A 72,089-nucleotide genomic window follows, 5' to 3' on the forward strand; every position below is an offset into this window, starting at 1 on the left:
GTCAAGGGGTATAAACATACCTCAGCTTCTGAGATTTAAGGTTGGTCCACATATGGCAAGGGGAGTGCTTGGTTTTCCAAGCGTGAGAATGCACTGGTCCTCCGATATCAATACTGAGATTTTCAGGGATACCAATGTCTCGAGTCTTTTTCAACTCCGCCTCAACCTGCATGTTGTGAACAACTATGAGAGGCCTCCTGGAGACACTGATGTGTTCTTGAAGATCAGACCACTCTATGAGTCCATAAGGAAACGCTTTCTGCAGCTACAACTGGAGGAAGATCTCTGTATTGATGAGCATATTGTGCCTTTCAGGGGAAAACTCTCTGTGCTCCAGTATGTCAAAGGGAAACCTACACCATGGGGAGTCAAGGTGTATTTCCTCTGTGGCAAAAGTGGGCTTGCTTATGATTTCCTCATCTATCAAGGTTCCATAACAGAGCTTTCTGTGTATGTCAACATGGTACAGTCATACAAGTACTTGGGAGTGCACCTTGATAACATGTTTGACTAATACTCAAATAATACACAGGACAAGTATAAGAAGTGCCTTTGCCGGCTTTATTTTTTAAGGCTTATGTTTTTCAGTGTATATGTAATGTTCTCCACCTATAATGTCCTTGAATTTCTTGCAGAAAAGAAAATCCATGCTGCTGGAACAGTAAGGGTTTGCCACTTTTTAAAGCCCCCACTGAAGACAGACAAGGAAATGTCAAAGAAAAGGCGGGGGTACCATGATGAAGTTAGGAGTAGGGATGGAAAATTTGTTCTAATGAAGTGGTTTGATAACCGCTCTGTTGTGCTGGCCTCCAACTTTGTTGGTGTTGGAAATGAAGATGAAGTTGAGAGGTGGGAGCAAAAAGAGGGGCGGTTTGTGAAGGTCAAGCATCCAGAGGTTGTGAAGAAATACAACAAGGACATGGGAGGGGTGGACAAGCTTGATCAACTAATCAGCCTTTACAGTGTTGATATCAGGTCCTGCAAATGGCCACTGCGCACAATTACACGTGCCTTTGATGTTGCTGTAGTGAACGGCTGGCTTGAGTATCACAGAGACAATGAAAGCAAGGGAACTCAGCCACAGAAAATCATGGATCTCCTTGAATTCAAAATGAATGTGGCCGAAGCGCTCATGTGTGTTGGGAAGCCACATGCTTCAAAAAAATGATGTAGGCCAAGCAGTTCTAGCACAGCCAGTCCATGTACCAGTCTAACTCCAAATGATGTAGCTGGACAAAAGAGAGGAGTAATGGAATGGCAGGCAATTCTTGAAGTCCAAACTGATATGTCATGCCAAATTATGATGCAAAAAAAGAAGCAACAAGATGCAAATTGCCAGGTTGTTCTGGAAAAACACGTCTTCTGTGATAAGTGCAAGGTGCACTACTGCTTTGTGCCACAGAGAAACTGTTTCAAAGATACACACAGAAAATGACTCTAATGTGACTGTATTGACTGATTCCCAAAATGTTTAGTTTGTTATAAATAAACAAATGTACAATCTATAACGCAAAAACCTTAAATTTAAAGTTGAAATGTTATACTGGTCAAGTTTGTGACCTAAAAAGAGAAGAAAATTAAGTATAGACCAACAATTTGTATATGTTTGCTTTTATTTGATGTTGGTATATTGTTTGTGAAGTACAACTGTTTTGACGTGACATCCATTGAAATTGAAAAAATAAAAATAAAAAATAAATAAATTACAATTAAAGAGTGTTGAAATTTGTATTATTATTATTTGGTCTCATTTATGGATGCCTTATGAATTGGGAAAATGTATTTCTATATTTTTCAGAAACTTGGAACATAATTAAGGTCTGAATGAGTAAAGTAAAAGAATTTGTGATACGTGATTTATTTTGAGATTGTGTGGGTTTGTTCTGTATGGACATTCGTTATTAATTTTATTTGTTCATGTCTTAAAAAAGGCCTTAAAAAATCTTACATTTGATTTTAAAAACTCTGCAGCAACCCTGTAGACTTATGGTGTACCACTGAGAGATATATAAAATCCCTTCTGCCTACCACCATTAGCCTGTTTAATTTGTTCTTGTAAAGTGTGATTTAAGTATTAGTAATATTTATATTTATATAGAACTGTTACGCTAGAGTACTTGCACTAAACTGAGCAATTGGTGCCTGTATTATGTATAAATGCCTGTATATAATGTTTTTATTGTGAACAACATCTGCACTTTACATGTTACTACTGTAACAAAGAAATTTCCCCCATCTGCATTAATAAAGTACTTTTAAATGTTTCAATTGAAATTTTAATTCAATTCAAATATATATTGCGACACAATTACATATCTCAGGTCACTAACAACTCTATATACCTTTGATAATTAGGGACCAAGCATCAAAGGTGCTGTGGCACCTATTGTGTCCATTAGTTAGGGGCCAAACACTGAAGGTGTTGTGGCACCTATTGTATCTATTAGTATTATTATTACTATTTCTCCCCAATGGGAGTCTATGGCAGCCTATAGATCAACCGTACATAGGAAAATTATTCAATTTGGCACACTGATATGTGTGGGCATGAATAGTCCCCATAGCAAATTTGGGATCTCTAGGTCAAACTCTAAAACACAAAAATGTACTTTTCTTTTGTGTGTAACATTTGGCCTGCTTGTCCTATACTAGGAGTGTAAATCACAAGTTTCATCACAGAATGATCTTGTATCGATTCTCTTAGCCGCGATCCTATGTTTGCCGTTACCTCAATGTCTGCTTCATTTCGTTTCAGGGGCCTGAGATTGATATTACGATATTATGTGCCTATTTTACACAATCAATTACATATATTATCTCATAAATGCAACCAAAAAAACAATTTGAATATTTTATTGAGCTCTTTGAAAAGTACAAATTCAGTATCTAAATGGGGACATCCACAACAAAATAAGGTACTTCAGTTGTTAAAAAAAAATAATACAGAACAACAATTAAATTAAAATATAAAGTCACATACGTGTGATCATAAATCATTTAATGACAGCTCATTGCCTTGTGGAATGAGGTAAACTCTACAGTGACAATTTGTCATCTCTTGAACAGCCAAGCAAGTCTTTCAATGCAAAATACTCACGACAGGAGAGTATGTGCTATCCGTGTTTTTTCTTTGCTACAACTTCCACAGTTGTATTGAAAATTCTGTTATAGTTTACTGTGATAAATGTTAGAAAGAGTGTTTATGTGTAGATTTGAAAAGTCTTGTAATTGATGTTAGGGCAAGGCAGGAGTTTTCTCTTTCCGTCATCAGCACTGTTCAGAATATCACGGGCGTTTGAATTGGATGAATTTCTCCATAGTGTTTTAAAATAGAAAATTGTCACGTGGAATTCAGATGTGTTGCATGCGCCATGATATCGAGTAAAGACCAATATAATCATGTATGTGAGCCGCTTTACACTATCCATAACAGGAGCTCACAGACCTGTTGACGGGCGAGCACAGATAGAGCAGAGCGCAACTTCAGGCTTCAATCACTCCGCGCACATCTGTGTGGCTACATGAGAAGCATATTTAGTGCTTATAAGGCAAGATGAATATCATAAGGTTGCTGCATCACCTAACATAAATGCATATGGACGTGGCTGGTATGAGAATTTCAAAATAAGGGTGCATATTAAAAAATATATAGATTGATGTTTACACGTTATATCGACATCATATCATTGGTGATTTGATCGATGCATCGTTACACACCTATCAGAGACACCATTATTTTTTTTGTCTGATTACTCTCCACTTGATGATTCAAAATGTACCCCTTACATTAAAATGCCGTCCATTACAGTGGCTGCCATCTTGGATTATGATGTTTACAGTTTAAATGTTTCACATCCTTCAAACTTTGTCCGATTTGTCCAAACTATGTCTTAAAATATTCAGACCTACCCGCACAGAAATGATAATACAGAATTTTGATTTTCACATTTGTTTAAAAATTATAGCATTGCAAAGCTAACAAGGTCGATGTGAAAATGGATTTGTGGCTGTATCTCGTGAACACTTTGTCCTATCAAAACTTGGTATGCTTCATGGGTACCATGGTCTGAGGGCACATGCTGAGTTTTGAGACACTGGGTCAAGAATTTTATAAATTTGCTTTTTTTGCTTGTAACTTTTGAACAATATGTCTTAAAATCATGAGCTATTTTGAAATCATATAAAGTCATATGTATTTTAAACCCTTTGTTGAATTGAAATTAAAATTTATAAGGTTCATCCACATCTTTTCCTGAAGGTAACTAAGTAGTTTGGAGACAGTGTCACCCATAGTTCAAAAGAAAACCGTCTGTTTAGCATGGTTATCATGCTACATGCTATGATAGCTTAGCATGCTAATTGGTTAGCATTTCAACTGTAGGGTATCCTATTCTATTTGATTGTCATGTCTCTTGTGACCTAGTGGTTAATGCATTGGGATATGGATCAAAAGGTTGTGAGTTTAAGTCCAGCTAAGAAGTTGTTTTATATAGTTTTTGAGATTTTTTTTATTGTGCTCTCTGAGCATTTGATGGGCTTTTCCCCAATCAAATTTAGATTTTGATCTTTGTAGAAAAGTCACATGAATACGAAGTTGATAATGGTGAATGCTGTGTCTTAGCTTAGTATTTTCTTTTTTGTGGCTGTTAGCCGTGTGGATCAGTGGTTAGTGTGTGGGAATATAAAGTGGAAAAGTCTTGGTTTGACCCTGCCCTGAGGCAACATGTGAATTAATGTTACTTTGGTGTGCATGTCATATGCAATTTATGTGCACTTTGTGTTCTGCTTAGTATGGTGCAATGCTTGCCGTTTTGGGGCTTGGCAGTTATATTTAAACATATTTTAAAATTAAGGGCTCTATTTTAAAAGTTCTACATCTTAGGCGGGGTGCTATGCGATATGCCATCCACGCTTTCGGATGAGACATTAAACCAAGGTCCTGACTCTCTGTGGTCATTACAAATCCCAGAGCACTTTTAGCAAAAGAGTAGGGGTGTAACCCCGGTGTCCTGGCCAATTTACCCTCATTGGCCCGGGCAATTACCCACATTGGCCCTTATCAATCATGGCTTCCTAATAATACCCATTCATGAATTGGCTCACTCTACTATCTCCTCTCAAGCAATAGCTGGTGTGTGGTGAGCGTACTGGAGCACTGTGGCTGCCGTCGCATCATCCAGGTGGATGCTTCACACTGGTAGTGGTTGAGGAGAACCCCCCTGTTCACTATGTAAAGCGCTTTGAGTGTAGTGTCAGAAAAGCGCTATATAAGTGTAACGTTCATTCATTAATCATTCAACTGTGTCCTTGTTGAATGTCAAGCATTTCTCTATGACAGTGACATGGTCATGAAAATGGAATGTACACATTGAAAATGTGGTGCTCATCAGGTACTTGATGTAGGCTCATTTAAATAATAGAGAATATAAGTATAATTAATCATATTGATCTACTGACACCCAAATCATGACTAGTATTAACAATAATTGTCAGGGACTTTGATCTCACTTAGATAACACCTGCTGGTTGAATCCCCAAACTGATAATGCACAGACTGAGTTTAGACTTTGTGCTGAGAATAGGACTGGTTCTCAGACACCTAAAGTGCAATTACTTATTTTAAAAAAAAATCTATAAATATAGACTCTGTGCCGCTTCATTTACATTAGACCTCCCAAATATAAACCCACAGTTTGCGCATATACACCCACAGATAGTGCTTACACTCCCACCCATGGCCAGTTGTGCTTTACCCTGTCATGAAAATTGCACTTGGATTTAGCACTCTCACGAAAATTGGATAAGATGAAGTGTACTGTCTAACGCAGGTACGAAAACAAAGCCCTTAAAATATTGATTGCAGAAAAAAATCAGTCAAAAAAAAAAAAAAAAAAAAAATCAGCAGAAAGCATTGCCTCAAAAAAAAAATAACAATTAAAACAATATTTAGAAGGTCTCCTTCACTCCTTCACTTAATCAGAGCTCTTTGTCTTGTTTTCCAGTAAAAATATCCAAACATCCTTAAAACAAGATACATTTATTTCAGAAGCAAAATTGCATAAGTTTCTCGTTGGATATATCTTCAATTAACTTTATTTAGTTAAAGGTGCACTCAGTAATTTTTTGAATTTGTCATTTTAGACTTACACTGACACCTAGTGGTGTGGATGCCGCATCATTCATATGCAATAGTTTTCAGTTACCAACACCATTATAGAAATTCATTATTCAGTCAGCCATAATTAACTTAATTCAAGAGTAAATGGTCCAATAACAGTGCGTTTTACTGAGATTAAGCGAGAAGTATTCGGCTGGTCATGTGATTCTAACATGGCAGCCCCCATGAGGGGACCCTCTCCATGTGGAAGAAAATAGCTTTTATAAGGATATGACTGGAGTCTTCATCTAATATGAGTGCTCATGATTTTATACATGTTTCAAATTACAATTCATTTATTTAGAAGTAAAAAAAAAATTTAAATGAGGAAAATTTACTGAATGCACCTGTAATTGTTTATCATTGTCCATTTTTTTTTTTTTTTTTTTACCATAAATGAACAAAATGCAGTGAGGTTTATACTTAAACCGCAGAAAAAAAAAAAAAAAAAAAAAAAATTGTCAGTGGAGTAAGATAAATACACTTTATTAAGTACACATTGTCTAAAAAAACAAAGACTTATTCTCTTATCTTGTTTTGAGGATGTTTTCATATGTGTTTGTGGAAAACAAAAGAAAATACCGATTAATTGAATTATTATTATTATTATTATTTTCTAATATTAATTCAAATAATAATTAGCTGCATCATTAATATATCATATTAAACTTACTTGAAATCCACTTGTATCCAAGTTTCCACTGAGCTTTGATCTAGCTGTTTGTCGCTCTCATTTACCTCAGATTCCTTCTGTGTTCATCCAAAAAGGAAAGCGGGTTTTACAAATTAGGAGTGCAAATGAAGAACACAAAAATAAATATGTTCTGTATACAGTATTTTGTAGTTTCATGTGTCATATGCCAGTAGACCTATATTTGGTTACAATTTTGTGGGCATGAGTCTGCTGCAGTCTGTGTTCTCACCTTGCACATTACACCACTGTTAATGGAATAGTTCATTAAGTCAATAAGTCAGCTGAGTTAATGAGTATGCACAGTCAACTGTGCTTAGTCTACTTACTGCTTAGTCTGTCTTATTCAGACAACGGACCCTTTTCACAGACCTGTTATGACACGTTTCCGCTTTCTTTAACAACGTAAATGTAGCAAACATTTTTATATTTGTAATTTAAAAAATATTTTGTGTAAATTTATAACATTGTACTTGTATTATATTACATTATTTAAAAAAAAAATCAGTTACCATATCTGCGATGAGGCTGCTAACACAGCTGCTGAGGGAGTGACAGAAAATTTGGCCTCTTTCTCTCTTCTTACTGATGTTATCCAGTGCTGTATATTTGTAACTTCTTTTGCAAAGCTGTGAAAGCGTAATTGTTCTTTTTTTTTTCTTTTGCATTTGGAGTAAACAGGTAAGCAAAAATTAAATCTGTGGTCCCCTATTCACCGCCATTCAAGTTTAGCCAGCTATGACGACTTCCGCTACGGTTTTATTAAGCGTACACCCTAACCCAAACCACAACTCTAAACCTAAATGTCAGTGGAGTAAAAATGTTACATTTTTAACTGTAATTTTAGAGTGAAAATGCAACCTCTGAATTGCACTTACCATTGATGTATAATCATGATTACCTGGTTTTCATGGGACCAGAATACATGTCTGAGAGGTTGCTTGCGTAATTGGTTTCGAAAACCAAATATGAAATGTAAAAAAAGTATTCAAACTAGGGGTGTTCACGTATAGTTATACGACATATCGACATTCAGTTAACCGTTCAACGCGCCACTCTTCGAATACCAAAATCACTATTTGGTTATTCTACTCGTGCAACAGAGGTCTTGAACCCAACCTGAACATGACAAGTTATGATGAAGTGTTGGGTTTTGGGTCAGTTTTTCAAGTAAAGTGCGAGTTAGGGGCTGTTCAAACATGATTTTATGTGCGTCTGTGCTGTTTTTCTATATATTGTTAACACACGCTGGACGGACATCTTTGACTGTTGCACTGAATCTCACTGTTTTTTCTATCAGCTTTTCACGTAAGATCGGCACATTTTTAGAAAACAAGTTAAGTTAAAAAGAACTTCAATTTATATAAACGTATCACAAAACACCTGTGTTGTGATTCATTTTTTGTGCTGCATTCTGAAGAAGTTCAGGTTGCAAAGAGGACTTAATATTACTGTTATGACATTAAACATGATTACAGGTTGTTTTTCACCAAGGAAAATTTAGTGCTTTATAAACGGTAGGAATGTTTTCTCCCTTTTGCTCTGGTGTGCATATTTATGTACAATAATTAGACAAGTTCAATGTCATTTGATGTTAAACCATTTAATTATCAAAGCACCCCGAAGAGGGAGTTTAACCGCAGCAGTGTAACTCCACGCAAATGACAATACTTGTGTTCACTTCCTCACGGAAATACACAGATACAGTACAGGCAGTGACAGTTTCATTATATTTTTTTCAGTTTAATGTGAGATTTTTGCATTTGAAGACCCATGTATTGTGATATTTAGGCTAATAGCTCATGTGCAATTTATTTGCTGCTGTTTTGAGTAGTGTTTGAAGAAATTCCATTGTAATAATCATTCTTTAATCATGACGAAAAAACTGATTAACTGTTCATGAAACCTCACGGTTAACTGAATGTTAAAAACAGTAACCGCACACATCCCTATTTCAAACCCTTTTTTTAAAAATCTCCTTTTGTGTTGCACAGAAATATCAGCATGTATATTTGAAACATAAATGTAAGTAAATAATGACAGAGTTTTCATTTTTGGTAGAACTTTTCCTTTAATGTGAGCTGCAGCTATTTGAACATCCTAAAGACAGAGCAAAATTGATCAGATACAGATCAGAGTTAAGGCGTGGTCAAACTATTCTAGCTCCATTCACTCCCATTCAAACGCATCCATCCAAATTTTGCACAACACTGGCTATACTAAAGTTCAAGACTGGGAACTCTGAACTGCTAATCTGGATGACAAAAAGAAGTGTGACCAATAGAAGATCAAAACCTTTCACATTGAACTCTTGGCTCAATGCAAAGGATATATATTTTAAAGCTGTGTTTTTATTGTTGCTGGAAAGTAAGTAGACAGTATTTTCTAACATTTTGAATAATCAAATTATTTGTTATTTGTGATTTATTAGTTAGTTATTAAAACCTGAGGTCCTTACGCGACCTGCTCAAAGCCTAGTGTGACTGCGGCTTTATCAGATATTTTCAAAAACTCTAATAGATGGCCAAAGGCCAATTAAAGGATTAGTTCACCCAAAAATGAAAGCTGTCATAATTTTTTTTTTTTTTTACTTCATTTACTCACCTTCATTTTGTTCCAAGGCCATGGAACACAAAAGAAGATTTTGAATTGAATTTTAGCCTCAGTCATCATCATTCACTTTCATTGCATCTTTTTTTTTTCACACAATAAAAGTGCAGGGTGACTGAGTTTAACATTCTGGGTGAACTATCCCTTTAACTTTGTGGAATGTGGTGTAACTGTGCTGATTTTCTGCTATCTGGTGGGATCTTTTGGAAACTGCCATCATGGATTCCATACTATTCCAACAACAACAGGTTACTTGTACATGATCACACATGATCAAAGTGACAATTTATTTTTGTGTCTTATATGTTCTTTGCCCTAAAAAGAACTTCTTGGTTATAAAGCTGCATGTTAAACTGCATTACACCCAATATATTCATATATTTGTCAGTTTTGTAAAGAATTTCAACTGTAACAAAAATTAGTTTTGACTCCGAGGTCACCACTTTGCATTAAATAAATAGATAAACAGATTCAGTATATGTACTGTTAGTGTACAATAAGCGTGAGAAGCAGGCTAAGTTAGTTAAATTAGTTAAATCAATGGCAATGTTGTCTGCATCAACCAAGAGTTAGCTTAGTTTTGGAGTTAATTTTAATTAAAATAAATATGTAAAAAAAAATCAAAAAAATTGAAATAGTTACTCAAAATTTACTCAAACTCATGTTGTTGTTTCAAACCCATATGCAGGGTTGGGAGGGTTACTTTTGAAATGTATTTCACTACAGATTACAGAATACATGCTGTAAAATGTAATTTGTAATGTATTTCATTAGATTACTCAAGGTCAGTAATGTATTCTAAATACTTTGGATTACTTTTTCAGCACTGGTAGATTTTTTCACTTGTTTTGACTATAAAAACTCTGCCAGTACAGTTAGACAAAATAAACATGTTAAAAATACATTCTCTAAAAAACCTAAATATCTTATGCAGTGTTGTTTCTAAAACAAGATCAATCAAATTGATCTTGTTTTAAGGATTTGTAGATATTTTTACAGGAAAACAATAAAAAAATTATTATCAAGAATATGATTTTTGCCCTAATATCAAAGGTCTTAATAGAAAAATAGAAATTATGATTCAATGTGAAATTTGATCGTGCCTGGTAACGTGCATGTAAAATGGCTAGAAATAAAATTTTAGCTTAGCGTAAAGCTGACAATTTACACAAGGTTTATTTCTATTTCTTCTGCTCCAAATTTACTTCAAACTTACATCTCTGTCTGCTCGTATGAATGTAACACATCATAAGAAAGTGTTTCACAGCTGTTCAAATGCACTTTGGATCACATCATTTATATTAATAAATGTTTTCCATCTGAAAGGACTAAATATTAAATTAAACAAATTACAATAAAATGCAAAGTAATCTCTTCAGTAATCAAAACACTTTTGGAATGTAATTGTATTCTAAATACCAATTATTTAAATTGTAACTGTAGTGGAATACAGTTACTTATATTTTGCATTTTAAATACGTAATCCCATTACATGTATTCCGTTGCTCCCCAACCCTGCCGATATGACTTGCTTTCTTCCGTGGAACACAAAAGGTGAGCCTTTGAAGAATATCCTGGATGCCCTTTTGCATATAACAAAAGAGAACAACCTGGTATAAAGAATCACATTACTATACTTACATATTTGCTAAATATGTTTTACATGGTGTTACAGCAACAATGACTTATATTCACATTCACACAAATCACGAGTAAAACAGCAGTTTATCAATTCATAAAATATTTACTTTTCGCTCTGTTCCTTACATAATGCTATCATATGACATCAAAACACTTTTACTATACACTGTAAACCCTAAAGTTGTCATTACTGTAAAAACCAAGTTGTCTTAATTAAGTATTACATTTAAAATATTTAAATATAAAAATATTTAAGAATTCATAGATGTTTTAGCTCTTTTATTGTATTATTTATGTTTTGTTGCAAATAGTTGTTTGGTGTAATGTCACCATTAGGGTGATCTGTGTCTCTTTGGTCAAGTTGGACCCTGGTCACACTATCTCATCTCTTTTTGTGCATGTGCAGCTGAAGTGCATATATGCATTTCTGTAAAGAATTATTTAATAACTGACCTGGAATCAGTTATCATCTTTATTTGAGCTATGCTGTTGTTTGATCTAAAATTGAATCAATTCAATTAAAATGTACAACAATAGAAACAACAATATTTAAATTCAAATTTGAGTTAAGTCTACTTGCATGTAGTTAATTCAACTTAAATATTTAAGTTCACTCTACTTGAAAACCAAGTTAAATGAACTTAAATACTCAAGTTTTGGGAGACCCCATTATTCAATGGAATTGAGGGGACGAGTTTACTCAATCAAATGAGTGCAATGAACTTATTAGGGTTTTCAGTGTAGTGCATGACTTGGAAAGCAATACATTTTAACATTTGCATTACATAACTACATTTCAAGCTTGTTCAGGTGCAATCCAATACTGGGTAGCTCAGCTGATGGTGTTGCACTTCCTGAAAAGTCATCAAACAAGTGTCATAGAAGCCCCACAAAATGATGTGGTTGTTCCAGTAATTGTTTTTTTCAACTCTCATTTGCTTTTTATCACACTGTCAGTTAAGTTAAGGTGTAAGGAGATGGAGGTATGTTTTGTTGATTTAATACTAGACCATTAACCTTAAAATTCTGAAACAAGAAACATCTATTAAAAAAAAAAAAAAAAAAAAAAAAAAAAGTTTGGGAGAACATTTAACTCACTTTGAGCACCACACCATAAAAGTTGTCCATACAATTTTTTATTTTATTTATTTTTTATTTTTTTGCTGTATTCTCACTCTTCTAAAGCCATAAGATTTACTTTTTTTGAGGAACAGAAAGATTATTCACTGAAAATATTCTCCTACTCCACAGCTCTGAAAAGGACTCCAAAAATCATATGTATTACACAACTTGTGTGCATCTATGCCATTTGACAACACTGACAAGAACACTGGTCTCGTCGAATGGGCTGTTGTATGGGTTAAGAAGAGTTGGAATACAGCTTAGAAGTCATATGGACTACTTTCATGATATTTTAAAATGTTTTTATTTATTTTTAAAATGTGTTTGGAGCTTGACAGCCATTCACTCTCATAACATGAAAACAGTGGCTAGGATGTTGTTCAGAAATTCACCTTTGGTGTTCCACATATGGGTTTGTAATGACAGGATGAGTAATGACAGAACTGCAACCTGATCTTATAGAATCACTTTAATATTGTTGCATGTTTTATTATGGCAATTCCCTGTAAGTAAAATGGCAGATTATTAGTTCATAAACACTTTTCACATTGTTTCTCACACAATGCCGTCTTATGACATCTAAAAAAATGTAATGTAGCATGATGAATTGTAATGTGTTTTCATGGACCCTTTTCACACGTCCACAAAAGCGGAAGTCATTATAGTTGGATAAACTTGAATGGCGGTGAATGGGGTACCAAGCAAATCAAATTTTTGCTTACCCATTTGCTCCAACAGCAAAAGAAAAAAAATTCAACAACTACACTTTCACATCTTTGCAAAAGAAGATAAAAAATATTGAGCGCTGGATAAAAGCAGTAAGAAGAGAGAAACAGGCCAAATTTTAAGTCACTCCCACAGCAGCTGTGTTAGAAGCCTCATCGCAGCTATGGTAACTGATTTTTTAAAACTTATTCCAGGGTAATACAATACAAAGTGCAATGTTATAAATTTACACTAAATATTTGTAAAATTGGAAATATAAAAAAGTTTGCTACATTAACGTTGTTAAAGAAGGCAGAACGCATCATAACTGGTCTGTGAAAAGGGTCCATTACACTAACTAACATTTAACTAACTAACTACATTTACAAGCTTGTTCAAATGTGATTAAATTGTGCAGTAGCTCAACTGATAGAGCTTTGCATTTGTGATGCAAATGACCAGAGTATGAGTCCCACTGAGCATGCAAGTTGACTCATGAGCTGAAAGTGTCATAAGGACCATAAAATGATTTGGTCACTTCAGCAATTGCAGTTTTTATCTCACATTTTCTTTAATGACACTATTGGTAAGGTTTAGGTTTAAGGTTTAGATTAGGGTGGTCGATTTTGTTGATTTAAAACTTAATAGAGCATTAACCTTAAAAACCTAATCGGTTTGAGAGAACATTTAGCTTGCTTTAGCGGCACACAGTGGATATTTCTCCTCAGGACTGCTGCGATATACTGTACCTGTCATGAACCACATAATATAATTTTGTTTTCACAATAACGCAATTTTCATGAGATTAGGCTGTAGAATTGTTATTTTTGGGTAAACTATACCTTTAAATGTTGATGTTTTTTTTGCCAGCAAATGTTTTTCTAAACTCTGGTTAACTTTTGGTTTTGTGGTTAACTGCCTTGAAACAAATTTGTACACCAGCAATATTTTGGGTGTCATGCTGCATTTTTGCATGCAAGGAAATCATATATGTGGTTTTGAATCTTATACAAACCATAGTTTCCTTCCTCTCTCTCTCTATCTCTCTCTCTCTCTCTCTCTCTCTCCTTCTCTCACAGATTGCTGATACTCAGCCCAGTTCCTATGAAAGTCCTCCTGTTTTCAATTTTTACAGAAGACATCTTCTGTAGCAGTGATTCTCTGAATGTCTTACACATGAAAAAGTAAATGATGGGGTCTAGGCAAACATTAAGAGCAGACAGGAAAAGTGTGGCTTCTTTCATTTGGAAGAGAATGAAGCGGTTCTGCCCACTATACCCTGCCTGAGGCCTTTGGCTAAGTGTGTAGGGCACACGGCAAACATGGTAAGGTACAAAGCAAAAGACAAACACTGCCAGCAAGCTGAAGATGCTTCGATTTGACCGTCGTCCTGCTTCACTGCTGTCTTTTTGCACCCTTTTGTATGAGCGGTACACGTGACAAGCGATGGAGGTATAGCAAAACACCATTAATAGGAGAGCCACCCAAAAGACTCCAACGGTGAAGTGGGCTGAAATATCATGCCAGCGCCGCCCTAGTGGACTTTTTCGGCCCATGCAGGAAAAATCCTTCTGAATGGGCTGGTTTGTTAAAATTGCGTTTGGCAGCATACAAAACACCATCACAGCCCAAGATAGCACCGCAATAGCTTTTCCAGCTGGAACACGCTGCAAAAGGGAAGACACGCTAGACGTGCTGCGGACAATTTTGAAGTAACGTTCCAAACTGATGAGGCTCATAAATATAATTCCTGTGTACATGCTGAGGTAGAATAGTACAGCAGTGTAGCGACAAACTATCAGTTTCAACAGCAAGCCACCATAACCCAGGTCACTCGCCACACGCCAGGGGTAGGTGAATAGCATCAGGACATCTGCCATCACCATGTTTTTTAGGTAAACCACCAAGACTGAGGAGCTGGGAACCCTAAAGAAGATCCAGGCAGCAAGTCCATTGACAATGACCGCACAAACGCAGATGACAGTGTAGAGTACAGGCAAAACCTGGCATGTAAACACACTGCTGACATTGGTGCTATTACTCTTCCCAACTGTCTGAGTGATATTGATGCAGTCCATATCTGAAACACAGAAAAATAAAGAAAGGTTGTTTGCCTTGACAATGTAAGGACATATTTTGAGATAGTTCAGGGGGGCATTCACCACTTGTATTAAAATGAATGGAAGAAATTGGAACACCCAATATGATGGGTGTAGAAAAGGAAGTCCCACCTTATAGGTAAAAGAGCAAATCACATTTTAGATACAGACATCGCCTGTCAGTTAACTCAAGAACATGCATGCACATTATCTGGAAGTCTGAAAAATAGCATTTTTTAGCATGACCTGAGCTAAAAAAGTACAATTTATGATACCACTGTTGCCAGATTTTACTGCTGATTTGAAATATGTTAATTGATCGTAATCGTGACCAACCGTTTTTTAATTTTTTTTTTATTTTGGTCTTTCCCCATTCAAGTACATAAGAGCTGTACTTTTATGCCACATGTACCCATAGAAAATAGCTGTCCAGGAGCATTCTAAAGATGGCTGCTGAGTGAACTGACTTACCTTGAAAGGGACTTTGATTGTGCCCGGTAAAAGCGCTGGTTATTTGTAAGCGCTATCGTGCTGTTTTAGCGCTCGATTCAGGAATTATTCTGATCAGGCAATGACGCAAACACATCCATAAAATGTACTGAATGCAATTTGCACAGCACAATTCTGATCTCACAGGTCGGTTCTGAGTGAGTATACTGCAGAGGATGAAGCAGACCACCGCAGTCTGGCTCACTCTGCAGAGACTGAACAGCATCACTCCAATACTGTGATCCAGACACCTGAATAATCACTTTAACATGCCGAAAGTGCGCTTCACTACACCATGTGTCTGGATATATGCAAGGTTATATTGCTCTTCTCCATCATTTGATGAATTAGTGCTTCTATGTTCGACAGAAAATTTACACAAATATCTCTTTTAATTAAAATATTTGTCAGCCTACATTTATCTAGCGGTAATGGCACAATGTAAATTGTGAATGAAATGCAATCTGAAATAAGCCTAATTTACATGGAAATGAGGCATGTTTGCACCAAGGGTGTAGCCAGGAATTTACTTTTGGGTGGGCCTCAGTAAAAATGGATGTGCCAAGTTTTTTAACAAATTTTCCTTAACAACAGAGAAGCGGCGCACTCAAGTTCTTTCACACTTTCAGAAATCAGAATTGATGCTTTTTTTATACTATATAAATATATATTTGAAGTCAAAGAATAATCTCTAACATTCTGGGTGGGCCTGGGTGTACACAGACCCACCCCGGCCCACCCTTGGTTACACCACTGGTTTGCACTGAGTTGTGATTGTGGGGTGGTTTGTGAAAGAGAAGCAACATTTTGCTCCGAAATACCACACGCAAAAGTAGCACAACTGTTTGGTGAATTCGCCCCTAGAGGTCTTTTTGCTGGTGCTCAGTAATTAAAAGTGCCACTTACAACACAGGATTTTAACTGGGTTTCCATGACCAAAAGTGGGTCAGAGTCCTTTTTTATTGTCAGAGTCTGTGTGGGTCTGTTCTGAAAAGGTTTTGGTTATCACAGGGCTGGTATAAACATTCCCCCACCCCAACCACAAACACGCACACACAAATAATATCAGGGATGCCAACTCTTACGCTACCCAAATAAATCTAACGCCAAATACTCTAACAAGGCAACATCATTTAATGTAAAATAAATAAAACATAGCAACAAACCTTGCTCATAGGATTTTTCTATCAGCGTGAAGACCTGTTCACACCAAACCCGTTTTTTCGGTGCGATTGTTAGTTCCGATCACGCTTTTGAACTGTAACAATGAATTCCAATACCACTATTCACAATCCTAAGGTTATTTCTACAGAGAGTGGTCTGATTTTTTTTTTCTACAGACTGTGATGAAAACTGACTGACCAATGAGAAAAGAGCTTTTTTGTCATTTTTACAGAGTTGTTGCAGCTGCTCAATCCAGCGCGTTGGTGGCACTAATCAATTGGCAAACACTGGATTGGATGAGCAGTTGATACATACCCCCAGAAAATTATATATTTAAAAATAAATAGTTGCAGTTCATGAACCCTTTGTACTGCACACATAAACTTGGTCTGTTTTTGAAAGTCTGCTTATGGTGTTTTGTCTTAAATGTACATTATTTAATATGTATATCACTGTGCCTGTTATATTCTGATTGCACTAAGCTCATAATAAAATATCCCATAAAAAGTTTCCTTACATGCAATGTTTTAGACAAATGAATTGCAAAAACACTGCTATTTTTATTGCAAGGACAATATAACAAAGTATTGCAACAATTTAAATAAAGAAATGACTGTGAGCAGTGTTTTCTCTTAAATTATTTTAGATGAAGCACATTGTATACTATACCTGTTATTCTCATTGTACATTATTCCATGTGTATTATATCACTGTACCTTGTGTTATATTATCAAGGCATTATAAAAAGAGAAGTTGAGTTTGGGAGTCTGGAATATAGACCTACCCTGTGTCTCAATCATCTTCCTAACTCCTTATGTCGTGAATCAGTATGTCGTGAACACAAATTCGGGCACTGGTAAGGGTACTGACCCACTGAACATTGGGACACTTATGAGTCAATCGCCTGCTACATGTTAACGAGCTCACGCATAGAAGCGCAGCTGTTATTAATCAGCACCATTGCTGTATAAATGACACAATTTTTAATTTTCCTTGAAGATATTCAAACATACAATGTTATTATAACAGATAAATGATGTAAATAAAGAAATAAAAATATTTAAAAGATTGTTTCAATTTCATGGTAATTATGAATGAATGACATCTCTTTTAAAGAGAAAATCAGGCTTGGAATTCATATTTTTACACTTGTGCTAGTAATCTAACGACATGAGAGACTTCAGAAGACATGACGAGGTTTCCGGTAAGGGAAGATAGTTGCAACAATGCTCCCTGGTTTTTACGGTGCATTGTGGGATTTTTTTAGGGAACGAATGTTTCAGTGCACTGGAAAGTTTTTGCGGTTGAGACTCCCTGATCAGTGCCTTTATACTGAGTTAGGGAGCTGATTGAGACGCACCCCTACTTATAGCAAAATACATATGGAAATAAGCTGTCGTGAAAGTTTAAACCTCCGTAGCAACGAAGCACTATCATCACTGAGATGGTGTCACACTGTACATTTATGGCATCAACTAAAGGGGTTGCTGTTGCTTCATGTTAATATTTTCACCGGACATTGGGATGTTTTAATGGTCAATAAACGCTGTTTACTGGCTAATGGAAACCCCGATACTGTTTGTACCGTATATATAAACAGGGTTGGGGAACAATGGAATACATGTAACGGGATTACGTATTTAAAATACTGTATTCCACTACAGTTATAATTTAAATCATTGGGAATTAGAATTCCCTATTTGTCACTCACTCGACGTTGTGTCGATGTAGTGACACTAGGGCTCACTCTTGGGAGCCCCAAACACCTCTGATCTTTTTTAAAAGGCCAATGAGAATTGGCGAGTGGAATTTGTATGCCACTCCCCCGGACATACGGGTATAAAAGGAGCTGGTAGGCAACCACTCATTCAGATTTTCTCTTTGGAGCCAAGCAGTTCTATTCATTGAGTTGAATTCATCCGCCGAGTTCATTCATCTCTCTCTGCTGGATCTTACGGCGCATTTCAGTGGCATCTCCCCCTCTGCATCTGTGGTTTGCAGAGAATGCCCCTGGGAGCTTCGGCAGAACATTTAAAAGAGTATATTCTAATAGAGTATGTTTTCTTTCTGAAAGAGTGGCACACACAGAACGTCTTTTTAAAGACACGTCTTTTTAAAGATGTCTTTCCGATTGTGTGTTATTCCTGGTTGCAGTCGTTATCTCTCCGCTTCCGACGGCCACGATCGCTGTCTTACATGTCTGGGCACTGCCCATGCGGAGACTTCGTTCATGGATGGATCATGTCCTCATTGCGAGAACATGACCATGGCAACGTTGCGGTCATGGCTTGCATTCGTAAGAAAGCAAGCCACCCCAGTGGCTCCCCACCTCGGTCCTTCTACCTACGGGTATGAGGCCGTGCCGGTTAGCACTGGGGGCGATTTGGGGACATCAATGGGACCACCTCCGCCAGGTATCCCCCCACGGACCTCCCATTCCCCAGCATGCTCGCTTGCCCCGGTCGCGTGCTCAGACGAGATCGCCGGCTCGTCTCAGGGTGAGTTCGACCCCTCGTTCAGACCCTGGGAAGAAGATGAGTTATCGAGCACAGCATCGGAGAGTGGTCTCGTCCAGTCAGACGCAGTGGCTTCGACTGGGCTTCCTCCTTCGGGAATGGTCACCCAGTCCCAGGCTGACGTGGAAATGACGGACATGCTTTCCCGGGCGGCCGTGAGTGTCGGGCTAGAGTGGAACCCTCCAGTCTCCCCGGAACCCTCGCGGCTCGATGATTGGTTCCTGGACTCGGGGCGGCGCTCACAGCCACGCCCCGCCCTGCCCCAGTTCCTTTCTTCCTGGAAGTGCATGAGGAGCTGACAAGATCATGGGAGGCACCTTTTACTGCCCGGTCCCGATCTTTCAGCTCCCCCGCTCTCGCTACCCTCGATGGTGGAGCGGCCAGGGGGTACTCGGTGATCCCCCAGGTGGATAAGGTGCTCGCGGTGCACTTATGTCCGCAGAGTGCTGCCACCTGGCGCGGGCGCCCGGAACTCCCATCTAGGGCCTGTAGGTTTACGTCGTCCCTGACGGCTAAGGCCTACAGTGCCGCTGGACAAGCCGCCACCGCCCTGCACGCCATGGCTCTCCTGCAAGTATACCAAGCCAATGCGCTAAGAGAACTGCACGAGGGTAGTTCTGACCCGGGATTGATGCAGAAACCGCGCTCGGTGACCGACCTCGCTCTCTGGGCGATGAAGGTCACGGCGCGGTCTCTCGGGCAGACGATGTCCACATAGTGGTCCAGGAGCGCCACCTTTGGCTCAACCTGGTCGAGATGGGTGAGGCCAATAGGACACCATTCCTTGCTGCCCCCATCTCCCGGGCTGGCCTATTCGGCGACACCGTCAAGGACTTTGCCCAGCAGTTCTCGACGGTGGAGCAGTAGACTGAGGCTATCCGGCAAATCCTGCCCCGGCACGGCTCAAGATCCCGCACCCCGTCTGCTCATCGCCAAGGGCATCCCCCTGTGGTGACTGAACTGGCTCTGCCGCAGCCCACCCCTTTGGCCCGGCCCCGGCGTGGAGGCCACCGCAGGAAGCAGACGCCACCCATCTCGCGGCCGCCAAGAACCCGTGAAAGGCTTCAATGCGCCCTTGAGATGGGCGACCCAGGGACGATGAAACCCGCTGCTCTGGAGCTGGTAAGCAGACCTCTCCATCCCCCGGTCGAAGGCCGGGAGGAGAAAATCTTTGTTACCTTTGCATTTAATTGTGCTGCATGCCCAAGTGGCTGCGGTTTCCTTGTTCCCTGGGTAACATATCCAGTGTGCATGGCCATCGTAACGACCACCGTCCACCACTCTATTTGGCAGGTTTGGCACTCCAGCGGCAGTCTCCCGCCCCTGAACGCCCAGCTGTGGCACAAATCCGCCCCCGATGTGACAGTCTCCATGGGTCACGAGGACAGGCCTCTTCCTCCCCTGTCCCAGGCTGTTCTGGGGGTGGTCACAAGGAGCCAGGTAAGTGCTTCGATGTCCCTAGACTCAGCACGGCCATGACATGGTGTGGCACCTCGAGCTCTGCCCCGCCGCGAGTCCCCACCTGCCGGTACGTCTGACAACGTTGTCCCTTTGGTCCCCCTTGCACGGAACTTGGACACATGGCTTGCGCTTTCCAATCCGTCGCGATGGCTGGTCCGGACCGTCCGACTCGGCTATGCGATTCAGTTCGCCGGGCATCCGCCCAGGTTCAGCGGTATCCACTTCACCTTGGTGAAGGATGAAAACGCTGCTACCTTGCGCGTGGAGATCGCTACCCTCCTACGGAAGGGCATGATAGAACCTGTCCCTCCGGCCGAGATGAAGAAGGGGTTTTACAGCCCCTACTTCATCATACCGAAAAAAGGCGGTGGGTTGCGGCCAATCTTGGACCTGCGAGTACTGAACCGGGCTTTACATAGACTCCCGTTCAAGATGCTGACGTAAAAATGCATTCTGGCGAGCGTCCGGCATCAAAATTGATTCGCGGCAGTAGACCTGAAGGATGCGTACTTCCACGTCTTGATCCTTCCTTGACACAGACCTTCCTGCGGTTTGCATTCAAGGGTCAGGCATATCAGTACAAGGTCCTCCCTTTTGGCCTGTCCCTGTCTCCTCACATCTTCACGAAGGTCGCAGAGGCAGCCCTTGCCCCGCTAAGGGAGGTGGGCATTCGCATTCTCAACTATCTCGACGACTGGCTAATCTTAGCTCACTCTCGGGACATGTTGTGCGCACACAGGGACTTGGTGCTCTCACACCTCAGCCGACTAGGGCTTCGGGTCAACTGGGAAAAGAGCACGCTCCTCCCGGTTCAGAGCATCAATTTTTCTCGGTTTGGAGTTGGACTCAGTCTCTTTGACAGTGTGCCTCACGAACGAGAGAAACAGAAAACAGCGGTTCCACTGAAACTTTTTCAGAGGCTCCTGGGGCATATGGCATTCTCAGCGGTGGCCACCACATTCGGGTTGATGCATATGAGACCGCTTCAGCACTGGCTTCAGACTCGAGTCCCAAGATGGGCATGGTGCCGCGGAACACATCACGTGGTCATCACGCCGGTCTGTCACCGTCTTTTCAGGGAAATGAGGCCACGACTGGGTTAACCTGTCTCTATCTTTTGGGTGGTTGACTTGTCCCCAAAGGGCCGTTCGACACTCATAACTATGTTGGGGGAGGTTACGTGTCGACCTGGTGTGCTGACTACGAGGCACACAGTGGTCTGCCCACCACACACCGCCAGTTCACATAACACAGTTCAGCCAGTTGTGGCGTTTCGTATAGGGACCCCTAGTGTCACTACATCGACACAACGTCGAGTGAGTGACAGATAGGGAACGTCATGTTTACTTGCGTAACCTCCGTTCCCTGATGGAGGTAATGAGACGTTGTGTCCCTCCTGCCACAATGCTGAACTAACAAGTGCACACAGCCCCGTCATAACCTTCCCAATGCCCCAGATAAGTTGCATAGTCCCTCGTACCCCAAGGGGGGAATAAGACGTACTTAAAATGGGAATAAGTTACAAAAAGTAACACCTGTTACTTTTGACCTTTTGTCTCTTTTTCTCTTTTAAAATGGAAAATTCACAGCTGGGACTAAGATATATTCGCGCTGGGGAAGGAATTCTTTTTCCCCCACAGTAAAAGACACCGCGGAGACCACATCCTGCCAAAGGGGAGGTTAACATGTGGAGAATACATCACATGGACTTACCAACCAGGAAGTACCACACATGTTTGCCCCGCAGTGGAATGGCTCTCGCGAGAAGCAGACAGGGCGCGGGACTTCGGAGGCCTGAAGGCACAGAGTCGCGCTGCTGCAAGATGTTCTTAATCGCCTCGGTCTGCTTCCTCACCGTCGAGAACTGATGGGCGAAGAGCCCCCCCTGGGAGATGGGCACGTTGAGAAAATGGATCTTCTCGGCATCACGCATCTCCGCAAGGTTGAGCCACAGGTGCCGCTCTTGGACCACAAGGGTGGACATTGTCTGGCCCAGGGTGCGCTCACCCGTAAGGCGAGGTCAGTCGCTGTACGCAGTTCCTGCATCAGTCCTGGATTGGTTCTACCCTTGTGCAGATCTTTCAGCACCTTGGCCTGGTGGACCTGCAGGATGGCCATGGCGTGCAGGGCGGAAACGGTTTGACCCACGGCCTTGTAAGCCTTCGTCATTAATGACTGAAGTCCGCGGTGGTTGAGCCGGCGAAAACACTCCCATATCCACATCCAGATCGCCCGTGGTGCTTGCTGACCCAGCCGGCTGAGCATCAGCCCAGAAAGGAGTGGGTTGGGGAGCAGCCGCGGTGGCTCCTTGCTTCATGAAGAAGGAAGTAAGCCGCGACCGCAACGTTCTGATGGGCATGTTCTCGCTATGAGAACATAACCCTTCCACGAAACTGCCTCGGCGTGCTGGTGCCCCAAGCACTTGAGACAGATTTCATGGCTGTCCGGAGGGGAGAGATAACGGCCACATCCAGTAGCGCAAACATGGAAGGACATCTTTAAAAAGACGGCAAGTGTTTGCGCAAGCTCTTTTAGAAGGAAATATACTCTTTTGAATATACTCTTTTAGCACCTGCGGACTCAGCCACCGAAGCGCCCAGGGGAAGCATAACACTCAACCGTGCGAGGGTGTCTGCTGATATGCGCCATAAAATCCAGCAGTGTAAGCGAAAGGTGAGAGGATGAACACAAGCATGCATTTGGCTCCAAAGAAAAAATCTGAATGAGTGGTGCACGCCATCTCCTTTTATACCCATATGTCCAGGGGCGGAGAGTGGCATGCAAATTCCACTCGCCAATTCTCATTGGCCTTTTCTATTTTAAGCAAAGGTGATTGGGGCTCTCAAGATCGAACCCCTAGTATCACTACATCGACACAACATCAAGTGAGTGACAGACAGGGAACACAAGTTTACTTGGAGCAAGGATAAAAATTATTTGTACCTACACAAAATTTTGCCCTATAACAACATTTTTAATCAAAGCAACCTTCTGTTATTATTTCTTTTCACACACATTATCTTGCTCTGTCAATGTTTAATGAAAATAAATGTATTTTTTTCAATCCTGATACACTTTGAGACAGAAAAAAAACAAACAAAATATGGGCGTGCCTTTAGCCCTGTTGAACTCTAAGCCTATCATTGGCCTACAGTTCACAGCAATCCATTTTGCAAGTGATTCGTCAATCTGTCCAAGGTAGACTTATAATCAGGGCTTTTCTAAGGGCATGTCTATGTACACATGCATCAGGCGGACATTTTTGGAGTGTCTCACTTTGGCTGTGTTGTGTCATAAATACAATGGTCCTTCCATTCATAAATATATAAGTAAATTCGGAGTAATTTGCGTGTAAAATGGACCTTCCCGAAAACACTCCACCAGATTCACAAACGCTTTGTACTTCCCAGATTTGTTTGTAAAACGTGTGCATTTTAGTGAATTCCAAACATTCGTAAAGAGGGGACATGTGGATGTTCATTCACAATTATCATAATCAACGGCCATGAAAATGCCATATAAGGAAGGCACCAGTCTCCCTAGTAAATGCTTTTAGCTTATATGCGGAACAGTAATAAAATTGTGTTTATGTGCATGTTTAAGTGCATTCACATAAAATTTTGATTTAGCTAGCACAAAAGCATCTCATTGCATGTTTTTGCTGTCATATGATGCTCTGTTGTGAATCAAACAGTTTAAGAAGTCAATAAAAATGGTTTGACATGAGTGTAAAAAATGTTCAGTTCATGCCGGGAGGAGGATGTCCACCACCATTAAAGGAATAGTTCACCCAAAAATGAAAATTTGCTAATAATTTACTCACCCTCAGGCCATCCAAGATGTATCTGAGTTTCTTTCTTCATCAAAACAGAATTTAAGATTTTTAGGATTTCATTTCAAGCCTTCTCCTTTAAACAATGCAAGTGAATGTAAATTTTTACGGTCCAAAATGCATATTTAGGGTGCATCAAAATAATCCACACGACTCCAGTCAACAAATAAAGTTCTTCTGAACCCAACGATTGATTATTTTTAGAAACAAAACAATACTTATACACTTTGTAACTACAGATGTTCACTTCCGTACATCTCTGTGACGCGCGCTCATGAGAGGTATGACGTAAGCTCGTTGGTAATGTCACGTGTCATGTGCATTTTGGACTGTCAAAAAATGGAGTACATTTACTTGCATTGTTTAAAGAGGAGGCCTGAAATGAAATCCTAAAAATCTTAAATTCTGTTTTGATGAAGAAAGAAACTCAGATACATCTTGGATGGCCTGAGGGTGAGTAAATTATTAGCAAATTTTCATTTTTGGGTGAACTATTCCTTTAACCTTCTCTGGTTAAGTTCGCAGTGCATCGTTAGCATCATTTGTGAAACTTCTCCGGTAAATCATCAAAGTAACGGTGATATAGGCTAATTGCAACTGGAAGAATCTTCAGCGAAATTAGTAGAATGCCCAAAATGCTGTAAGATATTACAGATTTGCAAGCTATACAGCAATGTGTGGGCTTTTTCTATTTTTTCCCTGTTCTTTTGTGTATGCACCTGCCCATGATGTGTTTATTTATGGATTTAACAGCATTAGCATTGACCATACATTATCAACTGATTGCAGTTTACCGATGCCTATACTAAAATATGAAACCTAAATTACAGATCTCATATCAAATAAAAAGAAACCTGTCCCACCAGATTTTTTGAGAAAAAATCAAGCACTTCTGCTAGAAAAATGGTAGCATAGTTGGGGAAAAAATTATACGCTGAAAAAATTAATTCAAGCAGTAAAGGAACATTTCTGAATAAGTATATGCTATGATTAAAAAAAAAAAGCGATTTTTCTTTTCTTTTTCTTTTTTTTTTTTAACTAATTTATGTTATTTTTAAGGTTAATTTCACTAATTTAATTATAAGTAAATTTTTTCATTACTTATTTAATTTCACTTCTATCAAAACGTAGTCATGACAGTTTGCCTGAAAGAGCACAACACGTTCGGATGTCTTATGCATGATTTACATGTGGTCGGGAGCAGGTGTAAATTTAGTTTGTAGCAAAAAAACGTTTTAAAAATATAAAAACGTTCATGAATCCGAGATTTTACGTCAGAACGGCTTTATAAACAATTTACACAAAAAAATCGTTCCGCTCGTGTTTCATGAATGAGGCCCAGTGTTTAGGATGCTGTGTCAAGTTAAACATAGTTTAAACTTGGAAAAACACATCTCGAGACCCCTGCATTTGGAGTTGTGCTCTATCCAGCTATGTTTGAACACAAGAACGGGTCTTCATCTTGTTCAGGTCTGCTGTCTGTGGTTTGTTGCCTGTTCAGCTGCATGTTGCTCTCTTACTGCCTCCTGCTGACTGGGACTAGCAAAACATTAAGGTGGTGGTAAATGTTTAAGGTATAATTAATTGTGTTGACTTTTTATTTATTATTATTATTTATTTATTTTTTATATAATTATTTGCACTGAATTAATGCGTTAAATCGACAACCCTAATTTCAGTGTTTGATTTTAAGGACTTTTTGATTACTTTTGTAAGCTAAAGAACTTTGGATAATCTGACTGTTTCCACAAATAATGTTATGCAGTTGATTGCATTTTCTGTAGTTATTCAATCAACCATATTTAGTCTTTATTTCAATAATCAATTTTCACTGATTTAGCAATACTTACAGTAATTATTTTGGAACAGCTGACTGGAAAATATGGTTAGCAAATTATCTTGTACATATTTTAAAGCACTTTTTCAATTTTACTCGATTAGCTGTTCAAATGTTTAGTTTTACTTTCTCTCTGACAAAGCTCTGAGAATTCTCTGTACTTTTTCCACTGCAAAATTTCCTAAAGCAACATAGTTGATTATTAAGATCAAAGTTATCATAAGGAAAGATAATAAAATGAGATTATAAAATCATAATTCACTAGGATGAATTAGATTATAATTTGATGGTTTAAAAATATATAAATTGCAATTAATAAATTAAATTATCAAAACAAATATATATTTCCATATGCATCAATATACGACTACTAAATTTCATCCTACATGAAATAAACCACATTATGTAAGGTTACATACTTTAATTCATCTCCCTAATTTTAAATTTAAATGACAACTTATTTAAATTTTTACAAATTACATTTTTAAAGAGATGTAAAAATTACAATTTTGCGCCTTTCTTGCACATTAAAACAATGTTTGTATCCATAATATTTTGCCAGCTGTTTTGTGTTTAATATACTAAAACATTCAAAATAGCTAATTTAATGCCAAAAAATCTGTTAATGCATTTGATTACAAACTTCTCCCATCATAAAATGAAACTTACTTGAGTTGGTAGTCATTATGTATCCTGAGAGAGAAGTGCAGAACAAGATATTATAGATGAGCCTTGCATGATATTACAGAGGAAGGGGGAGTTCACTCTGAGACAGGAACTGAGAGAATGGCTTAGTTTGTCTCGTGGGCGGACACTTGCTCAGCACAGCAGGAGGTTCTTCCACTCATATGTGTAAACACAAACAGTTTCCTCCCCGTAGCTCTTTCCTAACCCAGATGAACATTTTATCTCTCATAGAAGTTGCTCTTTCATAGATCAAGAGAATTAATGGAATTCATGTTTCATTAAGGTATCAACTTTGTCTCAGATGTTTATCCTAAAATTGATTAGGACATATAAAATAATGTGGATAACTTAGTTCAGATAATCTGGTTTTGGAAAAATGTTAATTTTAATCTCATTCATTGTGCATACAAACCTGGCAACGTGTTGTGAGGTGCAAAGTTTGAATTTACACAAATGCAAATGAGGTTTGAGAGCCAGAGTGGGGAACATTTTTAGCAAATACAGCCAGATCTCATTATTATTCATAGGTATTAATACATAACATTTACTAATATTTATTATATGTATATTTCTGTACATATGTATAGATGCTGAAACATACAATTTGAATGTACTGAAAGTAAAAACTTATACCTGGGTACAGCTTTAGAAATTTTAAAATATTTACAAATCCTTCATATTATAAATATATTTGTATAGTTAAAGTTTTTACTATTTAATAGACATTTAAGAATCCCTGACATAACCCCTAACAATAACAATAAGATCATGTTGGAAAATAAAAACTTACTGTAAATATCTGTTTGTTAAGCTATCAAATGGCATCAGAAGACTTGGAATGTAGCACATGAGCCGTATGGACTGCTTTTATTGGTGCTTTTTTTGTCCTTTTTGGGGCTTGGCTGTGTGAATCACCACCCACTTTCACTGTATGGAAAAAAGCCTTCACAGCCTAGACCACTGGTTCTCAAAACTTTTTGACTCCAGGGCCCCCAGTGTCCAAGACAATATTTTAAGGCCCCCTCACCTGAAACTAGAGGTGTCTGATTAAAATAATTAATCATGGATAATTTTTTGATTCTAAAAGTTTCAGAAAGAGTCTGTTTATAATTTGTGGGCATACATCTTAAAGTATTTTTTGCATTTTAATGAAGTTGGATTATTTTAATTATTTTAATATTTCTTATTTTAAATCAATTTTAAGTCATTTTGAGGCCCCCTTGGACATGTGCTGAGGCCCCCTAGTGGGTCCCTGCAAAATATGTCCTTTTGTCTTCCAAGGAATTAAGAAAATCATATTCATCTTTTATCATTTACACACCCTCATGGAGTTTTAAACTATGATAGAATTGTTATTTTTGAATGAACCATCCACCTCCAGGTGGCATCACTCAATGTGAGTTTGACAGGGAGTGCAAGCAAAAAAGAACTTTAAGGGATAGTTCACCCAAATATGAAAGTTCTCTCATCATTTACTCACCTCATGTCATCCCAGATATGTATGACTTTGTTCTTTTAGAAGAATATTTCAGCTCTGTAGGTCTATTCAATGCACATGAATGGTGACTAGATCTTTCAAGCTCCAAAAATCAAATAAAGGCAGCATAAAAGTAATCTGTATGACTCCAGTGGTTAAATCTATGTCGACAGAAGCAATATGATAGGTGTGGGTGAGAAACAGATATTTAAGTTATTATTTACTATAAATCTCCACTTTCACATTCTGAAAGTGAAAGTGGAGATTTATAGTAAAAAAGGATTGAAATATTGATTTGTTTCTCACCCAAAGTGATTGCATTGCTTCAGAAGTCGTACTGTATATTAAACCACTGGAGTCATATGGATTACTTTTATGCTGCCTTTATTTGATTTTTGGAGCTTCAAAGGTCTGGCAACCATTCACTTGCATTGAAAGGGCCTACAGATCTGAGATATTCTTCTAAAATATTTGTTTGTATTCAGCAGAAAAAAGAAAGTCATAAACATCTAGGATGGCATGAAAGTGAGTAAATGATGAGAGCATTTTCATTTTTCACTTTAATTGGTTTCACCTTAGTGCCAGTGCCATCTAGTTCCCTATCTGTCACTCACTCGACGTTGTGTCTATGTAGTGACACTAGGGATCACTCTTGGGAGCCCTAAACACCTCTGCTTTTTTGAAAAAAGGCCAATGAGAATTGGCGAGTGGAATTTTCATGCCACTCCCCTGAACATACGGGTATAAAAGGAGCTGGTATGAAACCACTCATTCAGATTTTCTCTTCGGAGCCGAGCAGTTCTATTCATTGAAGCTGAATTCATCCGCGAAGTTCATTCACCTCATCTGCTGGATTCTACGGCGCATTTCAGCGGCTCCTCCCCCTCTGCACCCGTGGAGTGCAGAGAACGCCCATGGGGGCTTCGGCAGAAACAACTAAAAGAGTATATTCTAAAAAGAGTATATTTTCTTTCTAAAAGAGCGGCACACACGGAATATCTTTTTAAAGATGCCTTTCCATTTGTGTGTTATTCCTGGTTGCGGTCGTTATCTCTCCGCTTCTGAAGGCCACGATCGCTGTCTTACGTGTCTGGGCACTGCCCACACGGAGACATCGTTCGTGGATGGGTCTTGTCCTCATTGCGAGAACGTGACCATGGCAACGTTGCGGTCACGGCTTGCAGAAAGCAAGCCACCCCAGCGGCTCCCCACCTCGGTCCTTCTACCTATTGTTATGAGGCTATGCTGGTTATCACTGGGGGCGATTTGGGGACCTCAATGGGAAGTAGGGGGTACTCGGTGATCCCCCAGGTGGATAAGGCGCTCGCGGTGCACTTGTGCCCACAGAGCGCCGCCACCTGGAGTGGGCACCCAAAACTCCTGTCCAGGGCCTGTAGGTTTACGTTGTCCCTGACGGCTAAGGCCTACGGTGCCTCTGGACAAGCCGCCTCCACCCTGCACGCCATGGCTCTCCTGCAAGTACACGAAACCAAGGCGCTAAAAGAACTGCACGAGGGTAGTTCTGACCCAGGATTGATGTAGATACTGCGCTCGACGAAGGTCAAGGCGCGGTCTCTCAGGCAGGCGATGTCCACGCTGGTGGTCCAGGAGTGCCACCATTGGCTTAACTTGGTTGAGATGCGAGAGGCTGACAAGGCACGGTTCCATGACGCCCCCATCTCCCAGGTTGGCCTATTCGGCGACACCGTCGAGGACTTTTCCCAACAGTTCTCGGTGGTGAAGCAGCAGACGGAGGCCATATGTCACATCCTGCCCTGCTGCAGCACAAGACCACGCACCCCGTCTGCTCATCGCCAAGGCCGTCCTCCTGCAACTACAACATCGACTCCACCACAGCCCGCCCCCATGGTCCGGCCCTGGCATGGAGCCCAGCGCAGGAAGCAGATGCCACCCGTCTCATGGCCGAATGCCAAGAACCCGAGGAAGGCTTCGAAGCGCCCCTGAGACAGGTGACCCTCCAGCCGAGATGAAGAAAGGGTTCTACAGCCATTACTTCATCGTACCGAAGAAAGGCGGTGGGTTGCGACCAATCCTGGACCTGCGAGTACTGAACCAGACTTTGCGCAGACTCTCATTCAAGACACTGATGCAAAAACGCATTCAAGCGAGCGTCCGGCATCAAGATTTGTTCGCGGTGGTAGACCTGAAGGACGCATACTTCCACGTCTCGGAGGCAGACCCAGCCTTGGCGTTGCTGTGTTCGGTGCGAGCTTTATGCATCTATTTGGATCGCACGCAGAGCCTTAGAAGCTCCGAGCAGCTCTTTGTTTGCTTTGGTGGACAGCGGAAAGGAAGCGCTGTCTCCAAACAGAGGATCACCCACTGGGTCATTGACTCCATCACGATGGCATATCAGGCTCAGGACGTGCCAACCCCTGCAGGGTTACGAGCCCACTCCACCAGGAGTTTGGCGGCCTCCTGGGCCCTGGCCAGTGGCGCGTCTTTGGCAGACATCTGCAGAGCAGCAGGCTGGGCAACACCCAACACCTTTGCGAGGTTCTACAATCTCTGGGTTGAGCCGGTCTCATCCCGTGTATTGGCAGGCACAAGCAGGTAAGTTCCGGGACAAACTGGCCAGGTGTACTGCTTGTGTATAGCACCTTTCCCCTCCCTTGAGGTGAAAACGTGCGCTCTTGACTCCCAGTCATGTTCACAGACTGTGATCCCTGGATGACTTTCCTCCTTAGACCTCTGGCAGTTGAGTTTGTGGAGAAAATCGCTGACCGGCCCAGTACATGCGCTAATGAGCCCCTGAACTGAGGTAGGTGCTCCACATGTGCTGGTTCCCCGAAGGCGACCCCATGTGATATCTTCCGCAAAATTGTTTCCCTGATGGAAAACTGCGTCTTCCTTGGGCAGAGGCCCCTCTGCCCCCGGTCACCATGTTCTGTAGAAACTCCTCCCCCTTCGGGTAGGACCTACCATGGGACCTCTCCACATGACATACTTCCAACAAGACTCGGTAGGAACATGTGACATATTCCACTCAGAATACCCTCCCACCCCCCTCTTTTGGGCGGGGTGTGGTCTCCACGGTGTCTTCCCCTTGGGAGGGACACCCCCCGATGCAGACACTTATGGCTCCCAGTCAGTTAACAAATTCCACTCTTTTTGGGGAGAAAAGAGAGGGAAAAGAGGCCTCGGCTGGGCTAGCCTGTCCTTATGGTTGGGCAGCCGACTTGTTCCTAATGGACCATTCGACACTCATAAGAGCGTTAGGGGAGGTTATGTGATGTCCTGGTGCGCTGGCTACGAGGCACACAGCAGTCTGCCCTTCACACACCACCAGTTCATGTAACACAGTTCAGCTAGTTGTGGCATTTTGTATAGGGACCCCTAGTGTCACTACATTGACACAATGTCGAGTGAGTGACAGATAGGGAACGTCCTGGTTACTTTCGTAACCTCCGTTACCTGATGAAGGGAACGAGACATTGTGTCCCTCTTGCCACAACGCTGAACTACCTGCTGAAATGGCCGGGACCTGGTCTTGGCTCCTCAGCACAAAACCTGAATGAGTGGTTGCATATCAGCTCCTTCTATACCCGTATGTCCAGGGGAGTGGCATGCAAATTCCACTCGCCAATTCTCATTGGCATTTTTTCAAAAAAGCAGAGGTGTTTGGGGCTCCCAAGAGTGACCCCTGGTGTCACTACATCTACAGGGAACGGAGGTTATGAAAGAAACCAGGACGGCATTAACTTTAAAACAAGTTTATAACAAATAATACATACTTTTATTCTTTTAAATAACCCTTATACAAACAATTATTAAATACATGAAGGTACAATAAAATACATTAAAAAACAAAAAAGCAATACATTTACATGAAACAAATTTGCAATTGATAATTATTACCACCAGGTTATAATTGTCTTACAGACTTTTCTGATTTATTATTATAAGCTTTCTGAGATCTCCCCTGTGGTGCTCCATATGAGACTTCACATACGAGATTTAAATCAGGAAAGTTTAGTTGGTTTCCTTTCCCAACCCAAGCTGAGGGGTATGGAAGACTGAACATACAGGAGTATCCATATGTAAACTATCTGCATATAAACGATCTGCATTTAGCCGGCCTCCATCCTCTGATTGCATCGCCAGCAGGTGGGTGTGTCTTTAAGACCAAGCCTATACAATTTAGAGGGGGTCCAATAGAACCGATGTTAAATCTTGAATTGTATAAGGCGCACCCTTGCATCTCTCGATGCAGTTTTTATGTTTTTTAAAATCTTAGCCCATTCTCACTCCTCCAATTCCAGGTTAAAATCTTTCTCCCATAATCTCTTGAGAGTGGTTGAGACTCCGTCCCCCAGACTCTGAATTAATAAGGAGTAATACACTGATGCCTCATGGCCCTTTCCAAAAGCAGAAATCACCTCTCCTAGAGTATCTGCTGCTTTAGGGGGGTGTATGCTATTCCCAAAAATAGTACAGAGCAAGTGGCGTATCTGAAGATACCTAAAAAACTGAGATCTGGGGATTTCAAAATATTGAACCAAATTTTCAAAGGATCTCATCACACCACTCTCATAAAGATGAATTTCTGAAAAGTGAATTAACCCCCCTCGCAATCCACTCTGACCAACAAAAAGTGGACTTGTTAATGCATAGTTTGGGGTTTAGCCATAGGCTTGAGGCAACATTTAGATAAATATCTGAATTAAACACTCTGGATACTTTTGCAAATGTGAAATAACAGGGTGTGATTTAACATCTCTATTTAGTTTGATGGAAAGGCTTTGCAATGGCAAAATAGGGGCAAGAAGTTCTTGATCAATGCAGAACCAGGGAGGGGCTCTTTCAGATGGAAGCGACCAATGAGCCAAATGTCTGAGACCGAATGCATAATAATAAAACAAATTGTTGGGTAGGCCTAGCCCACCTTTGTCAATCGGCTTATGTAACTTTTTGAAATTGTAGGTTCTACTGGTTGTTTAGATCAGTGTTACTATCAGAAATAATTAATAATTATTTCTTTAGTTATTAATTAATATTTAAATTAAATAATAGAATCGAACTCATTAAAACCTTATACGGGGCTCCATTAAATATAGTGCGCCACATTCAGGAGCAGGTTTGGTTATTAGCAATAATTAATAATTATCAAAGATAATTATTAATTATTAAAATCAATAGAACATTGATGAGAATCAATGTTAGCTTTTTTAATCCTTTAAATCAACAATTATCAAAGATAATCATTAATTATTAACATCGATGAAACATTGATTAAAATTAACACTAGCTTATTGATCCTTCAAATTCAACAATCATCAAAGATAATTATCAATTATCAAAAATCAATAGAATATTAATAAGGATTAATATCACCAGGGCACCACCCTGGAATCAGGGACTAATAACCAGATAGTATAACAGTCTCAATATTAGATTGTTCTCTTAGGAAAATTGACATCCGAAGAATATCGAACTTCGAAAAGAAAAAATGAAGGCTTGAATCCGAGCACTGACATCCCGTCAGCATTTGACACAGGTGTATGCAAAACAAACCAAAACACTTCTCTTTGAAATATAACAAAGTTTATTTATGCAGTAATATCAATTAATAATCAATACAATGCAGTCAATAAACTTCCGACTTACAACTACAAACTAAACAGTGACATGACTAGATATGGTAACAAAAATAAGCCTATAACACATGAGGAAGGTAGGTGTGTGTGTGTGTATGTGTATGTGTGTGAGAATGTGTGTGTGTGTAAGGTGTGACGCGCGCAAAATGGGGGACGTGACTCTCGTGGAGAGTGCGTCATGCGAGATTTCTGGCCAGAGAATATGGCCGCGAATGTGGGCAGAGAGAAGCCGGTCAATGGCGTCTGCCCATTTACCACGTGTCTCCGCTTGTACTATAACTTAGGGACAAAGCTGAGCTTTATCATAAAGTTTTCTACTAGCCAAAAATGTGTGCGAGAATGTTTGTGAGGGGTCGCATGTGTGTGTGGTTAGTACGAGAGACAGTGAGAGAATAAAGTGGCAGCACCAAAGCTGGTTTCGCGATCGTGGGAGAGAAAGCAGCTGTTAGTTTATCACTCAGAGACGCGGTGGACGGCTTGTAAACCATCCCTCGGTCTTTGATTCTTTAATGGATAAACTCAGTGTGCCGGTCTCACCCGTGATGGCGGAAATACACAACAGTCCAATGTGGTTGGACTACAACACAGCAGATCTCATTTGTGATAACAGTACATTACAGTAACACCTTGAGTATTATTAGCAGCAATGAGCGGACATCCGTGGTCCGTAAACTGTACAAGCAATAACCTTGATACACAAGAATAACACGCTATAATATTCTATTTCTGCCCAGACATAAACCTCTTACTTGAATCGTATGAGGACACAGACAAATGTGTGTTCATCCGTCCTTTAACTCTGACTCGGTTCCTCGAGGCTCGGGTGATGACCAGAGGCCATTTCCTGTATAAGAGTTTCTTGCATTCCCTGAACCGATCGCGTTTCTCTCTTGTCGAATTCGCAAAGTCCGGGAACAAGAAAATATTATGGTTCTTCCAAGAAAGCTTCCCTTTGCTCCTCGCCTGGTGCAACACGAGATCTTTATCGGATGATTTCAGAAATTTGGCCAGAATCGATCGGGGCCTGTCTCCCTCAGCAGATCTGCGAGCTGGGATTCTGTGAGCTCGCTCGATTTCCAGTTTATGGCCTGTTATGACGAGCAGATTCGGGAAAAGCTCATCCAGGAATTTCACCATATCTCTGCCCACTTCATGCTCAGGAATTCCAACAATTCGTATATTATTCCTTTGGCTCATATTTTCGAAATATTCCAGTTTTTCCGAAATTAATTCCAAATCTGTTTTGGACGTGGGTGGATTAGCGGATAATTCCCTTTCCGATGACTCAAGATAATCGACCCGTCTTTCAACTTCTGTCACTCTTGTAAACAGCTCAGAGAATTTTGTTTCCATCGCCGTAATCGATCGACGTATTACAGCGAGATCCTCCAAGTCAGCAACAACCTTCGTCAGCATTACCGAGATGTTGGACAGTTGACGCTGAATTTCTTCTCTCGACGTGCCGTCCAAATCGTGTCCCCGGCTCGCAGGGCCGCCAGAAGCCTCAGCTTGTACATTTCTAATGAAATTAAAACTTTGTAACACAGCACATCCTGAAAAGCATTTGCTAAATGAATAGATGTTGATGTAAATAAATGCATGTAAACTAGCTCAAACATAAAACCTAATCTCATAGAATCATGTTACTATACCTACATTTTTGCAAAATTATTTTTTCCGTGGCTCATTGTACATATTGGCAATTTCCTGCTTAAATGAAAAAAATATTTTTCGTCACTATCACACAAATCTCTAGTAAAACAACAGATTATTTGTTCATAAACACTTACTTTTTGCCCTGTTCCTCACACATTGCTATCTTATGACATCCAAACACTTTAACTATAGTGCATGACTTGTAAGGTGATTTGTAATGACATTTTAATGATTGCAATATATAACCAACTACATTGACAAGCTTGTTTGTGTGTGATCAAATTGTGCGGTAACTCAACTCACAGAGTATTACTGTGACACAAAGGACCATGGTAGCGTTGCACCAGCTGTGCGTAAGGTCTCACGTAAGTTGGGACGTAAAGTTCACACTAAGGGCTTAGTAACTACTAGTTAGTTTGTAACTAAGTCTGTGCTTAATTTGGTTGCACCACCTGTTCTTAAGGCAAGACTTAACTAGTAGGTCGTAAACTCTCCGTAAAGTATATGCGTAGATGCATAATATGACATTTACCTGTATTGATCCAATAAGCAGCCTACACAGAAGTGTTAAAAAGCTGTCAATTTCAGTTTGATCTTGTTACGGTTGATGTTCAACATTGTTTGCTCACATAACTGTCGGCTGTAATAAATTATATCTCCATTAAAATACAAAACATAATAAAAGTAGATTTAATAAACAGTATATTTGCCCTGTGTAAATAACAATATATAGGAACTGTATTTAACGTAAATAAGGGGTGATAAATAAATACTAATACAACAGTCTGGAAAAATTTACATTTATTCATTTTATTATCCTATATATATTTTGAATATGTTGAAACTACACTGGGCGACGCACCCTGAAAACTGCACTGTTAGATCGGTTTAATGCTGAAGAGCCGCTTAAAAGTAAAAAAAAATTCTCTCTCATAAATGTAAACGAGTGTAAATGTCAACATCATACTGTATGTCAAAAGGACTGAAGCCTGTCATGCAAAACATGAGCTCATTGATGTCATAAAATATCAGTCTGCTTATTTTATTCCATCCATTACTCCTGGTCAGAGTCTTCCATAAATATTTAGTTCATACGCAGTGTTACGTCCTACCTAAGTTTAATGGTGCAACGCTCAAATATTTAGTAGTGCGTAAATTGTGACTTAGTGCCCATTTACATCACAACTAGGCTAAGTTGTAACGTACGTATTGCTGGTGCAACCGGCCCCTGGGTACAAGTACTGAAGAGCATGCAAATCGAAATTGGTTGCTTCTGCAATTGTGCCTTTCATGTCAAATTAGTTTTTTATGACAGCATCGTTTAGGTTTAGGGTAGGGAGGTAGGTTTTCTTGATATAAAACTTGATAGATTATTAACCTTAAAAAACAAATCTGTTTGGTAGAACATTTAACTTGTGGCACACAGAGGACATTTTACCTCAGGACTGCCGTGATGCATGTTATGAATCAAATAATAAGGGTGTTGAAGTCACAAATATAATGGTCCTCTTTGGTCCTTTAATATAGTAAAGACATTGAATACAATCATTTTCTGAATAAAGGCTTGAAATGTGATAAAGGCCCAAAATTGTATAATTTTTGGGTTTAAAAGATACATGTATTTTTAAAGTTCACACAGGATAGGACAAACACTGTGTCTGCATTGCTAGCAATTTTCCTGTTTCAGCCTGTTTTTTTTTGTTTTTGTTTTTTTTGCTGTCTCATAGAAAAGACAAATATATTTGAATTTTTTTTTCATCATTAATGTACCTGTACAATGACATGAATGTGTCAGCTGGCTAGCAAAAAGAAAATACACAAAATTATTTACTGCCCTGAAGTTGTCCCTCATTGTGTTTTTTCTCCCAGTAGAATCTTAACACTGTCTTTTCTTCGATAATCCAAACGCTGCTCTTTTCCATACAAAAACAGTTCATATTGAGCACTAAATTCATGATTCAAAGAGGGGGAAAAAATCATCATGAAAATATCATAAAAGTAGTCCATACAACACAAAGCTGTTGTGTGGCCCCAGAAAACTTGTAATATAATGCACGAGTCATACTGACTACTGTTATGATATCTTTATACTGAACCTTTAATAGTGCTTTATAGTATTTGTCCTTTATGAAGCTCAACAGCTCCTGCTCAGTATAAACTGTTATTCCCTGGAATAGAGCTGTTTAAAATATCTATTTGTATGTTCCAATAAAAAACCCAGCATATGGGTTTTGAACAACATAAGGGTGAGTAAATGAGTGTGTAAAAGTACATTTTCCATTTTTAGGTGAACTACTCCTTGAACTGTCGGATAATTTTTTGAGCACAAACCTGACAAGATATACTCAAAATAAAATGGTTTCTTTTAAAAGAAGGCACTTAGGAGATGCTGTACAAAATTCAAAATGAATTAAAGATAAAAAGAAATTATTTTAAAAATCTTAAATTGATTTTAAATTGTTACCTAATAATATTTGCATTACGAATAGATGACACTGTCCTTGCCAAAACCTAAAAGCACAATAGAAGTCACAAGTCACAGGTCTTACCAAGTTCTAGTTCTGATCTGAGGGTGATAATAATACTCTACTTTGTGCTTTTTTTATAGATAATTTTTAGACAATGTCAAGAGAATTTTCTAAAAAACTACTTCAAAAGCCTGCCAGATTACCACATTCATTCAATTCCTTTACAATATACACACATTCGCTCTTGTCTTAAGCCTAATTTGCTGAAAACTGCTCCATTAATGTTTTCACATTCACAGTTATGAATGACATAAAAATCACATACTGTACACGACATGCTTTCAGTTCAAAATGCCGAATTTTGCCAAATGGCTTGTCAACTAATACATATGTTCTGAAAAGAATGCAATTCGAATAGGGTCTTCGTCAAGTCTTTTTTTTTTTTTTTTTGCAATTTAAGTGTGACTCAAGTCCGAATCTCAGACTTAAGTTTCCATCACTGCTTTGACTGCTGGAAGATGGGGGGAGTTTTCGGTAATTCTCGTTTGTTGGTGCAGAATTTACACACTTCACCTTTATCTCGATTTAGAGGTTGGCAACTTTACACACTTTACCTTCATCTCTTGTTCTGGTTGGCGACATTTCTGTTAAAGGTTAAGCCAGGCCCTGAAGGTGTTGCAAAAGACAAAGTAAATAATTGGATCCAAGGAGGCATTTAGTACTGCAAGCAGAACAGTTATCTCTTTCAGGATGTAAAATGTCTGTGCAGATGCACAGTCTTGCAGCAAGGGTTTGAAGGTGTAAGCCAGTCTCACCAAGTGATAGGGCACAAAGCACACACAGAAAATGGTCACTAACACCAGCATGTTACGCTTAGACTTGCTAAGCTTGGTGCTGCCAGTCAGTGCTGGCATCGTGTGCTGAGCTTGTTGAAGCCTCTGTATAGTCCACCAATAAAGCAGAACCAGAGATACCAGCACAAACAGAAACAGAAAAAAAGAAACAACATGCATGACCAGATAGATCTGTTTGAGCAAGTCACTATGAAAGATGTCACAATCGAAACCAATGTGGGTAGAATTGTTTTTATCAGCACTGTGGGAACTGATGAAAACAACAATGTAGACACAAACAGCACACAGCAGGACAGCCCAGGTCACAAGGCAGATGTAGCGGCTCGAGCGGACTGTTTGCAACGTGTACGTTTCCATTGGCTTTACAATCCTCAAGTATCTGAAATGAAGCAGCAGTGATTAATGAAATAAAGTGAAGACTTTTGAAAAAAATTTTCATTTTATAATTCTCAGGCAACAATGTAATTTGTGCCCCATTTGTGTCCTTTTTTGACTATGTTTTAAATAGATTTTAACATTTGTAATAAATAATGCAAAATATAAATTTTATCAAACTGGACACTAAAATTCATTCAGCTGTGAAACCATTTGTAGATGAACCCGGATGGCAAATTCACAGTAGGTTCCCTCGAGAATTGTCCTATGGATTTTTATAATGGGGTTTTTCAGTTTATGAGAGGTCTGCTGTGGATGCTGTGTCAGGTTAAACGTAGTTTGAAACTTAGAAATATACGTCTTGAGACCTTTGCACTCAGAGTATTGCTCCATTTAGCTGTGTTTGAATGCAAGACACAACATCATCTTGTGTTGTCTGCTGTCAGTAAGTATAGTTGTTGCCTGTATAGCTGGAGTTGCGCTTATTGCCCCCTAATAGTACAGTACTTAATAAGTTCTCCTTATTATGGTCCATTTTTTATTTTTATAGCAGGTTAAGAGGTTATAATTAATCGCACTGAATTAATGTCTTAAATTGTTAGCCCTAATAAATATTGTTACTTTGCCAGACTGTAACAACCCATTTAGAATGGGGGGGGGGGGGCACATCCACTTATAGCTGTCCCCTTAGTGTCTTTAGCATATAATTTCTTTAAAGTTCAGCAATAACTTTTTTCGAGCACAAATGACACCGTTTCCTGAGAATGACCCAATAGCATATGGACACACGTATCGATACCTGTTTACAGCAATGTAGCCCATGAAGAAAATACTGCAGTACATGTTCAGGTAGGAGGCTGGGGCACCAAAGTTACAGTAGATGCGTTGAATTTCCACTGAACTGTAGGCATATTTAAATATGCGTAATAACAAGCACAGGCAGACAAACAAGTCGGCGACAGCCAGGTTCTTGAGATAGACTGTGATGCTGGACTCAATGGTAGATTTACAAAAATACACATGTATTGTAATGCTATTGAGCACCAGGCTTGCCAGAAAGATGAGTGTGTATATACATATGAAGAATGGACGCGCAGGCATTTCGCAAGGTCCTTCAGTTGAATTAGTGATGTTCATTTCCATGGATGAGCTGGCTGGTCAACCTAGAGATGAGATTGTCTGTTAACTATTGTAAGAGGTAGTGGTTGTATTTTACTCAGCTAAATGCAGACATTGTTTAAATATTTAAAAAGAAATTTAAAATTTAAATAGTCAAGGCAACAGGTCGCATTTGAGATCTCTAAGAATACTTTGTGTAGTCAACTAGTATTTGTTCTCTAAATTTTAAATGTCTCCTGCATAGTAACCTATTCACTTACATAATGTTCAATAAACCATGTGGAGACATTTAAAAAAAAGTCACATTTTGTGTTCCATGGAAGAAAGAAAGTCTAAGGGTTATGGATAGCTCTCTCCAGGTTATTAGACCTTCTGGGTCCAGATGACTCTTTCTTAGGCTAGTTGGAGAAACATATTATTGGTTGAATATGTGTTTGTATGTTCTGTATATTCAAATTCACATTTCATAGTATTGGTGACAAAAACATTTTTTTGATTGGCTTCAAGTGTGGACTCCAGTGAGCATGCACACAGTCATCAGTGCTCTTTGAATGAGACACATGGTGGCATGTATCCACGGTATTGGAACTAACTAAAAATTATTTGTTTTTGTTTTTTAATGCAATCTTCACAGTTTCTGTATTAACTGGGCACTGAAATAATTATCTAGTGCTTGTTTTGTTTTTTTCAACTACTTCACTGATACTTTGTTGATTTCACAGTTCTGTTATACAATAAAGTATAACTTAGTTGATTTAGATTACCCTTACCCTTGTTTTCTACCCTTAGCCACAAGTGCCAAAGTGTCAAACACTTCTCACAGCACTATATTTAAATACAATAGACACTAGACATGTCACACCTCACTAGACTTCCTAACCATGTATGATCTGTACACTTATACAACATGTTTTTTTTATTTATTTATTTTTATTATTCTTTAAGTTCATTACTCTTTCAGATGTATCATTTATTTTTATGTCTGTGTGTGCGTTGTGTGTATCTCTCTCTCTCTCTATATATATAGAGGGTTGGGAGGGTTACTTCTGAAATTTATTCCACTACAGATTACAGAATACATGCTGTAAAATGTAATTTGTAACGTATTCCATTAGATTACTCAAGGTCAGTAATGTATTCTAAATACTTTGGATTACTTCTTCAGCATTGGTAGATTTTGTCACTTGTTTTGACTATAAAAACTCTGGCAGTACAGTAAGACAAAATATAAGTTAAAAATACATTCTCTGAATAACCTAAATATCTTATGAAGTGTTGATTCTAAAACAATATAAATCAAATTGATCTTGTTTTAAGGATTTTTTTATATTTTTACAGGAAAACAATACAAAAATTATTATCAAGAAAATGATTTTTGCTCTAATATCAAAGGTCTTACTAGAAAAAAAGAAATGATGATCCAATGTGAATTTTCTTGATAAAAAAAATATGATCGTGCCTGGTAACATGTGCTTGTAGAATGGCTAGAAATAGCATTTTAGCTTAGCGTAAAGCTGACAATTTACACAAGGTTTATTTATATTTCTTCTGCTCCAAACTTACTTCAAACTTACATCTCTGTCTGCTCGTATGAATGTAACACATCATAAGAAAGTGTTTCACCGCTGTTCAAATGCACTTTGGATCGCATAATTTATATGTATAAATGTTTTCCATCTGAAAGGACTAAATATTAAATGAAACAAATGACAAAATGCAAAGTAATCTCTTCAGTAATCAAATACTTTTTGAATGTAACTGTATTCTAATTACCAATGATTTAAATTGTAACTGTAGTGGAAAAGTTAAATTTTAAATACATAATCCAATTACATGTATTCTGTTACTCCACAACCCTGTCTATCTGTCTGTCTGTGTGTGTGTGTGTGTATGTATGTATATATATATATATATATATATATATATATATATATATATATATATATATATATATATATATATATATAGAAAGTGTGTCTTGTTCTTTCTCTCACACTTGGACTGTATTCTATTTCAATACTACTCAGCTGTTTCCTCTCTTACAATACCAGAGAGGCATTTTGTTTTTTTTATTTATTTTTTTTTACTTTAAGATACTTTTTTTAACAATAATTTCTTCTTTTCAGTTATTTCAAAAGTATGTTTAAGGATTCATAAGAATATTACAACAAAGTATGATTTGGTTGGTGACCTACCGTTGTTGTTGGCAGTCCAGTTCTCACATGTGCCTGTGTATCTTTTCTTTTAAAACAGCAACTTCCTCTTCTCATCATGCCATATTATCCTGTAGCTCAAGACTGGTTGCCTACTGAAGCTAAGCAGGGCTGAGTCTGGACAGTAGCTGGATGGAAGATGTCCTGGGGAAAACTAAGGTTGCTGCTGGAAGAGGTATTAGGGAGTCCAGCAGGGGGTGCTCACCCTGTGGACTGTGTAGTCCCTAATGCCCCAGTATAGTGATGGAGACACTATACTGTAAAAAGGCACTGTCCTTTGGATGAGACATTAAACTGAGGTCCTGGCTTTCTGTGGTCATTAAAAATCCCAGGACATTTTTTGAAAAGAGTAGGGGTTCTGGTGTCCTGGCCAAATTCCCCAATTGGCCCTTATCAATCATGGCTTCCTAATAATCCCCATCCATTAATTGGCTCTATCACTCCTCTCTCCTCTCCACCAATCGCTGGTGTGTGGTGAGCTTACTGGCGCACTATGGCTGCTGTCGCATCATCCAGGTGGATGCTGCACACTGGTGGCAGTTGAGGAGAGTCCCCTGTTCACTGTGTAAAGTGCTTTGAGTGTATTGTCAGAAAAGCGCTATATTAATGTAACATTCATTCATTCATTCATTCTTGAATTTTCAAATGTTTTAAATTACACGTTTTATATTACAAATTTTCTCTTTTTTTCAGTTGCTAAATGTTTATATGATTGGCAGTTAAGGAAGGAAGATGAAAGTTAATCATAGCCACAACTAAGACTAAGAGCAAGGCAGAAAACAACAAGGAATATTTGTATTATTATTATTACCGTTTAAGGTCATTTTAGGTTGTTGTGTAATATGAGTGAAACTGCATAAATAATACATAATATGAGTGAAACTGCAACATCTAGTTGTATTTGAAAAAGTCATAAAATTACCTACCATTAACTACTTTAACTGTACTCTTGACCTGCATGTTAAAAGAATATGGGTCATCCCAACTCGGTCTATCTATCTGTCTGTATGTCTGTAACTTTCACACATTTTTTTTTAATTTATTTTTTACCTCTTCAGCTCTGCGGAGTGACTCACCTCAATCCGGGTGGCGGAGGACGAATCTCAGTTGCCTCCACGTCTGAGACCGTCAGTCTGCGCTTCTTATCACGTGGCTTGTTGAGCGCGTTACCGCAGAGACCTAGCATGTGTGTGCATTCCTTGTTTCTTTCAATCTGGTACATCAAATTTGTGTACGAGTGTGCTGCTCTCCGCTTTATTTATTTTCTGAAGTTCTTCAGTTAACACTTTTTTACATTGCACCATATTGATTTTGTCTAAATAAAGATGGCCTCTCACCTTGGTATTTACTTTAGCATGTTTCTAATCCACCTCCGCAGTGGACCTTTGTATGTTTTCTCAGGACAGTGAGGATCCCCAACTCTGATGATTCCTGACCTTCATAGTCCCCTGGAAACCAGACCATGTTTGTCCATCGCACTCTTTCAACTTGTATCTTTACTGGGAACATTTCCTTCATTTCCTGTAGGTCACTGGAGGTCACAAAACTCTGAGATGACTTCTGAACAAACATAAATAGTATAGAGCAGAAAGGATAACATTTTTAAGTACCATTATACAAAGAATGACACATGTAGGTCAAATAATTAAGTTTATTGAGGCACTTTAAAAAGATCTAGCAAGCAACAAAGAAGGCACACAAAGACAAAAAAAAAAAAAAAAAAAAAAAAAAAAGGAAGCCATTTTTTATTTTAATTGAATGTTTAATTTATATATTTATAGTTTATATAAAATATAAATAATATAAACATTTTCTGTGAGTAAATAGTGCAGCATCGTACAAAATAAAAAAACTGATATGCTTTGTCACATTATTCTGGAGTATTTCAGATTAAAACTATGATGTAATAAATGTCATAAAACTGTGTGCTTGCTTTTGACTGGAAATGAAAATGGAACAAACAAAATTTGTTCTTTGAAAACTGATTCATTGTGTGTTGAAAGTTTCCCCTGATTCTGAGGAACAGTACAAATACATTTCCAGTTAAAAGCCCTTAGAGTCAAACAATAATTACTAAGAAGCTCTAAGCGACTGCATCTCAGCCCAAACAAATTACAAGAATTACTTAATTCTTCAATTTAGTTATTGTCAGTCCAAATAAAATCCTTTCTAACCCTAAAGAGCAAGGGCAATACATTCTGAAACATGTGTGTTGTACTTTTTTCTATGTTAAATTAACATTAAACATCCAAACCAGGTTAAAGCTGAAGTATGTAGACAGCTTTTCCGAATGCTCCCCCATCTGCCATTGAATGAAACACAATGATAATACTACAATGGCTAATCAGAATGTGTTGGAACTCCTTGGATACTGGGTCATTCCGCGAAAACAGTGCCTTTTCTATTTCAAAAAGGTGATTTTTAAAGTAAATTTCTGAACATTTTTAAACATTCTATCAAAGATGGTCTTTATATGTTAATACATTGCACTGTGCCATTCAAGCTAAATAAAAATAAATAAATAAATAAATAAAAATATGTTGAGATATAGCTGTGTCTTTAAAAAAAAGTAACAGGGTTGACGGTAATAGGGTTGACAGTTCATTTAGCCATGACAAATGCTGCATCCCAATTTTCCTACTATACTATGCCCTTAAAGTGTGCACTGTTTTGTAATGGAAAAGTGTCTACTTTTTAGTGTGTATCAAAAAAGTGTACAATTATTGGGACACGCTATCAAGTCATTAAATCGTGCCTTTAAAAAAAAGACTCTTCTATTGCATAGTTAAATGTATCCTGTTACCACACACCGACCAGTCAGACATCCTGTTACAGTTATCATGGACTGCATGTTCCTCATTTCAATTTACTATCATTCATTCATCATTTTCATTGCATTTCATTTATGATACATTTAGGGTTGCCACCCGTCCAGTAAAATACGGGATCGTCCCATATTTAAAGATAAAATGATGGGTCCTGTATTTAAGCTGGTCAGATGGCGTCACGGTGAAATCGTTCCAGATCGCCAATTTAACATACAGTAAGTTGGAAAATTTGCCTACGGTGGGTAAGGGACCGTCTGAAAAGTCCACACATTGTGCTAAAATGTGCTAATACTGTGGAGGGTGTGGTAAGGGACCGTCTGAAAAGTCCACAAATGGCGGTAAAACGGTGGAGTTTTTTCCATATAAATGTTTGATAAGATCAAACAATGTATGAATACAAACATAAAGACAAGTACAGGTGAAGGAAAAAAGAAACAAATAAAATAAATACAAATGATAAAAAAACATCTGTATAAACCATCCAAAATTTATACATAAATCAAATCAAATCACATCACATTTATTTATATACACAAGTGCAATGGTGTGTGAAATTCTTGGGTGCAGTTCCGATCAATATAGCAGTCGTGACAGTGATGAGACATATACCAATTTACAATAACATAAAATTAACACAACACAATTTAAAGTCTAACATACACATTATTACACACAACACAATATACAAATAATAACATACACTGTACAGTATACAATAAGCACAATATAGATACACATTATTCAATAAAAAAATAAAATAAAAAAGTATATATAGTAGTATATATAGAATGTACAGTAGGTTGTATTGTACTGTATTGACATTCAGGCTGTCGGTTGACAGTAAGTTGTTAAGAGAGAATATATATAATAATAATATAATTTATGACAGTCCGGTGTGAGATATAAGAGTAAGAGTAATAAAGTGCAATGCTGATTTATTTTTATCGTGGGAGATCAAGAGTTCAAAAGTTTGATTGTTTGGGGGAAGAAGCTATTATGGAGTCAGCTGGTGCGGGTCCTGATGCTGCGATACCGCCTGCCTGATGGTAGCAGTGAGAACAGCCCATGGCTCGGGTGGCTGGAGTCTCTGATGATCCTTCGTGCTTGTTTCACACACCGCCTTGTATATATTTCCTGGAGGGAGGGAAGCTCACCTCCGATGATGTGTCTGGTAGTTCGCACCACCCTTTGCAGTGCTTTGCGGTTGTGGGCTGTGCTATTGCCGTACCAGGTGGAGATTCAGCCAGTCAGGATGCTCTCTACAGTGCAGGAGTAGAACCGTGTGAGGATGTGGCGGTTCATTCCAAACTTCCTCAGCCGTCTCAGGAAGAAGAGGCGCTGATGAGCCTTCTTCACAACGACTTCAGTGTGGATGGACCATGTGAGTTCCTCAGTGATGTGGACACCCAGGAACTTGAAGCTGCTGACTCTCTCCACTGGTGCTCCATTGATGGTAATGGGACTGTGTTCTCTGTCTTTTCTTCTGAAGTCCACCACAAGCTCCTTTGTCTTACTGACGTTGAGGGAGAGGTTGTGCTCCTGACACCAGTGTTTCAGAGTGTGCACCTCCTCTCTGTAGGCTGTTTCATCATTGTCAGTGATCAGACCTACCACCGTCGTATCATCAGAAAACTTAATGATGGCATTGGAGCTATATGTTGCCACACAGTCGTGTGTACAAGGAATACAAGAGTGGGCTGAGAACACAGCCCTGTGGGGCTCCAGTGTTGAGGGTCAATGATGAGGAGATGTTGCTGCCTATTCTAACCACCTGGCGTCTGCTTGACAGGAAGTCCAGGATCCAGCTGCACAGCGAGCTGTTTAAGCCCAGAGCCCGGAGTTTCTCATCTAGCTTGGAGGGCACTATGGTGTTGAATGCTGAGCTGTAGTCTACAAACAGCATTCTCCCATAAGTGTTCTTTTTTTCCAGGTGGGAGAGAGCAGTGTGTAGTGTAGATGCAATGGCATCATCAGTGGAGCGGTTGTTGCGGTAAGCAAACTGCAATGGGTCAAGAGAGAGAGGCAGCACAGAGCAGATGTAATCTCTGATTAGTCTCTCAAAGCATTTGCTGATGATGGGGGTCAGAGCAATAGGACGCCAGTCATTTAAGCAAGTTATATTTGATTGCTTTGAACAGGCACAATGGTTGATGTTTTAAAGCATGTAGGGACTACAGACAAAGATAGGGAAAGGTTGAAAATGTCTGTAAAAACACAAGCCAGCTGGTTCACGCACGCTCTGATGACGCGGCCCGGAATGCCGTCTGGGCCTGCAGCTTTGCGGATATTCACCCATCGGAAGGATCGGGTTACATCCGCTACAGAGACAGAGAGTGAACTAACCTCTGTAGCTTCGGCCGCGAGAGCTCTCTTCGCGAGGGCGGTGTTATTTCCCTCAAAACGAGCATAAAAAGTATTTAGCTCATCCAGGAGAGAGGCAGCAGTGTTCATGGCTGAGTTTTTATTCCCTTTAAAGTCCGTGATGATGTTAATTCCCTACTACATGCTTCTAGAGATGGTGTTGTTAAACTGTCCTTCAATCTTGTTCCTGTACTGGCGTTTTGCTGTTCTGTTTTTTGGAGGGCATAACTGGCTTGTTTATGCTCCTCCGCGTTCCCGGAATTGAAAGCGGAGGTCCGCACATTAAGTACCGCGCGAACATCGCTATTTATCCATGGTTTCTGGTTCGGGTAGATCCATATTGTTCTGGTCGGAACTACATCCTCCACGCACTTTTTGATGAAACATATTACGCTATCAGCGTAAACCTCGATGTCGTCATCGGAGGCGGACCGGAACATCTCCCAGTCCGTGTGATCAAAACAGTCCTGTAGCATAGAGTCTGATTGGTCCGACCAGCATTGGATTGTTCTGAGGGTGGGTGCTTCCTGTTTCAATTTCTTCCTGTAAGTGGGCAGAAGCAGAATGGAAGAGTGGTCCAATTTGCCAAATGGTGGGCGGGGGAGGGATTTGTAGCCATCCCTGAAGGGAGAGTAGCAATAGTCCAAAACCCGGTCCCCTCGTGTGTTGAAACTAATGTGCTGGTGGTATTTTGGTGCGACTGATTTGAAACTGGCTTTATTAAAGTCCCCGGTCACAATGAACGCGGCCACAGTTCCTTGCGGTTTCCTGCTCACTTATACTCCCATACAGTTCCTTGATTGCCCGGTCTGTGTTGGCTTGTGGCAGGATGTACACAGCTGTGATAATGACTGCTGTGAATTCCCTCGGTAGCCAGAATGGTCGACACAGAAGCATGAGAAATTCCAGATCAGGAGAGCAGAAAGATAGAATGTACGTTCCTCTGATCACACCAGGATTTGTTGATCATAAACATACACCACCACCTCTGCTTTTACCTGAGAGGTCTTTCGCTCTGTCCGCTCGGTGCACGGAGAACCCCGCGGGTTCAATGGCTGAGTCTGGAATCTCCGCAGACATCCAAGTTTCCGTAAGGCAGATAATGCAGCAGTCCCTCGTCTCTCATTGGAAAGAGATCCGCGCTTTCAGCTCGCAGAGCTTGTTATCCAGAGACTGAACATTTGCCAGTAGAATACTGGGTAGCGGGGGTCAATTTGCGCGGCGTCTTACTCTGATGAGAACGCCGGCTCTGTTTCCCCTTTTCCTTCTGCATTTCCGCGGACTGCCCAGACAAAGGGCTCCACTTGCGTGTTTGTAAACAGCGGGTCGGCATTGAGGAATTTGAAGTCCGGTTTACGGTGTGAAACTGCTGAACCAATGTCCAAAATTGTTTGTCTGTCATAGACAATAAGGCAGACAACATCCAAGACAAAAACATAAGAATTGTGAACAAAACAAACAAAACACTGCCTTATTGTGTCGGAGCTCGCAACGCAGCAGCCATACTCGGCACCATCTTGAGTCACAACAATAAGATAAAGAAGACAAATAATCGAAAAAATTAAACTAAATATATTTTTAACATATAAATGATGGGTCAGGAAAGTTCTCATTTTAGCATATAAGAAAGGATATACAATTTTTATTAATAACGCATATTAACTCAATGCATTTATCGCTAAAACTGTGAAGGATGTGGTTAGGGGCCGTGATTTTTCGAAAAAGAAGCTCTTAAGAATACACAAGGGCATCCACACTAAGCAGTACAAATACAGTAGACGGACATAAAAGAATGCATGATGACTAAATAAGGATTAATAATCATACATACCCTTTTTTGATCAATGTAAATGGAGCCACTTTATCATTTGTAATTTAATGAGCCAATCAGCATCTTTGTCTGACAGCGAGAAAAAGTAGTTTCTCTTGACAGCATTCAACAAAACTTACATAACCATTAATGTTGTTTCATGTTGTAAAAACATGATGAAGAGATGATGCACCGTCGGTCTCACCACCATGTTTGTAGTTTTTCAAGTATGACAATCGTAGTTCTGAAGCGAACTCATAAACACCTCTTCCGTCGAGCAAGAGATTGTGGGCAATATTAGCCAAAAAAGTGTTCACGGATCCACACTTTCCAAATTTAACAGAAACAGTAGACTATCCGGGCAACTCTGGGACACTCATTTGCACATACTATGATTTGGGAAACTCTAATTCTCATCTCGGGTACTGTTTAGGGTGAATAGGGTCCAGATTGGGATGCAGGGTTTTTTTTTTTACTTCTCCCTTTTTCTCCTCAATTTGGCATGCCCAATTCCCAATGCGCTCTAGGTCCTCGTGATGGCGTAGTGACTTGCCTCAATCCGGGTGGTGGAGGATGAATCTCAGTTGCCTCCGTGTCTGAGACAGTCAATCCGTGCATCTTATCATGTGGCTTGTTGAGCACATTACCACATGTGGAGGCTCACGCTATTCTCCGCAGCATCCATGAACAACTCACCATGCGCCCCACCGAGAGCGAGAACCACATTATGGCGACTACGAGGAGGTAAACCCAACATGACACTACCCCCCCTAGCAACTGGGCCAATTGGTTGCTTAGGAAGCCTGACTGGAGTCACTCAGCACGCCCTGGATTCGAAGTTTGGTAGTCAGCACCTTTGCTTGCTGAGCTACCCAGGCCCCGGGACGCAGGGTCTTTTAAGTAAGTCAGTCCAATCGGCGGCCATCTTTTGAAAACTCTCAGGCAGGCTGACCAGCTATTTTTCTATGTAAACAAATGGCATACAAGTGCAACTCCTATCTACTTGAGTGAGACAATAGTGTCTGACAACAATAGTGTCATAAATTGTGCTTCTTTACCTAAGCTTACACTAACAAACTACATTTTCTAATGTGCATGAGTATTGCCAATGCAAATGCACATTCTCGAGTTGATTGACATGTGATGTCTGTATCTAAAAAGTGATTGGCTCTTTTACTTGTAAGGCGGGACTTCCTTTTCTACATCTGTTGGCCGTTGGGTTTTCCAATTGCGCCCATTCCTTTTAATGGAAGAGTCCTTCTCTGCTAAATAGTTTCTCACTATAACTAGATTTATGATTTAAGGTCATGACACTACAAGGTGATTATTATAAAGAGAATTTAATGTTGATATTTCTACAAAATAAATATCCAAGTTTTATTATCAGTTGATTTCTGTACAAAATCATGATAACAAGGACGACAATTTAAAGGAATATTCCGGGCTGAATTCAAGTTACACTCAATCGACAGAATTTGTGGCATAATATTAATTACCACAAAAATTGATTTTTTAATCTTTTCTTTTAAAAAGGCTCTTACAATGGAAGTGAATGGGGCTAATCAGTAAATGTTCAAATACTCACTCTTTCAAAAGTATAGCCACAAGACAATAGAAGAATTAATTCAAGTGCTTTTCTAAAATTATATGCTTCACATTTCTGTCTTTAAACCTTCCAAAAATTGGCCCCATTAAGGGTTGACACATAACTCGGCCACACAACTTTAAGTATTTAAAATATATATGTGCACTACATATATATATATATATATATATATATATATATATATATATATATATATATATATATATATATATATACTGTATATACACTCTCAGATCCATCCGAGATGCTGCAAGTTGATTGTTCCAATTAGTTTCTCTTTCAAAATCATACTATATTATGATTTGGGTCATTTTGTACACTGGTTGGAGGGGACAGAGTTTATCTGTAAATATGTGGGTGTAAATCCAAGCAGAGCATGTTTGCTGAGTGAGAGGAAAAGTGCAGAACTGTGACGGGAGAGACGCCAGCAGGGAGAAACAATAAGAGGGAAAAGAGGAAGCAGAAAAGACAAATAAGACAGACTAAATTTATGAATTACATCCTGAGAATGCATAACAGGGGTTGCATCAACAGAGTTATTTTTAAGTTCCTGCACTTTCCAGAGGATTACAGTCAGTGGACTAAGATACTGGAGAATATCTAAAAACTACTTAATTTCAAAGTAATTATTTATGTAGCTAATATTTTGCATGACTAAAAACTGAAACCTAATTATTTTTAAAGCTTAAGGAGTTGCCATTTGAGAATTAACTGATTAATTAATGAATTAATAAAAATGGGGGAATAAACACGCTATTTTTATATATCTGGGCACCACGGCAATAATATATGAATATAATATTAATAATTTTAAAGAGGTCAAATCATATTATGTACTTTTATTCATTTTAAGTTTATAGCTCATAAAGTTACATTTACATTTATTCATTTGGCAGATGCTTTTATCCAAAGTGACAAAGAGGAATAATACAGTACATCATGAGCGATTCATCTTGAGACAGTGGTATGAAAATTGCTGCATCACAAAGTTTCACTAGCATCAGAATAGTAGTATCCAAGACAGATTAGAATGCAACAATTTTTATTTTTATTTTTTGAGTGAACGGTTAAGTGCTCATAGAAAAGATGTGTTTTTAGCTGTTTTCTGAAGACACAGAGAGTGAGTCTGCTTCACAGATGGAGTTGGGAAGGTCATTCCACCAACATGGTACAGTGAAACCGAAAGTCCGGGAAAGTATTTTGGCACCTCTTTGTGTTGGTACAACAAGGCGCTGCTCATTAGCTGACCGCAGGCTTCTGGTGGGAACATAGCTCTGCAGAAATTATTTTAGGTATGCTGGAGCAGACCCAGTAACTGTTCTGTATGCCAGCATCAGAGCCTTGAATTTGATACGTGCATCAACCGGCAGCCAGTGAAGAGAGACAAGGAGTGATGTAACACGCACTCTCTTTGGTTAATTAAAGACCAGACGTGCTGCTGCATTCTGGATCATTTGCAGGGGCCTAATTGTGCATGCAGGGAGGCCTGCAATGAGAATGTTACAGTATTTCAGTCTAGTTATGACAAGTGGCTGAACAAGAAGTTGTGTGGCATGTTCAGAGAGGAAGGGTCTTATTTTCCTGATATTGTAGAGTGTAAATCTACATGATCATGCTGTCTTTGAAATTTGGTCTGTGAAATTGAATCGGTTATCGATGGTTACCCCTAGATTTCTGACTGTTTTGGAAGGCGTTACTGAAAGTTGAACACAGCTGAATGGTGATGTTGTGTTCAACAGCAGAGTTGGCTTGAAAGACGAGGAGCTCAGTCTTTGCTGGGTTAAGTTGCAGGTGTTGTTCCTACATCCAGGCCGAGATGTCTGCCAAACAGGCCGAGATTCGAGCAGTCACTGTGGTGTCGTTGGGCTGGAAAGACAAGTAGAGCTGTGTGTCATCGGTGTAGCAGTGGTAAGAGAACCCATGTGCCTGAATGATGGGTCCCAGTGATGTTGTGTATATAGAGAATAGAAGTGGCCCAAGCACTGAGCTCTAAGGTACCCCAGTAAGTAGCTGATGTGACATGGACACCTCACCTTTCCAGGCTACCTTGAAGGACCTATCTGAGAGATAGGAATTAAACCAGTCAAGCACAGTTCCTGTGATGCCAAGAGTAGAGAGGGTGGAGAGTAGGATCTGATGGTTGACTGTGTCAAAGGCTGCAGAAAGGTCCAGTAGAATCAGGACGGATGATCTGGATCCAGCTCTCGCCTGTCTCAGCGACTCAGTGACAGAGAGCAGGGCAGTCTCGGTGGAATGTCCACTTTTGGAGCCTGACTGATTGTCATCCAGCAGCTTGTTCTGCAAGAGATAGGCAGAGATCTAATTGAAAACTGCCCTTTGAAGTGTTTTCGCCATTAATGGGATGAGAGAGACTTTTCTGTAGTGTTCTACTTGTGTGGGGTTAAGTGTGTGTTTTTTAAGCAGCGGGGTTACTCGAGCCTGCTTAAATGTAGTGGGAAAAATGCCTGTAAGTAGAGATGTGTTAATTATGTGTGTGAGTGCATGTAGGATGGATGGAGGGATGGCTTGGAGAAGGTGGGAAGGAATGGGGTCAAGGGGACAGGTGGAGGGGGTGGTGGTGAAGCTGAGTTTAGAGACCTCTGTGGTTGATAGGGTGTGGTGTTGAGAATGATTTGCTGATGGCTGTAACCTTATTAGTAAAATGTGACGAAGACATCTGCTGTCAGTGAGGTGTCAGGCAGTGGAGGGGGAGGACAGAGAAGTGTGCTGAATGTTCTAAATATGCTGTGAGTGTCTATGGTGCTGTTGATCTTGTCTTGGTAATAGACGTTTTTGCAGATTTAACATTATCTGAAAAAAATGCAAGCAGAGACTGATACTTACCCAGATCTGCTGGATCTTTAGATTTCTGCCATCTCCTCTCAGCCACCCTGAGGTCAGTCCGTTGTTCACAAAGAACGTCATAGAGCCAGGGGCTGGGCGGTGTCATACATGCTGGCCTAGAGGAAAGAGAGGACAGATGCTGTCTAGACAGGTTGTTAAAGCCTAGCATGTCTGTGGCAACATACTTTTGTGGGTTGCATTGTAGTAATAGCATGGAATTCAAAAGAAGTATTGTTACATAGAGAGGAGTGTGGCAAAAATGTCCAGTTGTTTGGAATGAGCAAACCTGTTCCCCCACCCCTACCGGTATGTTGAGGGGTGTGAGAGAAGGAGAAGTTGTTGGAGAGAGCAGAGGGTGTTTCTGTATCCTCTGGACGTATCCATGTTTTTGTCAGTGCAAGGAGGCTGGAATGAAGTCAGCTTTGTTCAAAGCTGATTGGCAGTTCCAGAATCCCACCAAAAATGAGAGCAGAGCAGGCGCTGATGTGCAAAGTGGCCGTAGGTTGTGTGGTTTGCGTTGTGTCCTCATCTATACTGTGTAAACTGTCTGTAACAGATAACAGGGATGTGCTTGAGGGCACATGTTATGTGTGGAGTAGACATATGGGAATGTATAAGGAAATATATATATATATATATATATATATATATATATATATATATATATATATATATATATATATATATATTTAAAAGATACTTAAGTGCTATGGTGAGTGGTGCACAGGTAGACTCATTGGTCTTTACACAATTAGGACTTCACACGAGGAGGGCTTTACACAAGGGTTGCCACTTTTGCATTCTCGTCAAATATATACACGCTGCTATTGGGTCGTTAATTGAAAAAAGCTGGACATGCCTTAATGCTGCTTAGCACAACAACGCGAGTCACATGGGTAACCTAAACTAAGGGTCGCGTGAGATGACAAATGCGGGAACAAACGCGAATTCAGTACACCATAAACAAACAATGCTAAACTTTAGCAATACATAATACTCTAAAACAAGTGAAGCACTGTTTAGAGACTATGGAATATTTTTATTTAATCATTCAGTTAATCCATTTTTGATAACTGAATTAATATGTATGCAATATGCAATGATCTAAAAATGACAATGTGTAATCAGTGTATTATGTATAACTGCATTATGAATGTTATTCACTATGTTAGATATTTAATCATTCATATATTGATTTAATTATAATTTACTCAGTTTAATAATCAAAGTGCAAATCAATGGAAAAATGCAGCTTGGCTTCTCTAGGGAGATTTACAGCCTCTCTGTTAAGCTCTGTATGACTCAAAAGGAGATGGGTGTGTGGATACTAAAAGGATGATTTAATGATAAGAACAGAGACAGGAACTGCCTGGTGTCCAAAAAAGGCAGATGATATATGTGTTAATTAGTGCTATGAAATGGATGAAACATGTATGTGGGTGGACATACAACTCTTTATTTTTAAGAATGTGTGTAACCAACGACTGTAATAAGGAAAATCATTTAATATACTAATCAAATTAATGCAGAAAGTAATGATAGTTAGTCAATATAAAATATGTAACCATATGAAGTGATTACAGTGTGTTTTATACATATAAATTGAAATAGTCATGCTTTTGCCATCATTGAAGCAAGTTGGGGTCATGGGTGACCAGCTAGAAGGGAGACGGCGAAGATGAAACTAGGGATGCATAAAATTATTTCATTGGATGAAGAGGCCATCACTCAAAGAGATAAGAAGAACAGAAACTGTATAAAAAATGCATGTTCTAGAGTGAAAGTTCAGATGCTCCATGGACCACCTCGGTTTGTTACTCTGTAATAAAAGTCTATTTTTGGAATAAGAACTCAGAGAAATATTTGACTCGACTGAGCTTCGTTTTGGGGAATCTGCCACGACAAGACACACTAAAAACAATGCTAGTTTAACACACAATACACAAACAACTCTAAACCTAGCAGTGAATACCCAAGGACAAGTCAAAACAAAGTAGCACACACACACACGCTTTTAAGCGACGCAGGTTCAACACAGTACAACACGGCAAACAAACAGCACAAGTCTAGCTATGAATACTACTCTAAAACAAAGTGAAACAATGATATAAAGACACACTTAAACTCAACTGCAGACTCCTGTATTCTCCTGAAATGACTATGGATCCCGCAATTTAAATATCTTACCTGGTGCTGGACATGACATAATGCTGCTTAGCATAAAGTTAATATTAGAGTTAATTGTAAAATCTAAATTTCTATTAAAATTTTATAATCAGCATAATGATGTCATCACATGCACTCATCAATAATATACCAATTTTTATTTAAGTGTGGAAACAGCTTGTGTAAAGAAATTAAACCTGGTCAAGACAGATGCTGAGTTAGGAATTACATACTATTATTATTTCTGCAATAAACAGATATGTCAGAAGTAGTACGAGTAGTATAGGTAGTATGTAACTCAGCAATACTGGAATTCTCACCTCCTTGTGGCCAGTAGGAGAAATGCAGTGTGTAAATGCTGTGTGACTTTGCAGTTTGCTTTGGTACACTACTGTTTTTTCTTCTCTTCTTCTTTAGGAAGCACTGTAGTATTATTAATGCTTCTTGCAAGATTCGTTTTATTTTTTGAACTGTCAAAGTGTGCTAGGTTAGCCATTTCCAAATTTCTTCTTGAGATGTTACAGTACTTTATAGGTCTAATTTGTACTTACCATCAAGTATGCCCCATTAAATGTTAAATTCAACCACTACCACACTCTGCTATTTAATATGTTATTAACAGTGTTGGGTGTGATGTGATTACAAAGTAATTAGTTACAATTATGTAATTACTTTTTAAATCAAAAAGAAAAATTGCAGAGACACACTGTATTTCCATTTTGATTTCTTGTAAATTAGGGTGACCATGTATCCTCTTTTTCGGACCTTAAAAAAAGTGTCTGGCCGGGATTTCTAAATTTGCGAAAATGTCCGGTATTCGGCTTTAGTTGCATTATGATGTGCATCTGGTCTAATACTTCACTGTGTGTGCGCGCATATTTGCATTGCTTTAACCCCTCTTTGTAAGTCCCGCCTTCTCGCACACCAGTTGGTCGATTATAAGAGGCTTGCAGCAACTATTGGCCAAATTCCTGCCTGACAATCTCTCCGCGAACGCGCGAAGCGCTGTTGTGTTCGGCATCAAACAGTTGCTTGACAGTAGCAGCAAATGACAGCTGAGTGGAAACAATGCCCAAACGAATGTGCAAATTAACAGAAGATTTGCACAAAAAATTCCCATGCTTTCGTCCAGGTCGAGATCCGTGGGAAGCAGAATGTATGACATGTAAAGCTGGCACTTATGTGTCAGTTGCTAATAAAGGTGCAAGTGATTTAGAAGCACACATTAGCTCTGTGAAGCATAAAGAGTCAGCAAAAGGTGAAAGTTCATCAGGTAAATTAATGGACTACTTTTTGCCACCAGGTAAAATTGTTATCACATTGCTTCATTTTCCATGGCCATTCAAAATAATAGTAATAGTAAATGAAGGTACACTCATGGAATCAAATATTTTATTTTAGTAAATGGACATTCAAAAGAATGTTGGAAATTTTTATTTATTTATATATATTTATGTTATGCTAATAGAGTGTCTTTTTCACTGTATTAAAGTTTGCATTCATAGTAATACTGTTTTGAACCCTGTTTTGGCAATAGTCCAATGGAACCTGTCAAATCAACAAATATGTCATAATTTCATTAAAGAAATGGAAGATTAAGCAGTAGTTCTAGCTGGTAGACTCTGGATCTTTATGGTTTCATTCAATCTAGCATCTCATCCAATCACAATCCACCCTCTTTTTATAAGCTCACACAGCTGCCTCTCACCACTTGTAATGCATTGTTGTTTTCACTCTCTAGCATATTTCTATTTTTCATTAACAGCACTATGCATTTGCTTCTATAATACAAGAAATAATCAAATCAAAACAAGGGGGTGCATTTCCTATACCACAGTTATGCTACATTTTTCATTTTATTAGAGTAAATCTGGCATCTTGTGTAGAGATATATTATTAATTATATTAATTATTTTTATTAACGATAGGACTTGAAGCTTCCTAACAATGGGGCTTTTTCACATACGTTTGAAATTTCAAAGCTTAACTAGGTTAACAAGTTTCTGCATACAGTTTAATTTTCTGCATCTGCTGGTCAAAACATAAGCTCCCATTAATGCTCTACAATGTTAGCTTAACAACATTATACTGTATTTTATTTTAAGTTACCAATGCAATTTGGTCATATTCTTCTTTTAGATTTATCCCTCACCTTCAGAAGGTGTCGTTGTTGTCCTAAGCATAGGTTTTAAATTAGGTTAAACTAGAGCTGTTCAGCTTGTAGTCCAAAAACCTAGAAGATAATTTGCCATGAGTTCCCTTAGGATTTTCCCATGGGATTTTATAATGGGGTTTTTGAACTTATGAGTAAAATAAGGTTTGTGGTATACATTACCTGATGAAAGTGGACATTTTGTTCTACAACATAAATGATATACAGTCATACCCCAAACGTGCCTTTTGAAGCCGCCATGCATTTAAAAAAATATATATTATTCAATAGGGCTTCAAAATTCATGTTTGAGGTATGACTGTGTGTCTAATGTCTAATGTCTTCTCCATGTTGGGCCTCATGTATTCAGACAGAGGACAAAGGCAGGCCTAACACAGTCGTAAAACCTAACTGAGGCCCACACACTCCGTCATAAATCTTACTGATAAAAACCGTGCCAAAATCAAACAAAGGGAGTCCAAAACAGACTACAAAACCCATGAAGCCTTGCTCACTAAAGGATCGAACTCTCAACTCCTATTGGATGAGGCACACGACAGAACACCCCTCAACCATGCCGTCATCAGGAGTAGAAATACCTCTGAGATGCTTCCGGGATTTGCTTCCAGCAACTTTGCTCACCGTGTGTAGACGCAGCTCATCGCTGCTCTCAGGTGCAGCCTCGTGGCACAAGGAAGTAACGTATGACTTGAAACTGCGAAATCTCACTGGACGAGTTGAGATTACTCTGTGTTCCACCGAACACTCTAATGGATCCGAAGGAGACCGCCGAGCAATCCGCATCTTCATCCGTTTGCCTGCAGAAGTGAAGAGAAAAGATTTCTCTTCCATCTTCAATCAAGTCGACGTCACTGATTTCTCCGCCAGCCCGCCGAGAATCAGCAGCCGTACCGCCCACCGACAGAGCGAGAAAATGGCCTCCCGTCATCACGCGAGCCTCGAGGAACCGAGTCGGAGTTAAAGGACGGATGAACACACATTCGTCTGTGTCCTCATGCGATTCAAGTAATAGGTTTACGTCTGGGCAGAGATAAAATATTATAGTGTGTTATTCTTGTGTATCAAGGTTATTGCTTGTATAGTTTACGGACCGCCGAGTCCGCTCATTGCTGCTAATAATACTCAAGGTATTACTGTAATGTACTGTTAACACGAATGAAATCTGCTGTCTTGTAGTCCAACCACATTGGACTGTTGTGCCATCGTGGGTGAGACCGGCAAACTGAGCTTATCCATTAAAGAACCAAAGACCGCGGGATGGTTTACGAGCCGTCCACCTCGTCTCTGAGTGATAAACTAACAGCTGCTTTCTCTCCCACGATCGCAAAACTGGCTTTGGTGCCACCACTTTATTCTCTCTCTCTCGTACTAACCACACACATGCGCACGCGCGCACACTTTTGGCTAGTTCAGCTTTGTCCCTAAGTTATCGTACAAGCGGAGACACGGGCAGACGCCAATGACCGGCTTCTCTCCGCCAACATTCGCGGCCATATTCTCTGGACGGAAATCTCGCGTGACATACTAATTGATGATTATCTTTGATAATTGTTGATTTAAAGGATTAAAAAAGCTAACATTGATTCTCATCAATGTTCTATTGATTTTAATAAATAATAATTATCTTTGATAATTATTAATTATTGCTAATGACCAAACCCGCTCTTAAACGTAGCGCACTACATTTAATGGTGCGCCGTGTGAGGTTTTAATGAGTTAGATTCTATTATTTAATTTAAATATTAATTAATAATTAAAGAAATAATTATTAATTATTTCTGATAGTAACACTGATCTAAACAACCAGTAGAACCTACATCCACATACCCATCCCATGTAAGCGAATACAGACAGTGGCTGTACACCATCCGAGAGTAGTTCATTTTAAATACTAACACACAGGGTGTACATATAATGTCTACGGGTAGTGTGATATAACAGAATGTCCTCGTGGTGATCGTGGGGCTCACTTAAGAAGTCTGGGCAGTGCAGAGAAGGGTTTGGCTTAGGTAGGAAGGGGGATGGGCAGCGCATGCCCTTCCTTTATATATATGGTTTGTTCAAAACAATTCAAAAGAAAGTAAAGCTATTTATATACAGTATATTCACATATCAATAGCTACAGAACTATATAAACCTAGTGTTTGTTCACATATACTGTACTGAAATAGATAAAATTACTGCACACATTATCAACTGACAACGTTACAGCCGGAACATGACAGAGAGAATAACAACAGACAAGAATAGGTGTCATCAAAATGGTGTGCACATGTGCTTTTCCTGGCTGTTTCAAACGACAGAAACCAGCGACACTTTGTGAGAAGGCATAATCAAAAGAGGAATGTTTTCACAAATTACCAATCTATGATCAGAAGAGATCAAAGTAATGGCTGCTCACTCTTCGTTTGGATACCATCTTGTCAGTTCAATCTTGCCATAAATTGAGGGTGTGCAGTGGACATTTTTCACAGGATTTTGTTTGTACAATGAACTGAGGTACTGTGTGTTTGTAAATTAAAAATTGGAGCAGAAAAAAAGGCATTGTGGTAAAACTGTACAGTTAGAATGCATTCCATATTTGAACAGTACTTCTGATGTACAACATACCTCGTATCCAAAACATTATGGTTGGCTTTAGGAGACTTCGAATGATCCATCTCAGCCCAGTCACGACACCCAGTCAGCAGACAAATTCACTTTTTGCTGGTGTTCCACATTCAACCCCAGTAAAGCAAAAGATCAGAACTGGCACTGGACAACAACTTTTTGGACCTAACCAGTCCAGAACCAGCAGGAAAACAGACGCGTCCATTAAAATCTTTGCTTGTCCAAATCTTTTTTTTTTTTTCTTTTATGTAATGTTGTGTAACATGTAAGAGTACATAGTAAACAGGCAGTTGGAGATACGTCACAATTACTTAAAAGTTCAACTAAAGGGAAAATGTCCTTATGTTATAATCCTTATGTTATACATACAATAATTTTGTATGGTGAGCAGCAAATAAAGTGGACAACAAATGTATCTGGTCACACTGAATTTTAATTAGAAAAAATATAAGTAAAAATACTACCAAATGTACATGTTTATATAAAAATTGCAAATAGTCTATTTTTTAAAAAGAACATTTTAATCCCATTTATTAAGAAAGTATACATTTCATGCAAACAGAATAGTAGTTTGACTAATGATTGTACCAATCAGTGATTGAGGAATGCTTTCTCCACTGTGTACCATTCTGTGACTTGATTCAACAACAAACATTATATATGTTTAACTCTAAAAGAGATAAATGCCTTCAGGAAGGGGCATATGCCAAAATAATAAACATAATACCATCTGTTTTTACACTATTCATCCTGTTCGTCCAGTCCAGGACCTATGGGGTATGTGTTGGTGACCCCAATGTCAATTCCAGATCGTTTCACAGACACAATGATCATCTGTTTGGCTGCAGCACTGGCCATCATTGATCTGAGGAGAGGCACAATACAACAAAACAACAGCACAAAAATAACAACAGCTATAGCCATTATTATTCCCACTTTAGTAAGCCATTCTCCTCAGGATCCAAATATCTTGTCAAACCAGTTCCCAATATGCTGGTCTCTTCCTGCATTTTCAGTTACCTCTTCCCTTAGACTTTTCAGCTTCTTCATGGCCTCAGTAAAGGATCCATCAGGAGCTGTATTATTTGGGATATAAGTGCAACAGTCAGCTCCAAACATTATACAAACTCCTTTTTCTGCCAATAACCAATTTAGTTCCTGTCTATTTTGCCATGTCATTTTGCTTGTAGTTTCTAGCTGTTCTCCTAAGGCCTTAAATGCTTCATCAGTTTAATTAATGAATCTTTGCTGATTGTAGTAAATGTAATTAATCCATTCTGTATTCTTATTGAGTGTTATCCATATGAATATAGACTCAAAGCCTGATTTTATTTAATCTCTAGCTTTAAATTCATGTGGTATTCCTCTTGGTTGGCCAATCGCATCAAAGTATACATTAGGGTCTTTCTGATGGGCTCTTTTTACTCTATGTTTGTTTCTGTACAGTTTCTCTAGATTCATTCAGGTTTTCAGATTCCTTTGGGTCCCAGTCAAACATTGTTATTTCTTGCACTAGTCTTACTCTGGTACATAATCCTTTCCATCCTTTGGGTAATGTAGCCTATAATCATTTCCCCCACAATTCCAAAAGTAGTCTGCTAGTGCTTCTGTTTGTTCCTCATATATTCTTACCACAGGAAGAACTATAGTTTGGTTTGCACAATCTAAAAGACATCCATTCCAAGTTTTATTCAGACATCTTGGGGCTTCTATAACTGTAAAAAAAATTCTTCATTGTGGCTGTTGCAAATATCATTCTGCTAAACTTATAAACTCCTTGCTGATCATACATTACAGTATTCCATGTTAGTCGTGCTCAGAGATTCTGATGACCTGTCTGTTTCATTAGTGCCCTTAAGGGGGATGTTTTGATAGCATAATCTTCTATCCAATCAGCACTAAAACCTGTTGTGCCTAAAAAAGTCATAATTTGTCCCACTGTTTGTGGTTGAGGCGCTTTACTTATGCCCTCCAATTGACTTGGTGATATAGCCTAAGTTTTATGTGCAATGATTTGTAATAAATATTATACCTGTCCTTTTGTGTCATTCAAACATTTATTTTCAAGCTTTGGGTCCCTACCATGATCATATATTATGATACAATGGAATTCAGTTTTTGGCAGGCTTGGTTCACAAAGTTGCTCTTTGATATAATTTCCCCATTTGTTAATAATTTTTTCCACATCTTTCCCTAAATCTCCTAACCAATATATAATAGCTTGTGGCTCTTGGGATTCTTGGAATTTTGTGACAGTCAACTGCTTAGTTCCCTTGCTGTCTATGTACAGTATATTCCCTCTGGAGAGCACCATATCTGCAAGTTAATTTTACATATGGCATCCCTTCCTAGCAGATTAACAGGTGTTTGTTCTGATATTAAAATGGGAATTTTTATTTTTGTGTCTTTTGCTTTTATGCTAACTGTTGCCATCATTGGAATTAGCTGCGTATGTCCCGAGAATCCTACTGTCTTTACATATTTTCCAGACTTGGGGAGGTGAGAGGCATAATTTGGATTTATACATATGAACGTTGCTCCAGTGTCTAGCATTACTGGTGTGGTCTTGCCTTCTATTTTAACCTGCAGCATAGGCTCTTGATCAGCATCAGGTGATATCATTGAAAGCTGACCCCTCCCTGTAGGATCCTCTGGGCAGCCCTAGTAGCCCTGATTTGGTCCACACCATGGATTTACTGGACCTGGCGCTTGAGCTTGGTATTCTTGTTGCCATGGATTATTGCCTGGACTTGGTGCTTGGTTATTTTGCCATGGATTAGTAGGGCAGTCTCGTCTGTTGTGTCCGGGCTGGTTGCATCCCCAGCATACTCCTGGTGGGCCATTAGTTCTCTGCTGGCCATTGTTCTGTCTTACTCTTCCTCTTCCTCCTTGTTGTTGTCTGTTCCAGTTTCACTTGTTTGATTGTTCTGATTTTAGGTAAATTACAATTGGTGTTGGTGGCTGTTTCCAGCTGTTGCTATCGCATTCTGAACTACAGGTGCAGGTGCAGGTGCTACTACTGTGGTCTGAGCAGCAGGTACAGGCATGTTCACAGGAGCCATTACTGCTGATTGTTTCTCTTCTTTGTCTTTTACTACAGCTTGAATCTTCTTCTTCTTGCTAGTTAGTTCTTCAAGTTGTAGTTGTGTCAGCTTTCTTTGCCGTTCTCTCTCGGTTTTTTAGTTTCAGCTCATTCTTCCTGTATTGTTCCACAGCATGAGTCACATGTTCGCAGAACTCCTTTAGTGTCTTAGAGTTCAGTCCAACCACATCTTCCAGCTTGGCCTTCACTGTAGGTGGCATGGCATCCACTATGGCAGTTCTGAACAATGCTGTCATCACTGGATCTCCTTCTGGTTTTCTTTCCAGCTCTTGTTTCCAATGTCTCAGTTGTCTCTGGATGTAGGTGGTAGGATTTTCTGTTTCACCTATTGGATCTCCTTTCAGGGATTTCGGATCCATCTGCATTGGGTATTCTTTTCTCAATGCAAACCATATCTCAGCACGATACTTGTCAAATGGGATCACATCCATTCTTGGATTGTCAATTTCTTGGCGTAGATTCACCATTCCAAAGATCTCATTCATCATGAATCCTCCCAGACATTTAGCTAGTAGTGCTTTGATGTCTCCAATCGCCAGCAGTTTGCCCATTGTTTCTTCTTCCACCATTCTGATCCATTTTCCAGCCTTCTCATGGATGTCTGGAAGGCAGGCTATCAGTCCATCAAGATCTTGATTGGCCCATGGCACATACTGTCCTTGTGTTCCCATGATCAAAATCGGAGACTGTTTTGGGTTTTCACTGGGTAGATGCATGCTGCTTGTGGATCTTATCAGTCTGTCCTTTCCACTTCATGTCCAGCATGTTTCTCTTCCTTCTGCACATCCTCAAGGAGAAGTCTGCCTGAAACATGTTCATATTCTCCTCCCTTAGGGCTGTTCGAGCAGGCTCTGATCCTTGATCTTCTGTTTCTTTCTCTAGATTACATTCTCGCCAGTTCTTTTCTCATTGCTTTCTACTCTCTTTTTATTAGTTCCCCTGTCTTTATTATCTCTTGCTCCAGTTCATGCATCGTCCCTCTGACATTTCTTCACATTCTTTTTCTTGTCTCTCTCTCATCTCTCCTAGTGCTTGTGACATATCCTGATAGGTATTCAAACTTTCTGTGTCTTCATATTCTTTTCTTTCATATTTTGTCTGCTCTTGACTCTTCCCTGTAACTTGACATGTCACTTTCCCTTTCTTCATCATTCCTTTTGTGTGCATCATTCTCTATTTCTATCTGACCTCTTACCTCTATTGTTCCAGCTATGACAGGCATCTGCTTCCCAGATGGGCCATAAGGTGGTTCATAGGGAGGCAGTCTCTCTGTTTTTTCTTCAGTTTTGTCATTATTTCCCCCTTTGTCCTGTCTTTCAATTTTTAGTAATTTTATCCCATGGTTTTTGAATAAATTCATTTCCTCTTGTTCCTTTTCCCTTTTGTCTTCCATTTTCTTGCACTTATCTTTGACCTTATGATCTTTTTATCAATGCCTCCATTTCTCTACACATAGCCACATCAAATGTTCCCTCTGCTGGCCATTTTGTGTTTAGACTTTTTGTTCTTTTCTATGATGTCTCTACATATTGGGTGTTCTGACCCCAGCAGCTCTACAGGTGTTGATGCCATTGTTATTTGAACTTGTTATCACAGTGTGTTTTATGTTTTTTAATGTACCTCTCTAACCCCAACTCGCATCTGTTCTTAACTAGTCTTCACCAGGGTTAGACGAGGGTCACTATAAGAACCCAACCCCTGACTTCCCCTGGGATTTTGCTGGCTTGATGACTTGTCACAATTTTAAGGTATTTTATTAGTCTTTCTCAGGTATTTCAAAACAGCATTTACTTGTATTCTGGTTAAAGGTTTTATAAGCAATTCCTTTATTCCTAACCAATTTGAGTCACTATGCATCCAGATAATGTCTCCTCTTAGGCTGATTATGTCAAAGCTTCAAAGCTCGCCTTCAGCAAACCAGTGGCCTGAAGCAGCTATTCATCCTGCCCAATGTAGATAAGTGAGAAATGGTAAATTCTACATGACACCCTCCCCACAGAACCACAGAAATATTTAGTTCACTTCTAGCACAGTACTCTAAATGCAAAGGTTCAAGGAAGTCAATAAGGGCTTCTCTCTTACTTGCATTAAAAATTCTCCTTCCTCTTTTTCCTCTTCTGTTTCTCAAAAAAAAAAAAAAAAAAAAAAAAAAAAGTCGTATGCATGAATTTACAACAATGTAAATGTTTTTAAGATTGTTGCTCCTCCTAGTCCCTCTGGCCAGTGTCTCCCCAAATTCATTTTGAGAAAAGGCACATACACTGGGTCAATAGTTATTTCTGCTGACACTAATAATGACTCCAATAGAGTAGATCTTGGTATGCAAAGTTTTTCCAAGTGTTTTTCCAATGGCTCAACAGTCAAATGTTTATTTACTATTGCTCGCCAGTCCACAATTGGCCACTCCTGTTCAATTTTCTTAGAAACTCGTTTTTTTTGTTTTTTTTTTTTTTTTGTTTTTTTTTTTTTGTTCTGTCAATTCCCTTACCTGCCCTGTAACATCTTTATATTCAGATTCTTTCCAGAAGTGATTGCTAATCCCTTTTGCTTCTATCAATGTCTTTTCAAATTCTCTCCTCTTTTGATTCAACTATTCTTTGGGTTAAACGTTCTCTCTCAAACTCTGCTAGCTTCCACATCAGTTCTCAGTTAGGAGCAATACAAGAAAAAAATTCCTCTTTACCCACTCACTCACAGCCCCTCCTTTCACTTCACACACACTCACTCACATGCAGCCCCTCCTCTCACACTCTCTCTTCAGCCACACACTCTTGTGCCACACAGTTAGTCCTGCATTATTTACTTTTGCTGTGGGAGAGAAACAAGTGTTCTTTCTTGATTTAAATTTTGTTTCTGTATTAATAATTGTGTCTCTTTATTTGTATCACAACGATGACAATTTGGAAGATGTCCAAACAATTGACAATGGCAATTTCTTGGAACGTTCTTAGTATTTGAGATGACTTTTCTGACTTTTTTCACACTTTTTTATAATTTATTCCAAAATTCTCACTTAATACACTTGTTTCTTTATGCCACAGGGCTCATAAACGAATGCAAGAAAACACTTACATGGGCATATAACAGCACACTCAGCTGCACAATCACAGTTTAATTTCACACACATACAGCATAGTTCAATACAGCCACAGCACAGCCAGTATAAACACAGCACATTCAACACAGCCAATATAAAAACAATGCAGTTAATGTTATAAACAACTCAACACAGCCAATATGTATATACTGAACTACTGATATCTACACTGTTCAGCCCGGGCTCTATAAAATACTACTTTCTATAAACCAATACTTTAACTATTTCAACACCCGTCTTGGGTGAACACGCCTTTTGCGTGTACCTGCCAATTCAGCCCTCCCAGTGGTGCTATTTTGAGAAACAACACCAACCATCAAAATTGTGGGCTCGATGTTTTCAGCCAGCTCAAGGGCCACCATTCAGAATGGGCTCCCTCACCTTACTGGTGTCACCACAAGAAGTGGTATCCACAGGATTTCAACACACCCCTCTTGGGTGAACACACCTCTTGCGTGTACCTGCCAATGCAGCCCTTTCCTTCCAAGGAAAGTGGTATTAGCAGGGTTTTGCGTGCTTTAAAATGTATTTACATTCGAATGCGCAGTTTTTGAGATCTGGAACCCACTTTTCTATTATATGCAATTAATTATTTAGTTAAGTTAGAATCTGGTGTGGCCTTTAGAGTTACCACTACCCAGGCCCAACTCAAAGCAGACTACACAAAACACCATATGCAAAAATTGCTTACCTTATTTTTGGTGCCAGCTGTTTTTGTGTAGCCCGTGTCAGCCCACCTGCCATGGTCCTCCTGTTTTCTGGCCTCTTTCTCCAGTCCGGCTGGGGTCACCAATGATTTATGTCATGGAATATTTAAGTTTTTTTCCTCTTTACAAGAAAACTCTTGAAGTCAAGGAGTTCCAGATGTCAAAGGTTAGGCTTTATTGAGCAAAACAACAAAACCAAGATGCCAGCTGTATCATCTGACTATCCTGTTCCAAACTCTCATTTTTATACATTTCTGTTATCATCTTTTAACCTATAAGCATACATTTCTGTTATCTTAGCCAATGGGCATGCTTCCCCAACTTTTCTGTTTGCCACCATTATTTATCAGACCTTCTGGCTTCTTTTTAATAGTGTAATCCTGGCAACTAGTCTATTTTTTAAAAAGAACATTTTAATCTCATTTATTAAGAAAGTATACATTTCATGTAAACAGAATAGTGGTTTGACTAATGATTGAGCCATTCAGTGATTGAGGAATGCTTTCTCCCCTGTGTACCATTCTATATATAATATTGCTGAGTGTACATTTTAGGTAAGCTAAGACAGCATATGTGTGTTTCCCATAGCATAGTCAGGTAGGCCATACAGCCTTGTGTACATTTTCCTGGTCTACATAATTGGTTTACATAATGCCCAGGCTACTCTATATAAATATCTTTTCTATGTTTAATAAAAATATACTATATGTTTAATATGAATCATTTATTGTTAATTAATTACTGTTAACAATTGCTTGTATAGAAAATAGAGATTTAAGTTTATTAAAACTTTGTGGGATATTTCAGACCTTACTTTTTTAATTAAAATTAAGTCAGTTTAACATGCCTCTACACTGGTGACAGAGAGATTTAAGATGAACGTACCTGCATGGTCTCCTGGCGAGAACTGACATGATTATCAGTGTAGGTGATACAGGAAGACCGGAAAATCAACATTGTCATGTACATTAATATACTATCACGATTTATGCTGTAAATGTAATGTTCATCATATAGAAATGCTCCATGATTACATTGAACCCCCCGCTTCATCTTTACTAGCCTCAGACTCAGACGGCACGCCCACAGTCCATGCTCTATGTCAGTGGTTCCCAACCCTGTCCCCGAGGCCCCCCAATACTACACATTTTGGATATCTCCCTAATCAAACACACCTGATTCAACTTATCAGCTCGTTTTTGGAGACTCCAAGACCTGAACTGGATGTGCCAGATAAGAGAGACATACAAAATGTGCAGTGTTGGGGGGCCTCCAGGAACAGGGTTGGGAACCACTGCTCTACATCTTATGCACATAGCACACAAAACTGGAAAATGCTTTCTCAATCAACACAGCGCAAATCTGATTGGCTGGTTCAATGGAACTCCGATTAGACGCACACAGGATTTTTTAAATCAGTTTGTCTGGAAGCAGAGTTGTGTTCACAAGGTTCCGATTTGATACAGTGACCAATTTTGAGGACGAAATAATCACAGAATTTGCCCAAGTTTGCCAGGTTAGTGACATCAAATCTTACAAAGTAAAGCAGATATCCACGAGAAGAGCTGCATTTTCTGCTTTGTTTATTTAGTTCTGTCTGCTAAATTCTCTATAATGAGGTTTTCTATGCTGTACTAGTCTCCCTACACATTTTCTGCTATTTTCCCATATCTTTTCTGTGCAATCACACGTGGAGACTCACACGCCGTTATGTCAATTATTTCTTTCATTCATTCACTAGTCATGTTCTGAGCCATACAGATGTGGCCTTTGAGCATGCGTGTCAAAGGGAATCCTGTGATTTCATGCAGTGTGACGCGACATTAGGCAGTGCGGGAAAGATATGATCAGTAGGGGGCAGTTGTGTTTCATTCTGTGGACCAGTATCGATCGCTAATTGTTTAGTCAGAGTTAAGCTGAGTTGATTTTTCAAATGGGACCATCTAAGCCAAGCTTTCATCGGAAACCTTAAGTGAAAACAAAAATCTCACTAAAAGCCACAGTAAGCGATATTGATCAGCAATGGCAAGTAAAGGAATAGTTCACACAAAAATTTATATTTGCTGATAATTTACTCACCCTCAGGCCATCCAAGAGTTTCTTTCTTCATCAAAACAGAATTTAAGATTTTTAGGATTTCATTTCAGGCCTCCTTCTTTAAACAATGCAGGTGAATGTACAATAGAAATAGGCCTACGCTCGAGTAGTAAGTAGTAAGTATTGTCAAGTAAGAAATGCAAGTACAATGACAGTTACATTGGTTTCGGATTTACATGGATTGGTGACCCAGAAAGTCCGAACCCACAATGTGTAGTCTGTGGTGAAGTTTTAGCCAATAGTAGTCTCAAGCCCTCATATATGGTCCGCCATTTACAAACAAAACATAGTCACTTTCAAGACATGCCTGCAAGTCTTTTCCAAGGAAAATTAGAAGAACTGCAGAACAATAAAAAAAAAATGATCCACTCCCATTCAGGCTTAGGGTCTTCCAAAAATGCACAGCGAGCTTCATTTCTGGCAAGCTACCACATTGCTAAAAGAGGCATGCCCCACACAATTGGAGAAAATCTGTGCTTACCTGTTGCCAAAGACATGGTAAACTGTATGCTCGGGGTGAAAGCGGCAAACATGCTGGACCGCATCCCTCTCTCCGACAACACTGTAGCTCATCGCATAGACTCAATATCTACTGACATCCTCAAAAACAGGAATTTTTTCTCACTGCATGTAGATGAGTGAACTGATGTAGCGAATCTAGCAAATCTTCTGGTGTATGTCCGTTATTTTTTTTTGAGAACATCAACAGTCAATGAAATTTTTTTGTTTTGCCGGCCCCTTGTCATCCCTTCAACAGGCGAAGATATTTTAATTTAATGGATAGCTTTTTCAAAGTGAACTGAATTGATTGGGCGACTGCGTTTGGATTTGCACAGACAGGGCGAAATCGATGACAGGGAGACACAAAGGTGCAGTGGCTCTAATCCATGAGTTTCCTGGGTCCACTGCAGCATCAACCGAGAGGCCCTAGCAATGAAAAACATGCCAGGTGAACTTTTGTCTGTACTTAATGATGTTGTGAAAATCATCAACTTCATTAAATCCCATCTGTTAAATTCACAGATTTTATGCACTATATGCAATGAAATGGGCAGCGAACACGAGACACTTTTACTCCACACAGAAGTGTGCTGATTATCATGTGGCAAGGTCCTTGCCAGGCTTTTTGAGCTCAGATTTGAAGTCCAGGAATTTTTTGCAGACAACCCGTTTCACTTGTCCTCTAACTTGCAAGACGAGATCTGGCTACAGAAGTTGGCATACCTGGCAGACATATTTTCTACTCTGAATGAACTTAATTTAAGTCTGCAAAGTCTCAGTGCCGCTGTTTTCAACACCCAGGACAAAGCTGAGGCACTAATAAAAAAACTTCTTTTCTGGTCCAACTGGATAAGTACAAACACCACAGAGTGCTTTCCTCTGCTATGTGAATTTGTGCAATCGCAGGAATCTGTGCTGAGTGATCGAGTCAGAGGCCTCATAATTGAACATCTCAACCAGCTCAGCCAGAATCTGCAGACTTGCTTTCCCTCTATGGACCCCTCCCTCACCTGGATTCGCAATCCTTTTGATGTCACTCCTCCAATCCCACATCTCTCATTTCAAGAGCAAGAACAATTACTGGAGTTATCATCTGATGGGAGACATAGCATACTTATTAAAAAAAAAAAAGAAAAAAAAGCATTGGTGGATTTCTGGACGTCAGTAATGGTGGAGTATCCAGGCTTGTCAACGCGAGCACTTCTACAGAATAGAAGTGAAGTGCATGCCTATACAGTGTTAGTAGTATCCATGATTTGTGTGTCAGCAGATGAAAATGATTAATAATACTTTAATTTAACAGAGCAACATCCAAATTCTGATGAGAATCATATTTTTCATTCGTATAAAAGGACTGTATCACTGTCATTGAAATATGCCAGACATTCATCAAGT

The 72,089-nt window shown here is 39.3% G+C and overlaps 2 protein-coding genes across 2 annotated transcripts; both read right to left on the reverse strand.

Annotated features, from left to right (window-relative positions):
* Positions 1 to 12,640: 12,640 nt before the first annotated feature.
* On the reverse strand, positions 12,641 to 27,095 carry LOC127422004 (P2Y purinoceptor 14-like). Its single transcript, XM_051665307.1, has 2 exons — positions 26,994 to 27,095; positions 12,641 to 15,006 (listed from the first exon to the last, which is right to left on the reverse strand). Exons 1-2 carry the CDS (start codon positions 27,007 to 27,009, stop codon positions 14,000 to 14,002), a joined length of 1,023 nt encoding a protein of 340 aa, XP_051521267.1. The 5' UTR covers positions 27,010 to 27,095; the 3' UTR covers positions 12,641 to 13,999.
* An 11,735-nt stretch (positions 27,096 to 38,830) lies between these two features.
* On the reverse strand, positions 38,831 to 40,596 carry LOC127421805 (G-protein coupled receptor 87-like). Its single transcript, XM_051664927.1, has 2 exons — positions 40,259 to 40,596; positions 38,831 to 39,463 (listed from the first exon to the last, which is right to left on the reverse strand). The coding sequence occupies exons 1-2, from the start codon at positions 40,594 to 40,596 to the stop codon at positions 38,878 to 38,880; spliced, it is 924 nt and encodes a 307-aa protein (XP_051520887.1). The 3' UTR covers positions 38,831 to 38,877.
* Between the last annotated feature and the right edge of the window lie 31,493 nt (positions 40,597 to 72,089).

Source organism: Myxocyprinus asiaticus, chromosome 31 (assembly GCF_019703515.2).
Source record: "Myxocyprinus asiaticus isolate MX2 ecotype Aquarium Trade chromosome 31, UBuf_Myxa_2, whole genome shotgun sequence".
Classification (NCBI taxonomy): domain Eukaryota; kingdom Metazoa; phylum Chordata; class Actinopteri; order Cypriniformes; family Catostomidae; genus Myxocyprinus; species Myxocyprinus asiaticus.

What these genes read in the sequence shown, in the direction of transcription:
- LOC127421805 (XM_051664927.1), bottom strand. Translation starts at nt 40,596, where the DNA reads ATGAACATCACTAATTCAACTGAAGGACCTTGCGAAATGCCTGCGCGT. An exon ending in GGCTACATTGCTGTAAACAG is followed by an intron (nt 39,464 to 40,258) that starts GTATCGATACGT and finishes GCTTCATTTCAG; the next exon opens with ATACTTGAGGATTGTAAAGC.